This window comes from Apteryx rowi, unplaced genomic scaffold (genome assembly GCF_003343035.1).
Source record: "Apteryx rowi isolate R43461 unplaced genomic scaffold, aptRow1 scaffold_128, whole genome shotgun sequence".
NCBI lineage: Eukaryota > Metazoa > Chordata > Aves > Apterygiformes > Apterygidae > Apteryx > Apteryx rowi.
Window position 1 is genome coordinate 1,948,245 of NW_020447508.1, and position 72,089 is coordinate 2,020,333.

The following is a 72,089-nucleotide window of genomic DNA, read 5'->3' on the forward strand; positions in this document are numbered from 1 at the left end:
TTTTTTTTATTGAGCATGGTAAAGAACAGAGCAAATTATTAGCCCTGAAATGGTGGTTTGTGTACTGTAGTTTAAAGACCTGTTAACTAAGATTGCAACCATCTGCCTCTCCTTTTTAAAAAGCACTCACTGAAATGATTTACTGACTAACAATCAGCGGAAGTAGTTTTGTAACCTCTGGCACAATCTGCATAAAAATTGGTTAGTGTAAATCCTTTTGGAACCAAATACCTGGTGGACATCTAATGGCAGCTAAGTAAATCTATTTCAGAAAGGAAAGAAATGTTGGGCTTTGAGGCAGTGATTAAAAAGACGTAACTATCATTAATTATTATTATCAGTWGAGCATACTGTTTCTTTAAAGCTTTAGCTTGCCCAGAGCACAGGTACAGATTAGGAAGATGCTATGCAGAATATTTATCTCCAGAACTAAAACCATCTTATGCTTGTTGCCATCATGCAAATTGTACAGACTTCTGGGAAATAAAAATGTATGTCAGTAAAAACCACTATGATATTCACACTGCAAACACCAAATAAAGAGCTAGCCCATTTTTTATAGACTATCTGCTGAATAGGGATTACAAGCACATTATAATACCATCAAATCTTACAACTTTGACACACTCTCACAGTACCTAATGTTGTCTGGAGACGTCCTCAAACTCATCTGATTAGAGTAAAATCTTAACTTCTAAGTACCTAAAAAAATCAGTGATTGCTAAGATGAGCCTGAAAATGTCAACCCTAAAGGCTTAAACACCAAGTGGGAAAAATGCATATCCTACAACTTATTTTAAGTTTTTAATCTTGTCATTTTTTAAGGCAATCTCATGGTTTTAGGACCAGACCAATTCTTGAATGTGAGTGAGTTTATGAGTATAGGATAGAGTGCTAAAGTCTTGAGTCCTGGCATTCAAATTTCATTCATATCTTATCTCAGTAAGGATTTTAGTATTTGCTCCAAAGAAAAGCAAGTTGAAGGTAGTGAATATCAAAATTCTATTAGAGATTTTAAATGCATCTATGGGGAATTATTCCCAGCACTGACTAATAACTGTTCTTTCTATCCTCTATTTTTGACCCACCATGTTAAAATAGAACATTATAAACAGTAATTAGGTAGGTATTTAAAACTATGTTACTACAAAATATTGTAGGTTATTAAGAAAAACACAACTAAACATACATTAGATCATTCAAGATGTTTACTTTTTATTCTTCTCTTTGCTTGAACCATGAAAACAAAACACCAAGTTTCCCTTTTATTATTTTGCTATTATGATGGCTCTTGTTGACACCATAATATAACGTTGCAAATGTACCATCCAGTTAGCACAAAGCAGTTGTTAATTATATTTATCTTTCAAATGTTTAAATTTATATTCCTGCTATTTGCCCAAATACTATGACTGTTTTTTAAAGTTTGGGCAAAGTCACAGCATTACCAAAACAAACGACAAAGTATTTTGGAAATCAAAATTTAACAGACATGTATCTCAGCTTACGATAAAAAAGAGCTCAAAATTTTTAAAGTGGAGCTATTAGAAAACATTGTTTTTTTTTAAATTAAAAATAAGATTTTATTTTTATTATGAGAAAATAAGAAAATGACGAAAGATTTCTAACTGCCTCTGCTTTTACTCCTATCTTCTTTTCCACATTATTGTAAGTTGAAGACGTCTCTAAGAACCTCTTAACAGCCCTAACACTCAACTTCAGCTCAGGTTTGGTGACAAGGATGGTTTCAAGTTTGCTCCTTCAATTTTTTTGTGCAACTACTACCTTTTCCCGCAAATCTTGGCCCTCTGTGAGTGGAAGAAAGTTGCTGGCAATAAGTAATGCTTACTGCTCTCAAAGGTTTTTAATTTAACAGAATGCCTCTACAAAGCACTTTACACAACCCTGCACCATTGTACATGAGCACCTGAATTTTGGGAAGAACATTCTTCCTACAAAATGACCATCATCCTATCCACTTACCTGCCTGTACAGGCACAAGGAGATGAAGAGTTGTGTAAATGGCTAATTTGTTACTGAAAATAACAGCAATGAAGGTTAGAGAAGTAGAGCTCAATATGTGGGATTTTGTTTCATTCTACTGTGGCACTGTCAGAAGGGGGAAGCAATAAAGGGAAGGAGAGAAGTAGGAGGAGGAAGAAAAAGAGAGCAAATGCTTTTGCAATGGAAAGTCCTAAGCAGAGTATGTTTCATGTTTCATATCTAAGGAAGAAACTTTTACCCTGGAAGATGGATATTTTTACCTAGATCTAAAGGCAGCAAGCACATGCATACAGAGTACAAACATTCTAGCTCTGGTCTCAGACTGCTCAGACAATATGCTTCTAAATGAGTAAAACCAGATCCAGCTGTTTTGAGCAGTCTGGAACTGACCTGTGCTGCTGCACTAACTCTTTTTTTAAAACTCATTTTGGTTGACTTTGTTTTAATCAGCTAGAAGCCTTCACCAGCACAGCAAAAAAGGAAGAGAACTGACAGTATTGGGGAGTGGATGTTGTAGTTCCTGTCCAGCTCAGTACAGCTGTTCATACCTCAGGACACCCGCAGATGCTCAGTGTGTACGGCCTGAAGTATTGAAACTACAGCTGAAGAGGAGGGCTGTCACCTTTCCTATGCGGACAATCCAGGAAAGAAGTTAAGAGTAACAACTACTCCGACGGAAAGTGACAAAGCACTTGCCATTCCCTTTTCCAAGCTCCCAACAAAAATGCACTGGAGGCCAAATAAAGAAAGAATAGGTTACTTATCCTACATTTGTCCTTGCTGATGGCTGAGAGTATTCACTTGCTTTTTTAGAAGAGTGATATATAAGGAAATTCTGCAGTCTCAGGAGTGGTTTTGTGCTGAATCAGATTTCAATAACCTACTGCAGTGACCATAATATCCTTCCACAGAGACACTTCCTAGATGACTAGTCAGCAAGAGGAATTGGGTACTCACCTCTGGAACAGACTACTTGAAATAACTGTGTGAAGATGGATCAAAAATACTGGTCATTCAGGCATTCAGGATGTGGTTGGTGGATTAAAAAAAAGACTACGCAGAGGTAAAGCTGGTGAATTTTTCATTATCTGCACAAAAGAAAAGGAATGCAAATTGTTTGCTCGTACTAACTTTCATGAGAAAGTCCAAGCCATTTTGCGTAGGTCACTCAATCACAGGTGTGTGTGTGTGTGTGTGTGTACGCATGCGTGTGTCTATAAAGGTAGCAGTATCTTTTGACAAATGTGTGAAAGTCTCATCTCTAATTACCGCAAACCTATAGAGGGAAAAAAACTTTAATCCTCTTGCCAAGTTGAAAGCCCCCCCCACACTCCAAAGCTAAAGGCCTTGCTGTTGGAACAGCAGCATGTGAAAGCTCACTTGGAGGCTGCATGACTGCTGCTTTTATCATGATGGCTGCAGCAAAACACCATTATTTGCCACAGATAGCACAAAATCTCCCCAGAGAAATGGAGGAATGAAAGAAAGGCTCGAACAACTTTAGAACGTATTTCTTGCCTGTAAAATCGGTGCATGGAAAATATTCCTCTTTTCTTCCTCTCCATACCCAAATGCACTACACACTAAAGAGACATTGAGAGGGGCCATTAAGATGGTTATGATTTTTTTCTACAGTGAGATGGCTTTGTGCATAAAGTTACATTGATTTAACTTAAAATTTGATAATTTGATTTTCACACTGGTTTCATCATCAGTGTACAACTTTGCTTGTGAATGTTTTCATACTATATTTAAGCCAAGTTCCACATGTACATGTCCAGATTCAGGCTAACTGAACAGAAATTGTCTTCTGCTCATCTAACCAAAACTACAGAGTTTGCTACAGTTTTTATTAATAGGTTTCTAGGCAGACTGGAGCAACACTTATGCTTCTGGCCAATTCTAAAATTTGAAATAATTCTCCAATTTCAAATCTTATCATCAATAGATGTTTCAATGCAGAAATCATATCATTTTAAATGTTTCACTTCTGATTTTTAGGTGCTTATATAAATACATTTTTGCCAACTTCTGTCCCCCTTTTACTTTCACCAGCATAACCATCCTGCCTAATATGGATACTGCAGGGACACAAGTATAGTTAAGATCTAATAAACTGGGGATCCTGACCATGTAGAGCTTCTGAATTYGGTTTGAAGTAGTTACAATCTTAGTATGAAATCGTTCTAGCATACTGCACCTCTATGCAAACAGGGAATCCAACATTATTGGCAAACGCTGCAGCATGTCTTTCCCAGACCATAAACAACAGTCAGTTGTTAAATCATTTTGGGGCAAGGGATCAACTGATTCCTAGAGGAGTTTGTTAGTCATAGACCTTCCTGCCAGAAGCTGGCAAAGTGCAGCACTGACATACACCAGTATCACCAATAATAAAACTGGCTGCTGATACAAACCATATGGGCAGGAAAGAACCACTGAGAAAAAGGAAAAATTAGTAGGAGGAGTTTGGAAGCTTTGAGTGGGTGAGGACATTTTGCTTAGCTACATGATAAGCCTGATTCAGTATAAACAAACTAGGCTAAAAGGACTCCCAAATTTCAAAGGCTTGATTCAATCCATGAATTCTGGAAGAAGAATCATGACAAAGCCAAAGAAATCCCGATTCTTTCTTCTCTCCTCTTTCTAACCCAGTTTACTTTTCAGAACAAATGTTAGGAAAATGTTCATATTCTGATGGTATTAGAGTTTCAATAGCTGATCTTTGCACATTTATAACTGACCCTTTGCCACTGGTGCTTTGGCCAAGCACCTTTTGGATTCTAAGGTGCTTGGAACAGCTCCAGGAAAAGGGGAATGGCAGATGATAGAACAGTCCATTACCACTTGGCCACGACAGTAGAAAAGTGCTCAGCTGTAAGATATGACAAAATACACATATAACTTGTTGGCACTTAGGGCTGAAATGGTCTCACACAGTTCACCAGTGAGGGACAAGAATGCTGGGCCAACGTAGAAGTGCCTCAGGAGTTTATGTGAGAGTTTGTCTTTCTGCTCCTAAACTGAGACTTGAGATGGCAACAATAATCTCAGTTATCTCCATCATTTCTTCTTCGGACCCTTTCTGCCCCCTTTTCTCTTTTCACTATACTTCAGCTTAGGCACGGACCAAGTGAGTCTGCATATAAAGGGGGTTTTAGCTCTACATCAGTATCACCYGCTGCATCTGTCCTCTTTCCACCTGAATATTTGGTCTGGATGCAAAGGCAAGACCAAAGCTTTCTGCCTGTGGAATTCTGGACGTTAGCTGCCCAGTCAGAAAAATATCTCCAGCTCAAAGTCTCCTCATGAAGGCTAGAAAGCATGCAAAAACCTAACATAGACCATGGACAATGACGTGCCACATCCCTGGTATGTGGCTAATGCATACTTTCACAGGTCTGACTTGCTGCATATGTGCTACAGTTCTGTTCCTGATTTCCTGAAAGGGAGCTGTTACACAGTAGCATACATACTTGTGTCACTTGCTGTGGCTACGCAGCTCCTACCTTATCTGAATTGCATTGACCCTTCTGTGCAAATACTCAAAACTTGCAAAAAGGAGGAGAATAACGAGCAAGCCCCATTGCAAACAGTACAAATTTGTCTCTTGCTTAGATGTCCTGGGGATGAGACTTCCACTAAGGTACCTAAAACAGTTGGGCTGGTTATCTGTGACTGTCAAGTTTTCTGAGAATGGGTCAAATCTGTAGAGGCTAAAAGCTGTAACACTGGAAACTGGTAAAACAAAGTGAAAGGAGATGCTGAAAGAAGAACTGAGGAGCAGTTAACGACAGCTCTCAAACTCTGCAAAAGAAAGGGAATACTGATTAGATCCAACAATATGTCAAGGATATATACTCACAAAGGAAAGTAGAGGATGGTAACATCAGTTGCTAATTCTGCACTCAACACTTTGGAATCTAAAAATGAAGCCTGTTCATGGCTTTTTAGCTAAACTAGCTTTTTGGATTAAACAAACCAAAATAAAACAACCAATGTTCTCTTCCCAGATAATTCAAGGAGCTTATCTTCCAAACCCTCCTCAGCAAAAAGTCCTCACAAATCTTGCATTCTTGTTTGCAAACCAGCCAAGCTTCTGCAGGAGAGATGCAATATACTCTTATCTGGAAGATGATGTGCTTATAGTCTAATGGTTAAAGCAGTTTCCATGCATCAAAAACAGACTGAAGCCTCTCAGCCTGAAGAAGGCTAAGAACTAAGGTCTTTCACTGCTTTAAGTGCTCCGACTACTGGGTCATAACATCAGAGGCCTCTCCTTTCCATGGGCAAAATCTGAAAGATGTCCATGGCTAGCGTGCCATGGACAGTGTGCCACACTGGATCCAAAGCCGCAGCTCTGCTGAAAGAGCACCAAGCATGCTTTGCCAACGAAGCCTGTTTGGGCCTAAACTCAAATACAGCACTTTCCAACTTAAAACCAGGAAGCATGTTTAGGACAAGTAAGTACTGTGGATGTCCCTTTCATGGATGGAGAATCTAAGACGATAAGGCATTAAGCAACCTAACAGAACAGAAGGAACATAAAAACAACAACTGGCTTGAGAAATCAGAAGTTACATATGGGATCTAATTATCTAGTTCCTGTTCATCCTTTAGATTTGTTTCGATATCCCCTCAGACTATATGATGATAGGAGGACATCCATGCTTCAAAGGCAGTGTGATTCCCATATTCTTATTATAGTATCACAGCTATTTAAAACAAAGTGGTCTCTAGAAGGCTGGGAAAATAAAGCTGAACATCTGCTAGACTAAAAAGTCTCAGGGCTATTTCTGCAGGGGAACAGGAGAAAACCTGACAGGCACCGAGAGCTTGCTGTGGCCCCTGACTCTAGGCCTGGTCCCAGCTCAGTCGTTTTTAGCCCCTGGCAGTGTTTAGTGCCTCCCTCCCTAGGAAGGGGCTCCCTCTGAGCAGAGCCAGCCTGCTCTCTTTGCTGCCGGAGCAGCCAGCTGGGCTGGTTAGTCCACTTAAGGGCCCCACCGCCAGGCACCGGTCCATCTGCCAGCCCCAGGCAGTGCCCAGGCCCCATCCGTCATCATGCTGATAAGAACTGATGAAGGCTGAGAGCCTCAATGACAGACTTGAGAAGAGGACCCACAAGGGGTCCTTATGCACCTGCAGGTCCTAAGAAAATGAACTGCTCAAGGCTTCAGTGCAGACAGTTAGGATCCCTGTTTTTCAGCTCGCTGCTATAGTTGTTTCCCAGAAGAGACACTTATTAAAAGCTGCACAAACCACCTATGGCCGGTCACAGTCACAGCTCAGAGATTCTTGCCTCTCACCCTGAATCCATGCTGACTTTTTTCCCTTTGAAAACTGTCATGTAGTAAGCGCCCAGTCTAGACTAGATGCCACTTGAGGGAAGCAGCATTTCCCTCATTTTGTGATTRAGAAACTAAGAAAAGTAGCTATTCTTTCAGACTGTGTTTTTTTTACAAAGTGGCATTTAGTGCAGGGACAAAAGGTCCTTCTTTCTGCTTACAAGGATAACTGGAAGCAGCCAGGATTAAAACTCTGGTCTGGGAAAGATCAAAGAGATAATAGGGAAAACCTCTCAAAAACTACAGCCTAGTTGGAGGTTGCAGTTCTTGACTTATAGGAAGACAGCTTTCACAAATTGGATAGATATTCTTGAGGAAGCAAGAGTGAGCAAGTGGGGAAGAACTGTAACTCTTAGGTTCACTAGCGGAGTTCCTGCACAGCTAAAAAGCTAATATTTTATAAAGCTAATCAGTACTGTCATGCCAGTGCAATAGGGGTCAGGCATAAAGCAGCACTGTTGTTAGCAGAAGTTGGCAAACATGACTAAATGGATAGCAGGAGGGAAATGGCATGGTTGCCACGTTTTCACTCCTGGGACCCAGTATGGGCACATTATTTATTAAAGAACTACTAAAAGATTATGGAGACAGGTGCCTAAACATGTAGAGCCAGCAGGGACAATTGACAGCAGAGATGTTTGCTTTTGCAAGTAACAAGAAAAATCGAGGTAAGGAGTTTCATGCAAGTTTTTAAAAAGCACTCAGAAGATAATAAGCCACAAATCCCCAGTGACAAAAGAACCATGACGTTAGTATGGAAGAGATACAGACAGCTGATTTGCCCAGCATTTGGGTGAYGATAGAAATCTGCTCCGTTAGCTCTAACTTGCCAACGGAGGTGCACACGTGAAAATTGCTGTATTCACAAACGTAGCTGACAACTTTGCAGTGTCGAATCTGTTGTGCAAAGGAGCCATAACTGGCAAACAAGGTAGAAAAGTAGCTAGCTTTACTGAAATGGTCACTGTGTGAGTTAGCTATTTTGTTGGCTCACAATATCTTAGGTCTAGGGTTCAGAAAGCCCTGCATACGCATCCCAGCTCCAGGGCTTATCTGCTGAATGTCCTCGTACAAGATGTTCCCAACCTAGCCGAGAACACTAGCTGTCACACAGGCCAGCCTACGCATGACAGGCTATTAGAGTGGAAGCCAGGAGCCTGAATTAGAGTTGCTACACAAGKCATGTGGAAAGGTAGGTACCCCATTTCTGAATCCTTAAAAGACCTATAGTCTTACATGCAGGGACAGCCAAAAGAGAAATCCCAGTGTAGGGTATACTTCAAATTCTGCCCCTACCCCAGCCCTAAGATAATAACTACGTGCTTCTTACCAGTTGGGAACAATATTCCTAATCTGCTTGATCTTTTCCCCTTTTTTCAACAACAAGAAGAGGAAGAATTGTACTTTCTTGAGAGAAAGCTAGTAATGTCTCTGTTTAGCACATGAATGTATTGTGTGAAACAGCTATACTCAGTTCTGTCTTCTGCACAGTGCAATCCAAATTCTTTTATCTCCAACACCCATTGCCACATGCCACAAAGGCATTGGTTATTTTGGACTGGGGGCACTTTGCTCTGCTCCTGATACAGCTCTCCCACCTCAGCGAATGACACTGAAGATTCACTGAGTCAAAAAGACATGCATTCCAGCTTAAAGGGGGGTGCTCWACATGGGGGCCAAGGGAGGTGAGGGAAGAGATTTGCTCTGAACATGGCTTTGGTAATCTGTCTGTGGACACGTTCAACCCAGCAACTGTCCTTAGAGAAGAGCCTGGAGGCCTTTCTTGTCCTCCCCTCTAAATGGAGGCTAGCTCCTGCCTCTCTATTGTAATGAATTTCTAGAAGTTCTTGCACAGCAACATCATTTCAACAGGAAGGGTGAAGAGTGCCAGAAGAGGAGGATGTATGTCGGATCTGCCCTCAGGCAGAGGATGGAGTTGAATGAACGTTCCCATGACCTGGGTGAATGCTCTTAGCAATGAACCACTGGATTAAAGATGTTGAGCAACAATTTGCCACTGTTTTAAAAGAAAACAGCAGCTACTGCTGCAGTTTGGGCAGAGTCTAAGCTAGAAGTATGCCTACATCAAAACATCCATGGCACACACACAAATTAGATGCTGACTTTTCAGCCCTGTCAGACTGAGGCATTACTGAGCACCTGCAGAAACAAAATGTTTCACACCAGAAACCTTCAGTGTTAAAAAAAGCAGGGGGAACCCTCTAACATCCAGGAAGCTGGACTCTTCCAGGATTAAGAGACAGGTGAGATTTTGCCTCATCAAGTCTTACTTTGTTGGAGCATCCTTAAGTGCCTTTTAGGAACTTTATACCTTGGGTATCTAATTTCTTCTAACATGGGCATAACAATCCATGTCTGCCTTGGAAAAAAATAATGCTAAAGAGTGTACTGCTTTGAAAAATGTAAAATGCAACCCAGGTGCCAAAAATCTCACTGTGGGTGGATAACATCTCTTACAGGCTCAAAGAAGGAAGGCTGAGGGAGGAGATGGAAGGAGAAGCTGTTGCACTTCGACACCTGCCAAGGGCTTCGAGAAAGCCAGCTCCTAGGCAGCAGGCAGGATCAGTCACAGCCGCGGGGCTTGTCCAACCTGCCCAGGGGCCTCCAGGGAGGGGGATTCCCAGCAGCGACCGGGCAGCGCAGCGGGGCCACTGGGCACTGCAGAAGTGAAAAGGAGGGACTGCAGACCTGCCTTCCTCCCAGCATCACTGTCAGGGATGAAGTTCGCCCTCATGTTTTGAAAAGCAAGGCTTCGATATCTCCTTCAGAGGCCAGCACGCAGACTGGCTCGCTGTCCTCAACACGAAAGACGGGGATCCAGAGAGCCACGAGTCACCTGTGCCTGCAGGTGCGCTAAGAGAAGGCCCCAGGACACCCGGGCATTCCCGTACTTTATCATCGAGTTTTGCCCAGGGCTCCTGCACCGCTCTCGCCTACCGCCGTCCCCTCCGCCCCCGCCTGCTACCGGCCCCCGCCGCTGCGGCGCAGCAAGCAACGCCGGGGCCGCCCCACGCCAGACCCCGCCGCCCCGCGCTCACCTCTGCCGGCCCGGCCCGGCCCGGCCCGGCCCGGCCCGGTCCGGTCCGGTCCGGTCCGGTGCGCCGCCGCGCCCCCGGGGAGCGGCGCGCAGGGCTGAGGGCGACCCCGCCCCGAGGCGGAGCGGCGCGGCCGTTAACGGCATGCCAACGGCCGCGCCGGCCCCGCCCGCCGCGGGCGCTGCGACGGGCTTGTGGCGCCCGAGCAATGGGGCGGCAGCGTCGTGCCTTCTGTTCACGAGACTCCTCTGAGGGGAAGCAGCCAACGCTGCTGCGCTGCCTCTTTGCTGAGGGGAAAAGGAGGACACCAAAACGGGAAAACTGACCCAAAGCTACACGGGAAGCAAGAGGATTAGGAGACAGATACCTGCGTGGAAGTACCAGAGCCCTTGTGGGATGTGGTACCTTTACACAGAGGGCAGCCGGGAGCGCATCCCTGCTTGCAGACGCTGCTGCTCGGATAGTCTGTCCCRAGCGCGGCAGCGCACGCTGGGGTTTTGGCACTTGTCAGGCCAGCTGCCAGCCTTGCTCTCTCCACCTGAAATCCGACCTCTCAATGCAGCCGGCTAACAGACCCCCAGCTCGCTGGTCTGTTATGTTTACATGTAAGCTACTGCTAAAGGTCGGCTGTTAGCTTTGGCCTAAAAGCACAGGAGGTTTTCATTCACCCCTGCAAGCTAAGATGCGATTTGAAATGTAGCTCTTAGCAGTAACTGCTGTGAAGGAGCTGCGATGGGAGCTGTGGGCTGCAGAAGAGGAGCTGGGGGTCTGCCCCAGGAAGCGGTAGGAGGTGGTCTGGGGACTGCCTGTCGCTCCCTCGGCATCCAGGGCCAGGTGCCTGCGGAGCCAGCAGCACACAGGGCAGCCGGCACAGCACAAAATGGCCAAACAGACGTGGGTGGTGCGTTCTCCCTTTATCACACTGTCCTCCTTTTTTATACACCCCAGAATAGCTAGCCTGGCTTATGCTGGCTGAAGTTAGAAAACATTTCAGAACATCAACTTGGATAAAATGATTCAAGGTTTGAGAGGTGTAAGGCGTGTTGCTGACCCCAGATATTAGCTGGGAAATCACAATTTCAAGGAATCTGCCTCAAAGACACTGGCTTTCACAGTAACAGAAAAAAAGAATTTTACTTAAGCTACTTACCGTGCAGCACAGTGAGTAAACGAAGGCCAGTGCAATACAGATACAGCATGCTGTAGTGGTACAGCACGTATGTAAATGGTAATTGTGTGGCTATGGAATGAAAATAAACAGATACGTAAACGAAATAAGAGAGGTAGGCATGTAAAGTCAGCGAGGAAGAAACACTAATAGGTAAATTCCCTAATAGGGCAGAAATTCCACCTAATTTACCAAGATCAGCCACTAGATGTCGAGAAGGGGTTGGGCAATTGCAAATGAAAACAAGGCTGAGGAGCGCAATCAGGGTGCAGAATCAGTCTTTTATAGCCTTGTTCAAGATAAGCATTTTAATTTATGTAAAATGGTCACACCAATTTATCTTTGTCTCAATGATGTAAAAATTGTGTTTGTTGGCTAGGGGGTGCTTAAGCTGTTTCTTCTGCTCTTTTGCCAGTGGAAAGACCCAGCTTATCTCTGCCTCTTATTTTCAGTATTGCTGACCTTCTAATGTCTACTTAATCCAACTAAAGGTAACCTTAAGCTGCTAATCCTCTGCTTACATTCTTATCCTATTTCTAATGGTCACTGTATTCTATTTTCTACCTTACTTTATACTAAGTACTATACTTAGGCCTACTAAAGAACTTAAGATTGAATGATAGTTCTGTAGCTGAAGTGATTTATTTACCCATCACAGTAATTCTTCTCGTAATGAGGAATCCAGGAATGAAAAAAGAGTTAAAAAAGAGAAAGAGGTAATTTTTACTTTAAAAATTATGATAATTTAACATTTCCTTTTGCATTTAAATATCTTCTGGAAATTGGTGCTGTTTGAAGCAGTAGCCACCTCTGGGCTTTTGCGTTGGACAGGCTGTGAAGGGAGCACTGCAGCACCTACCTCTTTAGCACCCTGCTGGCTACCCAAATCTGCAGCTGGGAGCTGGGGATGTAGTTACATTGCATGGTATAAATAAGCACGTAAAGCATGGGGTCTGCAATATATTAAGCAGAGCATGACCTAGTCTGGACAGYTGCAAATGCAGAACTGAGGTTTATGTCACGATTCACCTGTTAAATAGAACTAGGCTCAGCTTCTTTGGGACTCCACAACTCTAAAGCCTCTTTGGAGTTAAGTGCCCAAGACAACTCTTACTTCCATCTCCTGGCAAGCTGCAGCACTCTRTCCGTCCACTCAGTGGTCAGCTCCCTCCTTCAGGAGCCTGTCTCTTGTGTAAAACAGAGGAGGAGAGGATCTGAACTCTACCTCCATCTCTGATGTCCCCTTCTGTCCCTGTAGCCACCAGCCCATAAGGATATCTGCCTAGGAAGTTCTTACTCTTTCCAGTCAAAGCTGTTCTGCTTTATATGAAATTCATTTGGCCAGAGAAGACACCAAAATGCCTATCCTCATGCTAATCTGAGTTATGTGCCTTTAACTACTGCTGTCTATGTCACATCTATATAATGTACTTAAAAGGCACTTACTATAAGTAATTGCACATGTATGTATACCTGGTTAGGTATTAATGCTGCTCTTTGGTTGTCTGCAAAATATACTACTTACATTAAATCAGCTGAGAGATTGCAACACACTCAGACACTGAAGCAATACTTCTGTGGCCTCTGAAAACAGGACCTGTGTATGTGGAGATAAATAAATTTGCTAAGTTTGGAACACTGTGTTTAATTTAAACACAGGGAATCAGACAAAGCCAAATAAACCAGTTTAGAAAAGTCCTATAAACTTCTGTCAGGCCACATGGGACATTAAAAAAGTACCCGTAAGCATCCTTTATTTTGTGCAAATTTGCAGTGTGAGGAAATGGTTACAACACTTACACCCAAATATATGATGCATTTTTTTGTTCAGTCCTTCTGTGCTTCTCTTTGTTACTTATAATTGAAAAGATGGATCTGGATGCCCGAACTGCTGATTATTTTCAGTGTTGAACTCAACTGCARTGAGTAGGTAAAGACAGTAAGTCTGCAGTAAGTATTTTGATTCTACTCAGCCTGCCACCACAGCACCTCTTTGCAGGTGGTGACAGAAGGAGCCAGCAGCAGGATTTGCCCCCAGTTTACACATCTCAAAGCGTATCTAATGTGGGTACTTCACTTAAAATTCCCTTGATGTAGCCTGCTGAGACAGTGAGAAGCACCTAGTTTTTTGTGTATTCTGTCAGCTTAGGTGTCTAACAGTTCATCCATATCAGGACATTAGAGGCAGAGATATTTTATATTAAAGTTACTGAAGCAAGGCCTAGAACCCAGTGACAGTTTAGATGCCAGCTGAGTACGTTTCAGATTGGGAATAAAAACCCCAAAAGTGTCGGAAGTAGCAGGTAAGCAGGACTTACCTTTCATGGCTCTAGTCTTCCAACATTCTTTTATTTAATATATTTCATACATTCCAGCATAGAAGGCTGTCTCACAATGGCAAGGTATTCACTGCCTGTTGCTGTACAGTCAATTCCTGCTAACAATTGGTCATGACTTTATAGGAATGATTTTTGTAAAAGCATTTGCCAAGTTATGATTGAAAATCAAACCCAGAACTTTTGTGATTTGGTGCACTGACTTTGATTTATCACTGGACAATGTCCACAAACTATTACTACAACTGAAACCTTCCTTCTGGATTGAATCTTTTGGATTCAATTATTAAAGCCCTCCAACTTTAAAATGCATAAATCACATCAGTCTATAAAGGTGCCAATATATCCAGCTACCTTTCTTGTGTAACTCTGAGAGAAAAGGAGCAGCTAAGCTGTCTGTTAATGCAGCTGAAGTGTTTCACGCCACGCCACGCCACGCCACCCCAGTATCTTTCTGTAGCACTGTGTTGACATTTTTAAATGCCTTCCTGCACAGGGGAATTAATTCCAAATGATGCAGATGAGCTGAGCATTTTATATTGTGACGACAAAAGGAACATCTAGACAACCGTCTGAGGTTGCTCCGTCACTTGCAAGAGATGGTGGAAACTAAAACAAAAGTTGTGTCTCTGCCACTGGGTCTGTGTAAATGCAGATGTGCTTCCAGTTCCTCTGCAGGCACGTCACATGCAGATGGGGAGCCAGACACCTAGCAGGCAGGTTTACATGCAAGTGCCTGCATTTTTCTGCGCTCAAGTCAGGTAGTGCTAAACTGTGTTACCGGGTTTCCATTGGCACTGTGAGGGGTTAGGAAAGAGGGCAAAAGACAAGATATTCTTCCCACTGTACACATGAAAACACCAACAAATTCTGAGCAATAACTTATGGAATTTTACTATGTGTCCTAGATTGATGGAGCTTCTTGAACTTAAGCACTGAGATACCTATTTTTAAAGTTATTACTAGTTTCAAGAAAATACCTTATATGAATGTTTATTTATAAAAGGTCAATAAATGTTTAACAGATTTTGTAACAAATAGTCATTTGTTTCATARATATTTTGATAAGGACTTCAACAGGTTAATAGGCTGTTTATTGCTGTGGTTTATCACCAGCTATGATGTCTTCTACTGATGTACTTGCAACATTTCCAGTATATACCATTCAGTTTTCAACATGTGTATAAAATATATTAATAATGTACAGTCTTTATAAGCCACTTATAAATGAAACCATGATATAATCTTTATTGAAATAAGGTCCAAACAGGTGTTCTCTCGTATATTTAATGGAGCTGGTTTAATACTGAAGAAATATGCTTCCAGCCAAAGAACAGGCCCTTTTGTGTGCTGGTTGTGCAAATGACATTTGCCAGTCATAATGAACTCAGACTATGAAATTCTAATAGCCACAGAAGGTTATCTATGGTGAACGTCTAATACCTTCTAAATTAAGGTCTGTAATTGCCCTCTAGTGATTAATGCATTAAATTAGTGATTTCTTATATGTAAGAAAGACACTTAGCAAATGTATTTCTTATTGTACCGCTGGGCTCTCCTGCGATGTACAATAGGCAGGTGAAATACACGATCATTTCCCACAGGCTTCTTCTAAAGCAGACTACCACCCACACAAGATCAACACTGTAATAAAGTCATTATTTCTGGAGACAAATTTTCATTTCTTGCATACGTAATGACCTTAAATTTCTTTACCTTATGAGTCTCAGTTAGAATTATCATATTAAATACCAAGAATTATTTGATTTTTTTCCCACCTGGATTTCACAACAAATATAGGCAAATCTGTGATCTTTTAGTAAACTGACAGCTTTTAAAAAATTGTCAAAGTGTGCACTATGTTGAGCCTTTGGGGAATTATTAGAGTGTTTTGGACAGCTTTTATTGAAGCAGTGAACTCAACCTTTTGTCCATAAAATGGATGGGATAAGAAAAGACAAATTTCTACATGCACAAAGATATGTATATGGAGGGAACCAGAATGAGTCTCTGTATGTAAGTGAATTTTTTCCAGTTTTAGGTAGCATGGATTTTGATCTGAATGTGCTTCTGCGAACTTCATTCTTAGTGAGACTGGAGACTGTGGAGAGGCAGGTTTTTGCATATATATTACTTTATAGCCTTGGCTACCACTGAGTTCAATTACAAGTATGACTCTGTTTAATATCATCAAAAAAGAGAAAAGAAAGATCACTAAAGTCTAACTGATCAAAATTTGATCAATTAAGGAAAGTGCTCTATCAATCTTGATGTTAGAATAATCCAAAATGTTACATTTTACCTGGAAAATTCCTCTATTTTTATTGTAACACATGTTGAAAAACGGAAGGAGAGTAGCAGAGCAAAGTTTCATCTGTTGGAATTAACCTGGTCAACTCTTTTCAGCACAGCTTGGAGCCACGCTTACCATGCTTTGGCTTCTGCCAACCAAAAATATGCAAAAGGATAGTGTCTGAGGAACTGATTCTGCCCACTTCAGTTCTCTCAAAGGTCAGAGTACGCTCTACTCCCACAATTAAATCTGCAGGATCTAGCCTTTACTATACAGCCCCAGACTGTCTGACCTCCACGGTCATTTGGGCCAAATCCCAATTTTGGGGCACTGCTGCCAGATCAGGTAGACGCAGCAGCAACCTCCCCCTGAGGCTGCTCAGAGTAGAAGGAGACCTTTGTTTGGGCAGCACACGCCAGCCAAGCAGCTGTGCCCCAGATTCTGCAAAGAAAAGCTGAATTGAGCTTAAAYCTGTTTTTAAACTGATCCAAATACCTTACAAGCTATGGGACTGTAGTAAATCTGCCTGTGACAGCTTTCATCATGTTGGTATGTCCAATATTTGTATGTGAATGCACATATGTACATGCTCACATAAGCTCTGGTCTCTGCCCACAGTACCCCCCCAGGACTCACACAGTACATGCAGTCTCGATGAGATAGCTGTTAAAGAGAGAGCACCAAGAAATAATTCCTGCCATGTCAACAAAAAGGGAAGATGAAGGTAAAACAAAATCCACTAGTAATACCGAAAGAAATGTCCTGTGAAATTAAACATCACCCATACTGACAATGTGCCAAGTTTCTGTGTGCAGACAGGATTTAAAAGTCAGCACCTCTGAGACAACCTTGTGACTCATGTTGTACTCAAGAACATCTGTCATTTTACAGCAACATATTCAATTGCAATAGCTCGATCACTTCATTCTGACCACTTCTCCAAATGTGAAAATGATAGATGAATTGCAACATGTCAGCTTGTGCTATGCAAAAATAAAAAATGGAGACTGAGAAGAACATAAAAAAAGCACAGCAAGTCACCTTTTGCAGTTCCAGGATCATTTTTCATTTAAGGATCTCCACAGTGGTTTATTAGCAAAGCACATAATATTTTAGTGAAAAGATCCTTAACATTTGTTTTACAAGGAAAGATGCCTGCTGGCATCAGAATAGAAATCTGAAATCTTGATACTAGATGACATTTCTATCACGAATCAAGAAGAAGGAATCTTCTACCCAGATTCAAGAGGAAGGACATAGTCTTGCAGGCTCCAGGAAAAAACCCAACATGCACAGCATTGTAATACATCTGCATACATCCTTCCAGCATGTAGCTTCACCTGTTACCTCTCATACACCCTGCAAACAAGATTTTTGCAATTGACTGCTTCGTTCTGCCACTTCTCTTGTACTCGGTCGGGAGTGGGGAACAGGGCTGGCTCCTGTGGGGCAGCAACCCGTGCTGGGTGCAGCTCCTGGCCAGGCAGCAGCCCCTCCACTGCTGCCCCCAAGCTGTGTCGCAGGCAGGGGCTGTGCACTGCGCGGGACCAGCTCTCCTGCAGCCTTCTCTGGCGATGTGACCTCCACTTGCGCTCTGCTGCCGCGTCAGATAACCACAGTGGCCAGGGCCTCACCTGTCGGAAAAGAAAAATACAGCAGTTTGGTTTCACCTCATTCCCCCTCACTTGGTGCCCGTTTCAGCTGTGCTCGACCATTGCTGTTTGCGCTGCTGCTTTTCCTCCAACAGCAGGTTGCCAGCCGGGAGTGACTGGAGAAAGTTGTCAGGGTGGGGGTACTTCATAAGCAGATGCAACATTGCTTTTGATTTCATCCACACCTGACCATCCAATCTTTCTGACATTTCTCAGCTTTGTATGGCCTCTTCATGTTTTTTCTTACCTGTTTTGATTTGACAGCAGTTTCTGCTCATTTTGTGCTATCAGCAAAAGACCTAAAACACTGCTCTTATCTACACCTGTTCTTACCTTTGGAAGTGCTGTCTAAGGAAATGAGAGATACTGTAGAGGCTAAGCTTTTATGTGAAGCAACCATCACCTCAGAAATCATGTTTGGCTGAAAATAGCAGCTTGCCATTTTAGGTAACCCCACAGATAGCAGATTTTTTTAATTTACTTTGTACATTTGAGAGAATTGTGTGTACAGGCACCTTCGCAGTGCTATTGCTTTTCCTGGCTAACGCGCTGATACTGCTGTTGTGCAGTCCCCTGTAAGAGGCTACTGTGACAAGCAAAGCTGCGACAGGAGAGGTGGCAAGCTGATGGGAGGATGATAAGACGGTGGAGCGGAGCAGGCCCAGTCATCCTCATAGTATTACCTTTGACGTCATGCGTTCATTTTTAACTGAAAAAGACCATTAAAACTTTCCTATGCTGAGGTCTTTGCAGTGATGTAGCTGCGTAGGTCAAGCCTTGGTACAGATCAGCTATAATAGCACAAAATCAGGGCCCACAACTTGTGTCTGTTTTGCACTACTGCTACTTACTTGTGCTCTAGACACACAACAGTTTAAATCCACAAATAACCTTCAGCAAGGAGCAGCTGGGTTTTTTTTTTAGACAGCAGAATCAATTTTACATGGCCATGCTATGGGGTAAAGCAGTTCCTCAAGCAGAACGTTTCCCAGTTATCACAAATTTGCATGTTGCATTTCCTACCTTCTTCTTAGCACTATATAGGAAGAATTGTGTTTGGCATCTACACAGGTGTAAACATCTATGTTTGGGATTTAAAATCCCACAATCTACTTGCCATCAGGCTCCCTGGAAGTTTTCAGCATATACTTACTGCTCTCTATAGACTTGTTCTTAATTTCTTTCTCTGTGGCCCCACTAATTAAAGCCTTAGATTATTTTCCTTTTAAGGTCCAAAGCACTCTTTTCACTCTGTAAAGAGAAAAATATTAATCAAATGTCACAAGTCTTGAAAATGTTTTATTTGTGTTGCCATTGTGATTATTGCACATAACTCTCTCTGACTAGTGGCCTGGAGTGTATGACTTTATAATTCAGTATACAAATTTTTTGCACAGAGCTTAAATATGTAATTGCAGAAGCAGAGACTGTTTCTTTCCAGCAAAAGCACTTATAAATGCATCTTGTAKTAAGCCTTGAGATTTAAACAGAATCATGGGCTAACATTTTTCTGGTTTACGTGCTGGTTTTTYCTTCCAGGCTTCTAATTCTGAACATGAGATTTGGCTGCCTTATTGTGAATTTTGTATTTTTCAAATGCATGAATAATCTGGACAGAAAAATGAATGCACAGTGACAATATGGCAATAAGACTAATTCTAAACTTAACTTTTTGGGTTTTTTTTAATTTTGTTGATTTGTTTAGTTTTCACTAGGACTCCCTTTGGAACCAGTGAGTTTATGAGTTGAAAATGCTTGCTACCTTATATGACTGGGTCTGAAGCATACACTGGTACAATGGTCTGATAGCGTTGTATGATGCTGATGCAAAAATCTAGCAGGACAAACCAAGGAAAAGGAATTAGAAAGCACTGCTGCATGGGGAGACCCATTCTGTCACAAACTGTAAAAATGCCACGTTCCCTGGGACTGCGGTGCCCAGCTCATCTGGCCGAGCAGCAGCAACAATGCAGGCAGCACCAGGCAGCACCCAGAGGTCRAGCGCCGCTCTCTCCCCTGTGCACACGTGAAGGTGCTGGCCTCATGGTTCTGCTGGATCATCCACAGCTGTGGCTACACGACGGACTGGTTTTGTGTGCTGCAAGCACTAATGCTGTCAGAGACCCAAGGCTCTCAATTTGTTCCTTCTACAATCTGATTATTTGGAAAAAAAAGTCCCCTCTCTACTTACTGTTTGTGCAGTCTTGAACCACAGAACTAAAGAGGGTGGGGTTCAGTCTTCTTTTGGGCTGAGACTCCACTTTCTAAACTTACCATATAATTTCTTGAGGAAGGAATGGATACCTGTAACCTTTTCTTCCTAATAAATCTAAAATATAATTTTTTTCTTTTTTTTTTAGATTTTAGTTTTTTAGATTTAGTTTTTTATAGATTTTAAAATGCATTTTGGAAAAGGTGTTTGGAACATGAGACAGAGTGGCAGGCTGGTTCTTGCCAGTCCTGCAAACAAACAGAGCCAATGCCCTGTGCACTGGAAACCGCCAGGGAGACCTGTGAGTACGAAATCTCATTTTAAAACCATATTTGGAAGGCAGAAAATCCTCTCAGAAAGGTCTGTCTGTGTTAATGGATGGAAGTAATTTCCTCCCTTGTTAGATATTCTAGAACAGGCAGATATTTGATTTACATCTGCTGTCTCCTAGTGACATAATATATGGTTTGGTGACACAGTCTAAATGAAGAAACTGAAGGTCAGAAAACAATTCATCACTTGCTCACTAATAATTCAGTACAAAGGTACTTAGGTATCCAAAGATGAAGACAGCACCTAGCTGGATTTAAGAAGTGTCTAAGAGGGTAAATATCTTGCTTTCATTGAAATCACCTGGAACCTCCAGGGTGCTGCATAGTTTAATAAAAGCAGCTCTTCATACTGAGCAGCTGTCAGTACCTAAAGCAGCTGAAGGCCAACAACGACTGGCTGTGCAGCACTATGCAGTGAACACTCAAATAAATGCAGAGTACTACAATGCAACTAGTCAGCCTCAATTCACTGCCAACAGTGTAATTCAAAGTAAAACTGTGTTCCCAGAGTCCAGTCTTGCTCTCATGGTAGTGTAATAATAAACCCACCTTCACCCTGATGGGAGCACATTGCCTTTCTTCTGCTTCTGGGACTTGGCAGATGGGGCATCAGCAGGATCCTGACTGCACGTTCAGAAAGAGGTCTCTACCAAAAGGGCCGCAGCAGTCCCCCATCCCATCCACTTCCTTGGGAGTTGGGAGCAGTCATATACCCAGAGTCTCTTGTCTGCAACAGCTCCTCTTAAGTCAAAATTTCCAGGAATAGCAGCCTGGCAGAACAGACTAAACTGACTGGAGAGGCATTCTTAAAGATGTTGTTACACCTTTCGATCTTTTCTACTTGGCAATTCTCCTCTCACTTTTTCCACGATACAGAATGAACATTCTCATCTAAATCTGTCTGTAGATATGTAGGTATCTCCAATATGATGTATTTGTGACAGAGCAGCCCAGCACCATAAGCCTAACTGAAATGCCGGCCTCCTTGCAGCCACCATGATGTCCTTTCTGAGGCTGGGCTTCAGCGCTCCAATAGCTGTATCCAGACTGCCCACTGCAGCAGTGTAAACCTATATATAATCGAACCTAGTAAGTCTGTGGCACAAGTGGTTGCAAAAAAGCAATGGAAAATTAGGCAGTGGAAGTACAAGCAAACAGCTAACCTTGTCAGTTGGGCTRATCCCCATTTTGCTGCAGAACTTAAGTAACAGCCAATGATATCAAACTTTGATAATGTTTATTTTGGTGATAGACTATAGATATTTATAGTCCTTATCAATGAACAGGTTAATCTAAGCTAAATTGTTCTGCTAAACTTTTTAGGAAGTAATTTGCTCCGAATTATCAGTAACAGGCAGCAATGGTATGGGTTATGAAAGGAATAACAACTGATCGCTAAGTCATTAGCCCTGGAGCACTGCACAAGACAAACAGCATGTGCTGCCATGGAATTAATRGAAGGGACAACAGTGGCAAGTACAGTCTCGCAGAGGGTGGTACAGTTTCAGGGAGCTGAGATGGCTGCTGAAAGACACTTGCTTTGGCAAGATCAGCAAGTACTCAGCAGTAGATGGATGGAAGTCAGAAGCTGATGGTAATAGGGAGCATTAAAAATAAATCTAGCCTAATTAGGTAAGAAGAAAAAAAAGACATGGACCTGACAGCTCAGCAACTGGCAACTGTTTAGTTCTAGCAGTTATCCTGAGGATAAAAAATTCATACTGGAGCACAAGGAAGGAGATAGGTGAAGTGACCTGCTGTGCACCCTATGTTCCCTAACTGGACCATGTCACTGCCCATTTTAGGAAGCTGTGAGCTCACCAGTTTCAGAAAGGACAGCCTCTTTAAAATGTCTAGTGTTGAAACATCCTGAAATATTACCTGCTTCTTGAAAATCTTGGCTAGTGTTTCTGTGTTTGTATAGGGGCATTCACACGTGAATTCTGCGCCAACAAAAGATAGTGGGCTGACAGGTTTGTGACCTAAACAGATAAATCATGCATGTAGTAATGTAGGCTTCCCTCAGTGTCCCTCTCTAGCAATTTCCATGGACCATTTCTCAACAGAGYGAGGATCCTGTGTCCTTTCTTGTCCTCTCTGCTGAGAACATAAATGAGCAAGCCAAATATGAGCAACCCCTTATGAGGGAAGAGATGTTGCCTGCTAGGACCTGCACTGCAATTAACCAACTCGTTTCACATCCCAGCATGACTGAGATGGCAGGATGAAACTGTGGAACAACAATATTAGCAAAAAGAGAAGCAGGAAAGAGAGTAGAAAGATAAGCAGAGGGGAAATAGAAAGCAAACACAATAAAATCAGAAATTGCACCCAAACCGAAACGGTGTTCCACACACGGAGAACTGAGGCCTTTATGCAAGCAGAACCAATCTGGCCACTGAAATGCAGAGCTAATGGAAAAGAGCTGATGGACCCCCAAATACAGGAAGCTTGCTTCTCCTTCCCATGCCTTGACTTCATTTTGAAGCAGCTGTATTAACAAAACAACTCCCTCTGTTCTTACTGGAGAAAATGGGGAACTTATCCATGTTTCCCCTGGACTTTATTAACAGTTAAGTGGCTTTTCTACCTTCTGCATGCTTTTGTTTAAAATAATTTATCAGATGAATCTAGTGTTCCCTAGTTACAAAATGTTCCTATATAGCACTCAGCACAGCTCCTGCTGTCCTGCAGGACATTCCCTTTGATTTGTTGAGGAAAGCTGCCTCAGGATCCTAGTGAGTCTTATTAGTCCAGTTTCTATATGGGGTTTATGCCAATTATTAAAAGTCTGCTCTAACATCTGGACAGCAAATAATTTAATCTCAAGCTAATGCCCCTTCTATATTTGCTACATAGCATGTCTTACTGTTCTGGAGAAGGTATGGCTGGACAAATAGGCTGCATGCTACTATATAATGGTGACAAGGGAAACCTATAATGCATGAAATAAACTCTGTGACTTCCCCCTCAAAGACGGTGATAGACATTATTCTTTGGGGAGTAGGATTTGTCTGTCTATCCTGGTTGGCTCTTCCAAGCACTCTACAGAGAGCTCAGTAGGGTTGTGTGGTGCACACCATGACCTAGCAGAGCGCCAGGCAAAGCAGGGCCTGTTTCACCACCACAGTAGCACAGTCCCTTTGGGAACCACCTGGAAGGCACTGGCAATGCCCTTGGCAATGAGAGCTGCTGCTGGGTTTGGGGCTGATGTTTACTCACTTTCTGGTTCTTCCTGTCCCTTATTCCTCCCTGCGAATGCTCAGGAGTCCAAGAGCAGGAATGTGAGGTGTGCTCCTCTCATCTGTTCTACCCTCTCCTCTGACAGCCGTTGTGGCAGGCTCTGCTAACATCTGCAGCACAGAACAGACAAGGACAAACAGCTTCTGCGGCATGGGAAGGTTTTCCATAAACATGACAATGGTCTCTGCACTCCAGTGCCTCAGCTACTCTTTTTGCTTTAACACAATAGATGTCTTCAGTAACTGATGAGAKAGGATTTACTTCACCTAATGCACAGGGAGTATTAGAAGGGCTGCAGAGATATTCTTGCAATCATTTAACTGCCCAAGACAGACATGAAGACCAGAAAATCTGAAATTTGGATTTGTTATAGAACAAAATTCTCAAATCAATGTCATGTTAATGCAACAGGATTTAATTCACAGGATTTTACTGGAGTCCAGGTCATGCTACATGAAGAGTTTCTGTTGCTTGAACAGAGAATATCTCTGGCTGTGATTTGGATGGATGCTGACCAGTTTGTTCAATACCATCAGTTTGGCATTAATGTATATAGGGAAATGATGGGGGCATCAACCAAATTTAGGTTCTCACAAGCTGGATCATCTTGTCCCATTGTCTTTCCTGGCATCTGTCTGTTAAAAATGTTCTTAAAAACCTTTCTTAATGGACTTTTTCACAGCTTCCTCAGACCATCTCTTCCTGCTTCCTCAGACCTTCTTTTCCTTCCTCTATGGCTAGAAAGTTTTTCCTAATATGTAACCTAAGTCTCTCATGCTGCAATTAAACCTATTTTTCTTGTCCTATTTATATGGATGATTCCCTTCCTCTTTGCAATATATGTTTTTTACATTAAAAGAACACCCCAAACTGTGTCCCATCAGGTCTTCTGTTGCTTAGCCTAAACACTACACAATCTCTAACATGACCTGTGAAGTAGGTTCTTCCAAACTTCAAATAATTCTTGATGGTCTCCACTTGCCTTCTCTCCAGCTAGTCCACATTTTCCTTGAAGAGGAAAAATTTGCTCAACACTTGACACACTGCCCCAGCTGACACCTTACTAGTGCTGAGTGGAGCTGAAGCATTGCCTCATGTACTTTATAAGTTACAGACCTGTGTAAACATCCTTGTATTGACATTTCACATTTTCGTAACAGCCAGGTCCTGTTGACTCATGCTCAGGTTGTGATTCACTCTCTACAGAAGGGCTGTGAGGCCTTGGACCTCCCCCAAGCACGCTGCTGGTCGAGCCCTTGTTTGTGATTTGGTGTTGAAGGCTGGCACATTGGTCATATTTTTAGAAGTACCAGCACGCTCAAGTCAGTTCTTGTTTTTTTTTCCTGGTGTTCTCACAACATGCCCTTTTCTTCCTCCACAGAAGCATTTGGGTTCTCAGGCACCTCTGTGGYGACAGGGATGGGCCGAGGCTGGGCCAGGTAGTCAGCCCACAGGCTGGGGTGCAGATCTTGCGTCGTCGCTGAGCGTGTGCTGAGCCCCCACAGCCAAACCTCCAGCAGGGCAAGGATGTGCTCAGGGCCCTTGCACAGTCATCTGAAAGGTCTTCCAAGGCAAGACAGAGTGGGCCAGACCAGGCTTTCTGTGGGGATAACTTCAGCTGCCAGCGGAGCTTTCTCGAGAGTTCCAGCCCAGTGCAACAAAAAAGCAGAAATAGTCCCCTCTTTTCCCCAAAATATTCAAGCATTCAAAAACCCTAAACACAACCATATAAGAAAATCCCCCCAAAACACCCTCTCAGGAACAGCATAAATGAATGCTGGTAAAAATCCATTTTTTACCCTTGTAAGTTATATTTAGGACAGTGCTATCAAAAGACTATCAAGCAATATTAATTTATCAACATTTTTCAGTATACTTGCAGTTCTGCACTTTTTAAAATAAAAAATGGTCTAATAAGCCATAAAAATTACATTTTTTGAGTTATGTTGTCTGGCTCCCTTAGAAGAATGACTGCAATACAATGCACACAGCAGTGTAAACCTGTAGAGCTCCAAATATTAATCAGAAGCTTTCACAACAGAAATTAATAAATTAAAGTCCAAACATTTCATAAGGAATGAAATTTTACAAGCTATTAAAAGACCAGAAAGACAGATTTCATAATATTTTATAGGGCATCTGTGATAAGTTCAATACTTTTCAATGATATTATGAAAAAAAAATCACTTAACTGACTGTATGCCTGAGAGGTCCTTCAAGGTTGGTATTACAGCACTCATATATTGCTTGCTGGGGTGGCAACCCTGAACTTCAGTTCATAGTGCAAACCCGTCTGGAAAGCATGAGACCTAAAAAGAAAGGGGTGGCAAAGAAAGTACTAATACCCAATTGATCTGGCTCTGAGATAAACCTGAAGATACAACTGCAATTGAGACAATTCCTTCTGAAAAATTTGCAAATCGTATTTAAGCAATAATGGAGGAGAATATGGAATATTTACACAATCACTTCATTCTCATCAACGCTACTGTTGAATAATTGAAATTATTTTAATAATTGCCTCTCGGTTATACAGTGCTGTCTGGTTTTTGTCTCCATTTCCTTCTTGTTGTCATGTATAGTTGCCAACACGATGTTAATCACTTACGTGAATATCATATTACTAGTGTAATATGAGTGTAGTATGAGTGTAATATGAGTGTCTATCATATTACTATCTTGACTCATGAATGGGGCTATTAGATACTACCACAATATAAATAAATAAATAACAACAATGAAGAAATAACAGAGCAACCTGTAGTGATCCTCTATGTATAGCTATAGAGATGTTATTGGTTTACTTTGTGCATAAAATCAGAACCTGGTCTCCTTTTTTCTCTTTTGTTTTGATTAGCCCACATAATGACAATCTTTATCAGTTAACATATGGTGAGTTCTTCCTTAAAGCACTGTCAGTTTAACATACGTTTAATTTGTGCAATACCAAAAATAGGGTGGGAAATCTCCTTGGCTTTCAGTAAACAGTCAGAAATTTTCCTGACAAATAATGAATAGTCTGTAATACCAAAAAGGTGGACCATTCATATAGGCTTTAGCACAATGCTCCAGCATAGCATGCAAAGGAGAGAAGAGCCAACAGTAACAYCCACCAAAGCTGAGCCACTGCTGCACTCATTTCATATCCTCTGCTTAAACAAAACCRCTCTGTCTGTCTGTCTCTAGATAAGGAATTTAAAGCCGAGAATGCCACTAACCAGGTGCTCGGCTGCCTTCCAAGCTTCCAGGTGGGAGCTAGTCAAAGAAGTGAGGAAGAGAAATAAAGGCCAACTAGACACAGTCTGATAAGTCAAAAGAACTGAAACTGAACTTTATTATTTTATTAAAAAGTATTCTACAATAATGGCTCAGAATACTACCACAAAGGTTAGGGACAAGGCAGTGCTCTGGGCTATGACTGTAGATTACTCCAGTATATATATTTGTAAGAGCTTAAGAAATGTTGAAACAGGATAGTTCAACATTTCTTAAGCAAATATTTCAAAATTTTAACACTTTATAGATCTTTCATATCACAGCAGGATTTATCAAATGCAATGTAGTCACATAAGTCTTGCATAAATACAAATATCAATACTTTACCTTGAATATTGTATATGATATAAATTCTGCCTTACCTTTAAAAAAATCTCCAGATCATGATGTGATCTGGAGTCTTTCTTTTTCTTTCTCTTTAAGAATTTTTAAATATATATATATATTTATATATATTTGCTATCATACATCAAAGTATATATGAATCCCATCATTTCTGTTATATTTTCTGCAGACATGGTCTGAAACAAAATCACCAACAACTAAATCAAAAGCTTCCTGGTTAACATAGGAAAGTCAAAGAGGATCTTTTCCTCTTTTTGCATTTCAGTTCTATTTTTTTTAACTTATAAGGATTTTTCATAAACTAGAGGTCCATAGATCATTTAAAGCAGTCTTTATAAGCAAATATACATACTTTGACATGCTTTTGTGAGGCAGTTAGTATCAAAATCCAATAGTATTTCTACAGAACCATATGACTTTCTGCGATGCAGATATACATTTCATTTCTAAAAAGCCACAGTTGTTCTTCTACATCTGCTCTCATCAAATCCCCAGGATTCATTCATAAAACTGCTGTTCCAAATGCTGATGCTGTTATCCCCACTGTGGATTAAGATGTGCACACAATCTGGTGACATCATCATGTGGAAGATTGATAGGTAAGAAAAGACCCTCCGCAAATCCTTAGTCTTTTCTATCTCTAAATGCTCCTGATTCATTTCACCCGAGGGGGCAAAGCGATGGTGACACCTCTCTGTGCAGGCTAAGGCTCTTCTTCCATCAGTGGAATTTCTAGAGAAAAAAAAAGGAACTATTGATTACTGATTGTAACTTCCCTTTATACTTGCTGAGTATTATTAACAATTCTGCAAGTATATAAAAGGGTATTGCAAAAATCTAAACAATACATGCTGTTTCCCATTCTAAACTCATTTTTGCTATAAGGCCTACATGAAATTAATCTACTAAAGCTACCCATATTTTCCCAAACAAGTTAAGCCCACAAAAACCTAAATGTAAAACATCCTTTCTACTACATTAGTCACTGAATCAGCATTCACAGAGTATCCAGAGACTTTTACTGGCATTATTGCAATTTCTCCCTCCCCCTTCTAGCTGCCCTCTTCACCTCACGATGCCATTAAAAGTTAGCCCCAACTCAATGATGCAGGAGGACTTCCTCCACCCAGAGCTTCACCCACATTAAGTTTAGGACATTATGCTTCAGCCCTGCTACTGATAAATCACACAGATATTTGTTTGCCTAGTGACTCCCCATGACTCTTGACAGCAGGACTAGAGCCTTTTAAATGTTTCCAGGCAAAGCTATCTTTCCTTAACACGCTGAGGAGCACACCACAGGGCTCTGTTAGTACTAAATGAAGTGGTATCAGTACATGCTCATGTTTGATTTAGATGTAAATGATAATACATGACAATCTTGCTTGGAAAACATGATCTTGTGAGCATGTTCCCCTTGTATTGCAACTCCCACGTCCAAGTTCTGGCATGTAACTAAATGCGGACGTGCCTTAGACACTGAACAGCTTCCTCTGTTGTTCATGCAGAYATGGTGAGCTTGTTAATAAAGGCTGCTAATTTTGGCCAAGTATGAAAGCATGATTTTCTTTGTTCTTCAAGGAGCAAATCCTCCTCTTTGCTGTGAAAGCCAGCAGGGAGCTAGCAGGGAGCTCCCTACCCATGGGGAGCCAAATCCTTGCACTGCAGCTAGCAAGGGGACATCACCAACGTGAAGCAGTATGAGCACTGAGTAGTATGACTGAGCAGTATTTTTCTTTTTTTAAATGTCCATATTAAGATGCGGACTCTGTAAAAAGTAAGAGCAGGTCAGCTGTGCCTATTCCTGCTCTGAAAGGACACACAAGTGGCTGCTGTTTATTGACAGGACACATGCAGCGCAGCTACACAGCACTCACCATCGGCGATATCAACCCGCGGACTCATGGACACAGCCTCCCCGGCGGTGCTGTGGGATATGCCCGTCCTGTCTGCAGCCGGAAGCGTGCCCGCCTGGCATGCTGGGGGCGAGTATAAACTTTGGAGGAGTTCAGAGGAGCCCGATATACTACCACAGGTCTCAAATTCACTGGGCAGTGGGTCTGTGATCCTGGGGCCGGGATAAGCTGGCGGATTCTGATCTTCTGCCTGCAAAAGGTGCCCCTGGTCTGTTGTGGCAGCAGAGTATCCAGGTGCCAGAGCGTTCAAGCCACTGCTCACAGCTTCATCGTAGGAAGGCAGCATGACAGGAACGCCGTCCACCACCACAAAGTCAGGGTCGCTCGTGGAGCCCTCCTGGTGGCCTCTGCGTCAAACACAGACCCGTTATCAGAGAGAGCTGGGACACGGCAGCAGCACCCCAAGGCAGCCACTGAACCRAAGCTAACGCAACACTTGCTAATCAAGCAAAGTGGAGCTACTGGGGCAATAATGTTTGCAGGAAGGTTTTCTTCACGGGCTTGCAAAAATCTGTTCAGACTGACAGGTGGAATTTGTTACGAGTGGATAAATAAAAGCAGTAAAGTGAAGCATGGTTTAGAGAAGGGAAGGAAAACAGGTGCATTGAAGAGATAAGGAGCATCATTTGCYGATCCATGCACAGTAAATACCATGGATATAAGATCACAGAGGCAGCTCACCAGTCAGAAGTGTGTGAAACCCTGGAAAGACGTGTACTAGAGCAAAAGGGACAAAGTGCTTACAGCACATGTAAACAGGCACTGCGCTGACAGTTACTGGATGACAGGGCTTTGGTGGTCAGATTTGTGGCCTCCTTCAGGTCTTACCTTCAAAGGATGAGTGCCTCCTTAAACAATACTAGACAGGCTTTTTTAAAAAACAAAACAAAACATTTTATTATGTTGGGAAGGTCTGTTAAACCCTAAAGAATCTATTTAGTAGCAAACTAAATCACAAGAGAGCCCTAGCAGGAAGGAATTGGTCCTACATATTTTCAGGAGATGAGAACATCTGAAAAGAGGAGGATAGAAGGCCATTTCAATAAGCTAGACCAGTACAGGCTATAAGGCTACTCCTGGTGCAACCCATTATCCTAAAGATCTTCCTTGTTATGTGTGTATTTGTATACTCCCCATACACTSTATATATATACATATATGTGTATAAATTTATGTATTATTTTATATAATCCATACAYATTTATGTACACATTTATTTAAATATTAAGATCACCAAGCCCTTTCTGCTGCATTGGCACAGGGGCATATTTGCTGACTTACGGCTTTTTCATCTCTCCTTTTTGCACATGGTAGAATAGAGACACATGAGAAAAAGAAAGGGCAAGAGAGAAGCAAACACACAGTTGAGGCGCCTAGCAAACTGAGCACACACTGCAAACTAGGAACAAGTCTAAAYCCATGTACAGTACTAGCTCACTCTGTAGCTTTACCTAAAGCCTAGCATGGCTGCCTTTGTTTTTCCAGTTGTAAAATAATAATACCTACCTACCTGTTTCATGAGGAGTACTGTGAGATTCAATGTTCATAATTGTACAGTATTTTATGGAAACAAAGTAAGATGTAGGCGATCTCTGTGAATCATGACAAAAATAATACTCTTGAAGGGAAAACGTCCTCAGGCAGTTATGCTGAATTTTTATATAAATTTGTCCAAAGGGAAAAAGAAATTCTTTCTTAAAACTTGCATTACTAAGCCCACAGTAGTTAAAAAAAGATTCCCTTACCACCTGAAAATCAATATTTTAAAATACCGCCAGATATTTTTACAAGCAATAGCAGCAGTTCCCAGTATTAGAGCTATAATTACTCCCACAGCGAATGTGGCCAACTCTGCCCCTTATCTTCCCCGCAGAAAGGCCTTCTGTGGGTTTCCGGGGGTGCCCTTCTGCACCGGCAGATCAGGGACTTCTGTTCGGCACAAGAGCAGGAGGTATTTGCCAGGCTCATGTGCCCTTCTGCTTCCTCAGCCAGGAGCAGTGCATGTCAAAACTCAGTCAAGGTCCTCAACCTTCAGAAAAGAAAACAGTACAAACCTTGGAAGGAAATGTGTCTTAAATTTGGTCTGGAACATCCTGGCTAAAATGACCAGTAGAAGTACTAATAAAACACTGGTAGCAGTAAATGCCACTATTTTCCATGTAGTCAGGAGGGTCTCCTGTGTATTTGGCCAGGTTTGTTCTGTAACAGAATGGAAATACAAAGAGCAGCGTTTGATTGTTGCTGTTGTCATTTCCTGTTAATACTTCACAAACATTCAGAAGTGCCRGTTAGGACACAGGATCTTGTAACATATGTTGTATAAGCACACACGAATCCAATCCCAGCTACTAAACGCAGCCCTGCTGGCAAGCTGCCGCAAGGGGCTGGACCTTGCTTTTTTGCCATCGCTTTTTTTATACATGCAATCATGAATTTATCTTATTTACACACACGCAAAAAAATATCCAGAAGACATTTAAAAATACATTTGAACAGCTAACTGTTGAAAAGGCTTAGGATCAGCTAAGATATACTACATTTAATGGCATCTTAAAACGAATCGTTCGTCATGATCGACGGCAAATTTACCAACAAATTTACTTCAAAACCAAGGGATTACGAGGGGAATAGAAGCAATGGCAGGACTGCCCCRTCACCTGTTTTGACACAGTACACTTGGTAGGAGGGGAACCACTCTCCGTACTGGCACGTGATGTATTTGTAGTCGTTGGTGAGGGTGTAGCCGGGATCGCAGTAAAACTCGACCACGGTGCCATGGTTGTAGCGCTCGCACGGCCGCGGGTGGCAGATGTAGTCTCCGTGACTCACCATCGGAGGCAGGGGGCACACTTGGGCACGCAGACAGACAGAAAAGGAGAAAAAGGGTTAAGGAGGGCGACCGCCGACGAGCTTCAGCAGCAGGGTGTCAGGGTGCCGAAACACCCGGAGCGCCCTGAGCGCCGGGCGGGAGAGGGCTGCCGCTGGGGGCCCGCGCATTTAAATCCCTAAATACGTGTGGTTAAAAATAGGTTTGCTGTAAACTGTGCAGCGAGAGATGCGCGACACGGACTACTGCTTCCGCAGCTGCAGGCCGCCTCGCTGAGATGTCGTTGAGTTGGGCCCAGCGTGACTCTGCTCTCTCTAAGCAGCCCTGCTGGTTCCGGGGGGATGAAGCAAGGCGTCAAACCGAACGGCCGCCGGGGCCGAGCCTGCGTGAAAGCGCAGGGGTTACGCCACGCCGTGTAAAGGCAGAATTTCAACATAACACGTGAAACGCATTGCGGACGCTGAGGCAGAAACTGCAGACAAAGCGATGCCCTCTCACACCGCTGCCTGGGCGAGCGACATGGAGAGCTGAGAGAGCAAACTCTAGGAAACAGCAGTGGGTGGAACCATTTCAAAGCAGTATTTTTATAAAAGAGGAAACTTCTTTACTAAAYAAGTACTAGTTGATCCCTATTTTGTTACGTGTTCCTAACACAGGGAGAAAAAAAMMCCCACAAAAACACAGAGTGATCATTTCTAAAATGGCTACACACTGACCCAAAAAGGGCTTAAGTTAGCTAAGCGGGTTGTTTTATTTCCCTTCTGAGTAACTGACTGGATCAGTGCCCCATCTACAGGCTGTTCCCGTCACTTCATGCCTCCTGCATGCAGGGATGACCTACTGCATTGATTTAAATAATGAAAATGCCATTTCTCTGAGGAAGAGCCTTCCCAGGAATTACAATTCTGCTGCTTCTCTCTGTGGATCTTGTTACATGAATAATGCATTTCATAAAAAAATACACAACAAGACATTAAATGAATCTTCAAGAGCGGCTGATTACAATGTGCAGCAATGACTGTTCCCCATCCCCTGGAGACATGGTTTTGTTTGCATTTTCACTGGCAAGGCTTAATAATAACTTGAAATCACAGAAAGTAATTCACAGAAAAATTCACATCCTCAATACTCTGCATACTTTCCAAAGTCTCCAGACCCAGGAAAAAGAGGAATGTTTTGGGGGGAAGTCAACTCAAGATTGAAAACAATTCTTAAGAAGAGGGCAAAGGTGTGACACCGAAATAGCAGGAAAGATGTCTTTTGTCCCTATCAGAGAAAATTCCTCTCTTAAAAAGAAAAAAAATCAGTGAAAGCAACAATGCTGGCCTATCACCAGGAAACCTGCTATACTTTTATTATCTACACGTATAGCATGCGAACAAAGAAAGACAGCAATCTAAATTCACTTTCTTTGCAGCTGATTTTGGCAAGCCATGACAGGCTGCAAGAGCCGAGCTGATGCACAGTACCTTTCTGGCAACAAGCAAAACACAGCACAACTTATCACAGAGATCAGCCACTCAGAGCAGCACATTTCTCATCTCCAGCAATGCCACCTGCTGCCTCTCCTGCCACACAAAATCCCTAACCTATTAATGCCATTAAGGGCCAAAGCAATCTTCTCAATAAAAAAGCCTTAGTGTTGGTCTCCCAGCAATGTGGATCAGCTCAGGAATGACAGATTTCCAATCAGATTAAAAACAACACACTGTGGGTACAACCCAGATATGGAGCTGTCAGCCTATTTACAAATGGGAGACATATTTTATAAAACCTGAAAACAAGAGCATTAATCGTAATGTAGGGTATGTCCCTAATGCTAAAAACAGGTGCCACCTTTTCCACTAACACCCTCCATATTTAAAGGGAAATGATCATGTGTTAGTGCTGCCTGGAAGCTTTTGTAAGCACTGCTTTAAAGCTCTGTAAGGCATTAGTCACAAATTAGAAGTATTAATGAAACAGAGAAGTATTAAATGCTTTTTTCTGACAACAGCTCTTTTATTAAACACTTAATGAACAGCAGATGCAATGGAGCAGGTTTAAAAATGAGGGAGCTGAGCTCAATTGAAACAGTGCTCTGTTCTGCTATCAGAATCAGGGGTTTTCACTCACCTGGGGTATCTCACCACGGCCTGTGAATTTTATGTTAATCCTGTTTAAGAAATCCTCAACATTTGCATGGGAAAACTGTCCACCAGGTCCCTTTGCAAGCACAATGATTAACGGTTCAGAGCCTTTTTTTCCTAATCAAATCAAATGGGATACATCCCAAACAGCCACAGATGAGCTCGTTTTGAGCACCGCGCAGTTGGTCGCATGCCCTGTTGCTTTCACAGCCCACTCCATTTCCACCATCACCCTGGCCCAATATCTTTTAAAGTCAATGGAAGGACAGCCATTAAGTGGTCTTAGTTCAGATCCCAGAAAAGTGAGATGATTAAAAGCAAATCTGGGGGGCTGCAGAGCACTCCTGGCTCCCAAAAGACGGAAGGTTTTTAGTGCAGGGGTAGTCATCTTGCAGGATCAGATTCCCTACTGCTGATATTTGCTTAGCATTAGGTGGCTGTTCAAGTTCTCCGCAGCTGTGCAGACTGTGTGTTTCTGCTGCTTCTCAAGAATGTTAGATACCAGTGTAAGACACTAGTTATATAGATTAAAGGAATATACCAGATCAAATATGGCCTAAAACTCAGCTAGCAAACCTGAGACCACTGAARTTTATCCAGGGAAGATAAAACTCAAGCATCCTCACTGATTATCCCTTACTGTATTTAGAAATTACAAACCACAGACCTCAGGCAAATGCATCGAACTCACAGAATGAAAATAACCACAAACTGATTAAAATAAAAGTGTATCTGACAAGTGCGTTTTCACTGTCAAAGCCAACAGCAATACAAACAATAAAAAAAATAGAGATAAGTGAATTCTATTTCAGAAATTTCTTGCAGCTTAAAAAAATTTAGGTGCTGTTCTTAAACAGGACACCATCTCTTTAATGCCAACAGATTTCATTCACTTCATAAAGCTTCTGAGACTTTAATAAGCTAATTACAACATTCAGCATGGGTAATCCAATAGCATTTTCTGACAGCTAACATTAAAGGACCACATGTATGTATCCTTAACTTTGGAGCCTGTCAGAGGGATGGACATAATTCACATAGTGTCTGCTAGTGATTTTGCAGCATGTGACCCTGGATCTCAGAATCAGCCTTTATAGAGCAATTGACCACTGACTGTAAAGGATTTATTTTTACTGTGGGGGACTTGCAGGCACTTTATAGTGCAGCATTTTCAGTTGAAAAGCTGAATCTTTAATCAAAAAGAAAGAGCAAGTGTATTTATATGGCAAATAAATCCCTCCTGAGATGCTCAACACTACTGTTACTCAAGGAAGCTGAAGGGAGGAATTCTTGGTTTGATTTGAGGGCCTTCCCCTACTGCTCCTACGAGCAGTTGCAGCTAAGGACTCTCCTGTGAGATAAGCCATGGGCTTTCAACTTTGACTGATTTTAATGAAAGATTAGTGCTTGCAGGAAGAGCTTGGAGCAGAGGACCCATGTCAGGCTAAAAGAAGATTTTTGTAACAAAAGATGACAGAGTATGTCCTGCCTCAAAGCGTGCCTACAGCCAGGGCCACCCTTCCATGGGCCACCCCGAGGTGCCAAGCCCTGAGCTTTGCTTTAGGAGCTGCAGCTGCCACAACGCAGGGCCACAGCAGCCTTGGCCAAAGCAGTTATTGTGGCTATTTCAGCAACCTGATCACATGGAGGTCCATGCGTGTCTGTAAGTCGTTTACAAATTACTAATTAAACATAGCATTTTGCTTTGTTTTCGAATGGCAGGGGAAGTGGTGGAGAAATGAGGGTTCCTTAACTTTTGGGAAGATTAAGGACTCCTTTGTCTGTGGTACAAAAATACCAGTGAATAAAAACAAGCCACAACTGCGTCGCCCCGGCTGGCGGACAGCCCCMCACGGCTCCACAGCCGCGCTTGCATCCTGTGCGCCCTCACCTCTCCAGGAGCCACACTCACTGCCCATGCACGAGAGGGAGAAACGGGCTTTACCCCGTAGCGTCCCCAACCTGCCGTGGTCAGGCAGCTTCTAACCTCAGCCCGGAGGGTGCTGCAGTAACTCTGCACTGTTGCCACTGAAAGGGCAGGAGGGAGGGAAAAGTTTTGGCATAAGCATATTCTCAATTAACATTTAGGGCACTGAATAAAGATGTCACGGCTCTTCTCAAAAGACAGTGGTAGAAAGATAACAGCAGAGTTACAGATATGTCCAGTGCTCAAAAATGTAATTTTAGCCAATCAATCCGTTTGCCTTCTGGCTACTGGGTTTATTCTTTGTCAAAGTAGGCATGAGGTAAACTATTCAGGTTTTGCCTAGCTTTTGCCAATGACACAAACAATAAAACCAAAAATGTCTTGAAATACAGGGCACTTAAAAATAAGTGGTAGGAATAAGCAAGAAGCCTATTTTCCACCTTCGAATTTTTGCACCATTTGTTTTTTCTCTAGCCACTAGTCTGCCTTTCATGTAAGACACCAGTTTCTAGGTTAGCCAGGCTAGCAGAAAAACCCAGAGCAATGTCATTTTCTGTTTGACACAGGGATGGAAGAGTATCGGCAACATTTGCACTTCATCAAAAATAAAGCTTCTTAACACACTGTGAATACCTGTTTATTATGCAAAGGGTGAAAAAAGATTAAGATAAAATTTTATAAGAATGACACAGGTGAAAATTGCACTTCACGACGTGTGAGGAGAACACTGGGGTATATCGCTAGACAGTAATCTCAGGAGTTTAGAAAGTGCAGGCATGCCTACAGTGGACTCGTCATCTGGTTTGTGCACAAACTGGAGGAGAACAAGGATCCTCCTGGCCCGCGTTTGTCATCCTTGTGCATATCACGACACAGATTCACACCAAGAGACTGGACACCTGTAAGCTGCCTACTGCAAGTCTTTGCTACGGCCCCAGTGTCCCTGCATGTGAGAAAGGCAAAGCCCTGCAGGCCAGGCCAGGCCAGGCCACCATTTGGTGCCACGGCAGTGCCCCAGGCAGAAGGAAGAAGATGGCAATAGAAAACCAGGGGGAATTTCTCTTTTCTTCCAAATTCACCTCCTACGCAGAATTAGTTTTCTTGTGATGGAAACACACAGGAGTCCTCAGTCTTCAAACTACTCTTCTAGCTGGCTAGTTTTATGTTCCTGCTACCGGCTGTGGTGCACGCCGCTGAGATGGATGTACCCAGCTGCAGTGCACAGAACGTCCTCAGCTCCCGTGCATGATAAATGAGGACAAGGTATTCAGTAAAGGCTCTCTATCGCTCCAAAGCACAACCTCTTACTTCCCTGGAAAGGGCATTCAGGGATCCATATATTAATATTTCTCTTCTYTCATTCTACTGCTTGTCTCCCTGAACTCTGCCCCTCTCAGGCCTCTCCTCCTCACCCTGCATGTAGTCAAGGGGCCAGCTGGCCAGCTGCTAATGCTCTCTCTGGCCGCAGGACAGGAGGGCACAGTTGGGAGCTAGAATTGTTTTTCACAGAATGGCATTTGCATGTCAGAATGGCTATAATCTGTAATTCAGTTCCAGTATATTGCATATGGATATTCGGCTCCACTCCAAACAACGTTTAATTCAACTCATTATTTACTGCAGGACAACCCAGCAGTAAATTCCTCAACAGTCAATTTCCTTGACTCTTCCCATTCAGGATGGCCTAGTCCACACCTGAGGCTTTGCTGGCTGACTTCAAGGTCCCCAGTAAGGATCTTTTTCCATACAGTGCCTTCCTACAAACRTATATATGTGTATGTAGGACTTCAAAATTCATTTTTTAAGGTAACATAAAAAATAAAGACTATGTTTTTGCCTTTTCCTGCTTCTTTATGAATACTGTGCAAAAGCTGTTTAATTCTAATATTGAAAAACAAAAATTCCCACTAGGTTGTCCAGTGGGACTGAAGAAACAGTGTTGGAGTCAACCAGTCCATACCCAGTTGAGAAGAAATTAAGAGGTTTGTTAAAGGAGGGAAGTAGCAAACCCACTTGCTTTAAAATAAGCCATGTTAAAACATCTCAGTCTAGAACAGCTGCTAAACAACAATTTATTTCTAACCAGACTCTTCTGAATTTTGAGTAGAAGAGGAAACTTTACAAGAGTAACTTTACATTTATCATGAACATCAATATACTAATGATACACTTCTGTAACAAAGGTTGCCAGCATTGTGAATTGAATAAGTGCAGATTGCAGCTGCACTGGAACAAGTCAGAAAAACCTTGTGTCCACTGAATTTGTGTTTTGAAAGTGAAGACATGCTTTGAGGAATTTTCCTGATTATTCCCACAACAAAACAACAATAGTAATACCAGAATCAAAATAACAGCGGAAACAACTACATGTCCACTAATATATAAAGTAATTACTATTAAGCCTGATAGCAGACATGACTTAAAGTAACAAAGGTACAGGATGATTATTTTGAACTCTGAAGTTGCCAGCAAATGTTATTGGTTTTATTCACCGAAAGCCTACAGCAAGAATTATTCAAAATACTATATTTTTGGCCAATAATTTCCAAGTTCTTTTCAATCTCCAATTACTTAACTTTCACAATGCCATCTACATTTTTTTCTTCTGAAAAAACACCTAATAGTTAAGTAACTTCTTCTAGACCATTGAGCAAGTCAATGGCAGCTTGGAACATAACCCTGGTCTCCTGACTCCAAGCTGCTTCTTCTCGCCCCTGGACAAACTTGCCCTAATTTTGTATCAGTTGCAATAGCACCATAAGCCTTTCAATGTTCACAGGGAGAAGCACTTTTCACCTTGCAGAAAGTGCAAAACGAATTGAATAATTAAGTTTTTAAGGAAAATCTGCTTCTCTTTTCTAGCTCTGACAAACACCACCTTGCTGGAAATTGCTATCACTGACACCAGCTGTATGAGCCTAAATGAGACATTATAAAACTAGTTCCAAGCCTATTTTAATAATAGCTTACCATTAGCTAATTCCTAAAGGGAAACAGAAGGTGATTTACAATCATTTATCCTACACAGAGCTTCCTTGTTCCCGGAGGTACAAATTATGGAGTCGGTTTTGCAGTTCCAACCAGCTGAATTCCCACAGACCTTTCAGACTGATATTCACAGTCATCCTCAGCAAAGCTGCCATTAGCAGCACAACAACCTGTGAAACGTAGCTCTTCATGCCCAGATCTGTAGTTTCAAATGCACTTTGCAATATATACACAATGAAGCACACCCCAAGTGATCTTTCTCCCATAAATTATAAGTTAAAATGTGAAACTGTTATTTAAACTACAAAATTGGATTATGAGCTTGCAACAACGGAGAGCTAGGAGTTCGTTTAGCAAAAGGTCCATAATTACCTTTAAGGAAATATCTCTGCTCATTATTCACATGGGAGTGCTTGGAGCACTGCAGTCTCAGAGCAGATACCATCTTAGCTTTCTTCATCACTCTCTCCTAGCTTTGTCTCCTCCTTTTCTCATGAATGATTGGCTTTATAATCAGTAATGGCCCCTTTAAGACTTTGAGAACCAGGCACTGAATACTCGGCTTAATTTCTCAGGCCCAAGATAGGTGTGAATGTGGAGCCAACTCCTTGCAATTATTTTTATACAGATTTCATACCATTAAGGCATCTTACTGCCTGGACTCTAGCTGCAGTCAGGTACTGTGCTCCAATGTCCAAATGTTATCAATCAGCTGCATTCAGACAGAAATAGTGACAAATGCCCAGGCTGGATTTCCATTAAAAAAAATCCTTCCTTTGGTTGGCTAGTGGCAAGACCATTCCAGCAAGCCTTTTCTACCCAAGCCAGTGATTTCTGCTGTGTACAACAGATCATAAACAAGGCCTGTTGTATAGTGACTGGTGATGGGGATGCTTACGAGCTGACTGCATTCGTTTAGTTTAATTGGGGCTTGCACAGACACCTACCAGGAAGCAATCAGAGAGCTTTAAAATAAGTCATCCCTTGGGTATTTGACAGCTGTCACAGGATAACCCCAGAACTGGAAAAGGCCAGGGGAAAAAAGGCCAAACAAAATGCAGTGCTTAAAAGTACAGCTGCGGTGGAGGAAGGAGAGCGAGCTGACGGGAGGTTGTGCAAGGAGAGCAGACAGATGAGAGCACCTGCCAGGGTGTTTGCAGAAGCCAGAGTTTCACTGTGAGCTGGCCCCTGGGGGCAGTTTTATTTTCACCCCTTTTTAATTGCTCTTTCCTCTTTGCTTACAAGGAACAATCCCTTGAGCTTTGGAAGTCTGCCTGGGTGTCACCTCCACCAGTCGTCGGGGGCTGAGGGAGGGAAGGGATGCTAAACCCAGCACCTGAAGGGATAGAAGAGCTGTGTCCTAGGGCTTAGCTGAAGGCTGAGGAAATCAAACCATACCACCTGGGAGAAGGAAAAACACAAGGCCTCATTCCCAACAGACTGATACTAGGAAAAAAAAAARGGGGGAGGGGGAAAAGCAGCTGATCTTAGCACCGTAATGCCATAAAACCAAGACTAGGGAGGCATGCAAGAGTACTGTTTTTAGCCTAATTATTAGGGGTTTGCATATACTGTTTGGTGAAACAGCCACATTTGAAACTTTGATTCCTATGGCTGAAAGTGAACAAACCTGCGTCGCAAGGAGACCTTCTGATGAACAGACTCTGTAGCTACAGTTCCCACCATTTGTGGAAGAGCTTCTCTGATTGCAATAAGTAGACAAAGTCAATGAACATGTCCATGAAGCACGGAGCTATTTCTATTTCAAATTAGAAAACATAGCATGCTTTTCCTTTCAGAGGAGCCATGCCAGATAAAATTAAAGATTAATATTATGGAACAGCCCTCAGGAGGAAATTTTGTCTGCTTTCCCCCATCTAATCCTCAGCATACTTAGAACACTGTGGATAAAATACTACATGCATCTGGCAGCTGACATGAAACTTTAGGGCAGAAGTTATGGCTCCATAAAAGAGTTTGGATGTCTGGCTGATTTTGGAAATGCTCAGGAATTTCTGAAAGGTTCACAGGTGACAGAGCAGGTGTAAAACAACTATTTACATGGATAGTCCTGTGCATCATGCAGAAACAGAACACACAAGAGAAACAGATTACAAGTCATTGTTCTGTTGCCTTTCTTGAAAAAATATGAACAAATGCTTCTGTTTCAATCACAGCAAAGATGAAAGAAGATTTCTGCAATGCAAAAAAGGAGCATTCACTCAGAAATGTAATAGTATTTATCTTCTTCAAACACTGTCTTCCAACTGGAGACTGTTCTTCAAACCCTTCATTCCTTATAACCAGAGCAGTAAAATGACCAGTTTTGTATACCATTCTGTCTTGAAATTTTTTTCTTGCTTTCTTTCTATTTCACCTTACAAGACATCTGCTGGAATTAAGTGGTTGGATAATTATTAAGCAGTACATCCACAGGATACTGTAACTTGTCTGCCTAGCAGTTCAGGTAACTATTCTTGTTCTGATTTCATTTCTTTTCCACACCTCTTCATTTGTGGATTAAAGTCTACGGATGATTTACAGCATTCCCCAACAGCACAGAAACTCAGACAGTCCCAGTCATCTACAAGCAGCTCTCTGAAGTGTTCAATGTGCACTCTGGTATAGGTTGGCTGGCCATATGTACCATATCTGCAGTCTCAGGTGATGAGCAAATTAACTACCTACAGCGCAGAAACCCTCAGAATTACTCAGTGATTTTTTTTTTTAAAAAACTCTCCTTTTAAATTACTTCATCACATCGGCTTTCTAAGACTCTCAGTCACCCCAGGGTAAAAGACTAACAGCCTATTTCATCCTTTGACCATCAAGGTAAAGGTGTCACCAAGGTAAAGGGTTGCCAAAGTAAAGGTGTTTACAGCTATTCCTGGCTGCTGCTATTTTAGGATTTACTGCTGATTGTCATTTCTAAGGCATATTGCTCTAGGCAGTAAGAACAGTCTGAAATTCCACTCCCGTCAGCTATTAAAAACAAGGCTACTGATCAGTCTTACGGTAACATTAACTCAAGTTAACTTGGATGACTTGTTTGCTATCTTGTGGCATTTACTTTATTCTCTCTGCTGCATGCATACTGAACAGCTATAAACACAGAGCAGAATCATGCCATATACCTCGCTTGATTTTTTCATACTATGGCATTTCATAACCTGCTTGTATTGCTGCCCTCTGGTTCCTCTGCATGATTTTTATCTGCTGGAGATCCGATGCATCAACATTATGTTACCCCAGGATATGCATCAGTTTGTCATGTTGGAATTTATCTAAAGTCTTCTCAATGTCAACAAAAATACAGAGAGAGCAATCCATTTGTACTAACGCACAATATCCCAGGCTTAGCATTGCTTACTTTATTCTGACTCCTGGATGCAAACTGATTGCAGACGGACTTTCATCTTTTTTCTCAGTGTATGTTCCATCAAGAATTCAAAATATTTCAAGGGTGTGGTTTATCAAATTTAGAGCTCAGTGTTGATCACAGTCTTTGGGCTTGGTAATTTTAGTATAGCAATGAAGATTTTGAAGTACCTTGCAACTGGTTAGAAAGTTTAAACTGCTATGTTTTGAAATATGAAGTGGCTATAGCATTTCAACTGTAGTATCACCCTGCTCCAGTGCTCTTTAGTGCTTTTTACTTTCCTGGTTCCATGCCATAAATTATCAGACCTTCTCTTTTAGTATCTGTCTTCAGGTTTATGAGAATAATCATTTTTAAAGCTCTACCAGGTATTCTTGCCTGTTTTTCCAGAATGTATTTGTATTCATAGCATACTTTGCCATTTTTAATTCTCATATCACTAAAATCATCATTCTTTAGAATTTCTTTTTCTACCATTTCTTTAGAAATTTACTGATGTTCTAGCTAGGTTTTTGGGGGTTCACTTGCACTTTTTCTGACTTTGTTGTGCAGCCTTCTGCATTCCTTCCTTCTCCGGTCTTTCTCTATTAGCTTCTATTAATTTCAGGATCCTCTCTATAATCACTAGTTGCTTAGCGTTACATCTTTTCACCTCTAATCACACTGTGGTGGTTGCAGGTACCAGAGTTCTGAAATTCCTGCCCTTTTCTTCTGCGTTTTTCCTCTCCAACTCATTGCATCTCCCCTTTGAAGTTTACTCCTCCTGTTTGTTTCATTTTTATTTTGAGTGCTATTTTATATTCTTTGAAGCTGAATTCCCTGTGGATTTGAGCATCTAGAACTCACTTGAGAACTATGTGGATATTGCGACATGTCAGACTTCTTGCGGCGCTGCTTCTGCGTCCGTCTGGGATGACGCTGAAACTGGCCAATTTCAAGTTAACAGGATTGTGTCTGTTTGCAAATTCAATCACYCTGTTTTTCCTTTTACTCTTAAATACTAAGCCAGCAATTCCCAATTACCCTATCCATACAACTGCTTCCTGAGGGTTTTTTTCAGCTCTTTAAAAGAACTATTCCTTACATCGTCTTGGCAGTCTTCCAAAGGACATAAGAGATTAAAATACCAAGTCCAGATGGTAAGGTGCGTAATCATATACAGACCATGTTCCCAAAGTACTAATGGCTAGACTTTTTTTTTTTAATTTCCCCAAATCCTGCGTAATGTCTTTATTCACCTTAAAGTAGCACATCATAAACATTTTGTAGTGCTATATGGCAGTCTGCTGTCCGTCTCATTTCTCAGACTTCTACACCAGTATATTTTCAAGTATTTATTCTCCTCTCTGATTCTTCCAATCTTTTTCAAAGCCATCCGATTTTACAGGCAGTTATTATACCTCACCTGGTAATCTTCCTCAATTTAAGGGGGATTTTTTTTTTCATCTTTTGCATATCTGATTTTACAGAAGGCACCCACTAACTCCCAGTACCTTCTACGGATGGATCATTAACCCCAAATTGTTACTTTAAAAATAATATTAATAAATAAATCAACATTTTCCTTAGATTTTTATATATCATTCTTGGAAATGTCTAAAAAGTTTCAGCATAAAAGGAAGTTCAAAAAAGTTCTGCATTCCATTAAAAAAGGATATTAAGAAAGTTGAAGATGTAAATCAAGGATTTAAAGGAGAATAAAATTCAATGTTAAGGTGCTTCAGCTTATCCTCTAAATGATTGTAAGAATTTCTAATATTGGTAAAACAACACAACTTCCTCTAACCTTATTCTCAGAAATATCTGAACCATTTCAGCTGAAGCATCCCAAATGATTCAGCTTGAGGCAGACACTCAAAAATCAATCTGAATGTTTTAAATTTGGCAAAGTTACAAGCATGTAAGAAGAGGATCTCATAACAGTAAATACTTGGCAATCTGAACTCGAGACGTCCTTATCTGCCTGAGCTGTAACAACTTCCCCGATCAGCTCGAAACAGCTGTTTCTGCGAAGCAACTGCCTAACGTTGCAATGTTGGCTGCACTTCAGTACCAGGTAAAGCAATTTTTATGCACTGTTGTGAATAAAGCAACACTGATTTTAATTATCAGAAAAATCTTCTTTCCTGAGAGCAAAAATTTCCTGAGTGTGAAACAGTTTCTCCCGGGGCTTCTGCACTTGGCAATATGGAGAAGCTGGAAGAAGCCTTAGCCAGCGTGCTGCAGGACAGAAGCCTGCGCTGGCCGCAGCACAACGAGTTACGTGAGCTAACTGTTCCTTTCCATCTTCAGTTATTTTGACTCTACCTGTAAAGAATATAAATGTCATCAGGTCCCTGAAAATACAAAACCCCAAACACAGCCGTACCACTGCTTTAGCGATGCAGTTCCCCCATGCAAAATTGAAGGTAAGCCAAGTAGTCCCTGGTGCAACCATTCATTTAAATTCATCTACATTCAGAATTTATGTGGCCTAAGAAAGAGGCAAAGTTTTGTAAGATTGACATAAAGCATTTGTGTGATTACTCACATATTTGAGAAATTCCTTCTGTTAAGGCTTAAAGAAGAAGAATATATTTCAAAATGAGAAAGCTGTAAGCAGAGCTGTTTACAGCAGAATAAAAGCTCTAAAATGGTTTACTACAGCTTCCTAACAACTCTTTGCTTCTAATCAGTGTCATGCTAAAATACTGGGCAGGAAATGTTATTAGGATAAATTTTGAATTGATCATGGAAATAAAGAAATGGAATTAATTTGTTATTTGCATATTTCCTCTGCGAAAAATACTGCTCAGCGAGGTTATAGACGACACATAGCAGAGCTGCTGGAAAAAGGACTTGCCAGTGGCGTGTGAGGTGCAGACTGGGCGCGAGGCACGGAGGGGGCTCTGCCCACTGCTTAAGGTAGGAGATGGCAACCAGGCTCCCGGAGCCAGGTGCTCCTTGAATAAATCCCTTAAATGAACACTTTCAAATGAGAGCATCTAAAGCCGTTTTACTATATTTGGATTTAATGTAAAAAAATTCGCTGCATACCCGCCGCAGCCTTCCTATGACGGAGCTCGCCAACGGAGGGGTCGGTGGTGGCCCTTTGGCGCCGCTGCTCCCCGCGCTGCCCCAGTAACCCGGGAGCAGCCCCAAACACCAGGCACCCCCGCTCCTGTGCGTGATGAAGATATATGGGAGACCTAATCCTGCTCCCATTAAAGTTAATGAATTTTCCCAGGTATTTTGCTAGGAGCAAGAATGGCTGTTTGGACTTTCCCTGTGTTAAGTGAGGGAAGGATGCTCACATTTAACATTTTCTGTTCGCACACTTGAGTTACTGTATTTTCCTGCTCTTATCATCCTGACTGGAGACTTGTATTCAGTTTATGTAACAGTTATATTGTTTTGATTAAGTCAACAACAAGGCCTTTCTAATTATTTTAAGTTTTAATTTTCTGTGCTATAAAAAGCAGCAAATAAACCCTCTCAAAAATGGATTACATAGGGCTGATTTGTGCTTAAACTTTTATGGTGTGCTCACCAAAAAAACAGTCTCTTTGTTATGTCATCCTGAAATTGCAGAGGCATTCTTGAATTTTGGAAATTTAATTGTCAGTTAGAAATAAGAATCATTTTATTACTTTTGAGTAGTGTCTCACTTTGTTGATGCTGTTGGCAAATTCCTGCACTCCAAGAATGCTCAGTGTTTAGCTAAATGACATAAGCAGTAGCTATATTACTGTAATTGCTTTTAGCTAAATTCTGCATACAGATAGCTACCATACAGGCTTGAAACACAGCAAAAACATACTCCTTTTAGGGGTGTGAATGGAAAGGATGTATTTGGATTCTGGTAACCTCATGGGACGTTTTATTCAAGATGTGCTGTGAAGATGGCAGAAGGTAGTTTACAAGGATTTGCTAACATATGGAGTAGTCTATTCAGTATCTTTGTTTTAAATGTAAGGAATGCAAATATAAATACATGACAATATCCTCCATTTCAGCACTGCAGCTATAGTCACAGATTACTCCTGCTGGACTGGTAACATTTACCTCTAGCCTTTATGGTTCTAATCCACAAACTAATTTAACTCAGTCACTTTTGTTGCAAATCCTTCTTTAAGGTTAACTGTTCCGAGAGACAACAAATATTCAAGAACGCAACATCATGTGGCACTGAACAATGTTTGCACCCTGACAGCCCAAAATAAGTCTGTACAGAATATTTTTTAGTTGAAAATGGATTTATAGCCGTATCTACAGATACTCAGCCCATCTGCTTGTGAATGTGAATTCCATAACTCCCTCAGTATTTTCATTAGAAAAGCAGTACAGAATTTACATTTTACAGGCAAAGCAATCATCATTGTTAATAACTTCAGCTCTTGCACTTAGGACACCAACAGAGCAAACGTTATATAGAAAACATTAGCAGTTAACTGCGCAGCGTACCGGAATAGGCTGCACACAATGCCAAATGGCTATGCTCTGCATGGCCTGCGCAAACGTTACACGTAACGGCACTACAGTTACAACCCTGAGTTAAAATCATATAGAGCATGCTGATCTTGCAAAATTAAAAGAAAAATGAACAAACAATAAGATGTTTACCTTCCACATCAAGGCACCTAGGTGGGCTATCTGACCAGATAAGGTTATACATGCACTCAAGGAACTCTGCCCCTTCTAGTTTATATCCAGGGAAGCACTGGTAATACACCACTGTTCCTACTGGGAAGGAGGACTCGAACTCTGATATGTTAATGTAACTATGAGGAAGAGCCAATGGCCTCAGGCAACCTGCAAATTAAGAAGAGGGAGGTATCTTTTATTATAAGGTGCTTATTGTAGTCATCTTAACACATCCTGCTTACAGTTCCTAAATTAAGGAGTGCAATATTTTTCATCTTCTCTACTCTGAATGGCATGCCTGCATAATCTCCCTCAGATACATATGCCTCATTACCCTGCTTCAAACACTTTTATTGTTTAGCCCACACATGCTACTAGTGTGGGATTCACTCGCAGCAAATCCGAGGAAGTTTTACTGAAAACTACAGTGTTTTGTTTCACAAACATTCACCAGTTCAGCAGATGGCAGCTTCCTTTTGAGGTAGAATCTTTAATAAATAAAGACTGTCATTTATATAAACCATGAGTTATATTCCTCCTCTTAAAACAGATAGTCATATAAACCACCTTTAACATTAAAACTGCTGCTGTGTCAAAGGGCACACAACAGCAAAAGATTTGCAGGTGGAATTAATGATTTTGAAATTCCAATTTAAGGAAGTCTGAAGGGATGTAGCTTACTATAAGCACTCACATGAGAAACACTGAAAGAGGTCTCAGATTTGTTTATCAAAAGGTACCTGTTACTACCAATAACTTTAAAGGTTGTCAGAGACTATCTTCTGAGGGACTTATACCATGGACGTTATTGACCCCTAACCATTAAACAGTCACCAACSATGTTTGGTGCAGTAAAGAGGAGAAAGCAACAGGAATGTAATAGATGACATGACTTTGTAACACGTCATTCACATATATTCTAAGCCTGTTTTGAGTTGGGATTTAGATAAAAGACTTTGTTTTATGAAAAAAAAAAAAAAGAAACACTTTCCTCATGGCCTTAGAAATGACCCTCTTGGTATTAATTAATACTGTTGATTTTTAATTTTAATAATGTTGAGGAAAGATGGCTAGTAATCAGGGAATGACAAATACGTTATAAAGCTATGAGATGAATAGGAGCTGCGTTATAGCAACAGTTATCCATAAAGAGGTCTTTTGTCACTAGCAGGACCGCGTGCAGGATGTTCACGTAGCCCCTCATCGCTGTAAGCCTACGGGGGAAAGCAAGCAGACAAGCCTGAGGACACCTTGCAGGAYGCTGCGGATGCCCAGCGGTGTCTAACCGAGCCGGGCGCTGCAGCACTTCCAAGCAGGGTGGCCCCGTCCTCCCGCTGGTCACTGGAGGGAGAGGGACGAAAGCACCACAGAACAGCAGAAAAAGCTCGAAAGCGTTTTGCAGCGCGCTGTACTACCCCAGCAGCGGTCCGGAGTGCCGTTTTGCTCGCCGTCCCTCTCCCTGCTCACGTGGCACCTGGGTCGCCCTGCGCAGCGGCGGCTGCCCTGCTCCCGCGCGGGTCCCTCCCACGGCCTGAGCGCCCGCTGGGCCGGCCGATGCCTYGGGGGTGGCTCTCAGCTGCTCTTTCCCCACTGCTCTGCCAGCGGAAAGGCATCCGCAGTGTCCCGAGGCTCCTGCCTCACACAGTCAGAGGGCCGAACCGACTACGCTGGCCGCCTACCTAGGGCAAGCAGGCAAGTGCCCACGTCAGTGTTAGGGCCTGACGGAGCGAAAATAAGAGCCTGGAGTTAATTCCGGGACAGGATTATGGAATTTGGCAGACTACGGCGGATACTGGAATCCGAGTTGCCTATAACATCCAGGTCACGTAGCTACAGCACTGCTGTGCAACTGATWTGGTAACTTTTATTAGCACTGCGTCTATTTTTAAAAGCAGTTAGTATTGAATATTGAGTAGCAGCTATGGATTTTGTTCTGTAGCATAAACACAGCCACAGGAGAAAGTAACAAGCCAAAGGTTACTTTTGCTTGCCCAGTTAATGCTGGCTTTCACAAAACGTGGACAGGTAAGAGCAGAGCAGGGGTATTTAAGTCCCATTCACTAAAGCTGGCCTCTCCCCAGCCATTCCTCACGGTTTAAGCAAAGCTGGGCTCTCACGCTACTGGTACTACTAATGGCTTTTCTGGACAAACTCATTCCTGTGTAAACCTGGAGGTCTCAGTCAATACCTATGGGTTTAATGAACTGAGAGCCTGATTAACAATCCTGCTAAAAACTCACATAGGGGAACAGATTCCGGCTCTCCTATGGCTGTGCCTGTTCCACAGGGCAAACAAAGGTAAATTGCATCTGGAAGCTTAAATCTTTTCCTAGTTAATTGGTGCAAAAATGCCATTTCCCCATAAGATCTTTTGCTTAAATTCTGGGAAGAATTTAGTCTTGATTTATTTTTAAAATGCAATGTGTCTGTGTCAAATTTTAGACTAGCAAATAAAAAAGAAAATTTAAAATAACATTTTAAGTATAGGTACATGGAGAATGTGGCATCTTCTTTCCTGTAGTGAGCAATGGGAAGGAGAAATCCAAAATATCTTAGCATTATTCAAATACTGCACAGTTGGGCTTATAAGATCGCTGGTATCCTTACAACTGTAGAAAAAATATATCGGCAAACTATCACAAGGTGCATGAGCTATAAAAGAGGATGTTCTGGTGTACTAAACCTTGACAAATGGGCAGATTGTCCCATGTTCCATCGTCTTGACATATTGAAACCAGGTTGTCTAAGTCAGGGTAACGGATCTGGAAGCCTTCGTGACAGCTGATTATTAACTTATCGCCAGTCCTGTATGTCTTGTTATGAATCTCTGCATCTTCAACATGTGGAACAAGGCAATCTGTGACTTCATAAAAAAAAATATTAACTTAATTAAAAAAAAGCATGGCTAGCTATTCAATAATCAAGCGCTTCAGCAAAAGTTATCAGTTAACATGACTGCTCTGGTTAAGCCGCTTGGAGAAAATGCATKTCAGTTAATACACGCTTTCCCTAGTTAAACATCAGCTGCCAAGCCTATTGCATGGTACTGGAAGCCGATGGGTTACAGTAACAGCTCGTTCTCCTGGACTTCTTAAACAAACAAAATTAAGAGCGTTTAGGAGGACTGTTTTTCATTGTCTCCTTCCAGTCATCGCATGAGCAAATTACACTGCACAGTTTAACCATAGGAACGTCCATGCAAAGGCAAACTCTTTGACAGCGCTAAGGACAGGACAAAAGAAAAGATAAAATACAGATATGGCATGAGGAACAAAGGAAAACTGCACTTTGAGCAGCAAGAGACAGAATGAAAATCAGGCACATTTACTAGGGTTTACTCAGCTCCCATCCACAGTGCTCGCTACGAGAACGTCCGCACTTCAATCACATTGGCTCTGTTCTCAACCAGGTAATTTTCTGTGCCTGAATTCAAATGCCTTCAGAGACCCTGTTTCTTTACAGTGCTCAGCCCCACTTCATGTGTTTGTAAGAGATGATCAAGAATGGAAATGACCACAAATCTCTAGTGATGTACAGGCATGGACCATACGACCTATCTGTGGTATCTGCATCAGACACTATCTCAGCACATACAGCAGTGCCAAAGACACAAAAATATAAAATAAAAACCAGCAGACTGATAAATGAAACATGTGGAAAGTGGGAGGAAAGGGGGAGGCAAGCTAAAAAACTCTGCTAATACTGAATAATTAGGAGACAGGCAAGAAGATATGAAGGAATAGTACAGGTGACTCAAAGTTAATCCTCCTCATAAATGCAAAGTAAGATTAAAAGGAAAAGAAGAAAAAACCTAAATATTGGAAAAATATACTTGAAATTATCTGTTTGTCTGCCAGCAGCCAATCTATGACATAGTGATAAAAATTTCCAGACATCAAAAACCACGTAGCATTTCAAATAAAAATAAGAGAGTAAAGATGTTGTAAACCTGCTTTATACTGCTTTTCCATCACTTATACCGCAAAAAATAATGGTCTTCATTTAGGAATGCAATATTTATTAAAAAAAAAAGGAGTTTCTAAAGTCCCTTGAGACTTGAATACGAGAGAAAGTTTCTGCTAATTTCACGGGTAATTGTTCTAAAGAGGTAGAGGTGACTCTGAACTTGTATTTAGCAATTAATTGTGAGCATGCACAAAGTAAAGCAAAAGCAACAGCTTGCTTTCAAGTGGCTTGCTTGTTAGAAGCACAACTTCCAAGCAAGGTAAACTATGATTGAGCATGGTACAGGCAAACTACTAATAAAAATATATTTCATAATGTATTTCTTTATTTAGGCAAATGAGGTGATCTATTATTCTGAGAATATCTAAATTTGAAGGATACAAAGTGGGAAGCCGGCTGAAACTTATTTCCCTTTGTGCCTTCACATCGCAGGATTTTTTTTTCTAAAATACATTGTACTTAGCCAGCTTTTAGTATGAAACCTGGACAYGCTATTAGTTAAAAATGTCACCATTTCCCTGGTTCCTCTTAGCTCCCTGACGGCTGCTGAAGGCAGGCAGAAGGCACCTCCTGCTCCCCGCTGGCACTCTCTCAGGCAGCCTGACAACCTGCAGCTGGAAGCTTTATTACAATTTATTCATGTATAAAATGCCCAAGCCTGGGAGGACGTGCACCCTCAGAGAAAGTTATAAAGGGCACTGGGCTCCGTATGTAGACATCATTTTCAAAGACAGGACAATCTCCTCTCTCGCTGCCACATTGAGCAGCAGTGGAGGCAGCCAAGGCTGCCCCGARGATCGGCCCGACACAAGCCCTGCCTGCTGGCACCGGGAGCCACTGGGAYCCCTCCGAGGGCGCGAGGGGCCACGGGGCTCCCGCTCTCCAGGCGCTCCGGAGGAAGCCGGGGACAGATGACAGACGACAGTGTCAATGCACCGCTCGCCCTCCCGGGATAACCGCTATACAAATAAGAGATGGATCTGCACACTGCAGTAAAATATGAGATTTCATTTTCAACGCAGGGGAAATGGAATCTGCAACAATGATCCATTTCGGTGACTTCATTCCCATTATCCCAAACAACAGCTCAAGATCGAATCATTTTAATCGGATAGATGTTGGCAGGCAACAGTGATAAGCTGCTCACTGTACCGTTATTCACCTGCTACATCCCGGCTGCCTTTGATAACAGGCCTATTGCAAGCCCCAGCTAAACATGAGACTAATGTATCCACAATATTACAGCTCTTCTTCCTGATGTCTTACGAGCAAATTGTTTCCTGTTGGCTGAATTTGTATTGTTTAGCACTTATCCACGAAGAGATTGAAGTAGCCTTCTCTCTGCAAACAGCCGGGTAAGATGGCACAAACTCTGTTTGGAAGAGCTGAGAATAAGTGACTGCGTTTTAAAATGTCTTGTCCTAGATAATAAACTGCTTTATTCTAAGTACTTCTCAGCAAATCCGTGGCAGCCGCTAAACCATTTAATGGAATACACGGTCCTTAACCAGCATCAAATAGCAATGGCTATGACTTACACTCTTTTCTGGCAGTTTTACATGATGTGCTTGTATCTACTGTGTAAATATTAAAATGAGACAGCCAAAAGAAAGCCCTAGTTGGGAACATGCTGCTTCTCTTCCAGGCGCACAGCAGCAGCATCCTTCATCCAGTGTGCCGTGGACCACAGCTCACCTTGGCCTGACTTTCACCAGGTTGCACACAGGGAATTTCTGGCTTTAGCAAACCACATCCCCAACGATTACAGGAGGATATTCTGTGGTCTGAAGTGCGATATTTCCTTGCTGAACACTCTGATCATGGCACTTTGGTCTATGTGCAAGCAGTGCATCATCTCTTGGGGTGGTTTCTCCCAGCTGGCGTGGAGGATTCAACAACAACCTCCCAATACAGAGAGATCTACTGCTCCTACGCAGTTCACTGTGGAGCAGCTTGACAACATCTAGCCACGACGTCTGCTTGCTGGGATGGAGAGGACTGGGGAGGAGGAGGGATGAGAGGAATGGTGTGAAGAACATGGTGACTGTCGGGACAGCTCACCTGACATGACCTTACCCTCTTAAAAGCCAATACTAAAGATTTATATTGTCTCTTTTTTTAAAGTCATATTAAATCCATAGTACTCTGTTAGTAGCATCATTCTGTGGATGGCAAACACTGTATTTCAGTGCATGTTAAATACCTCCTTCTCGTGTCTGTGCTTGTATTATAATAGCGTACAGAGACTTCACCTAAGATTGATGGCCACTGTGATAAGGACAAGTTGAACATATCGTATGTTGTTTGAAACCAGGCTTAAGAATTGACAAACACTGGGCAAGACAGACAAAAAAATGGGAGAAAAAAATATTCCTGTCATCTCACAGATCAGGGACGAAGGCACAGAGAAAGGAAGCGCTATATGTCATACAGGAAAACAGTGACCAAACCATGCTCTAGTCCACCACCTTCACCACCGGTTTATCATCCCTGCCACAGGGAGTGTGCAGCTCTGAGGACATCTCCGAGGTTCCTGCCTGCAGAAGCGCTGGGGGAGAAGGGCACAACTCATGGATTGGTTTGCCATCCCTGAGCAGGCTGTGAATTTAGATTCAACCTCACAGGAAAGAGGTAGTATTTGCTCCAAGTACGGCAACAGTCTCAGCAGCCACATTATCACAGTGGGAGAATATAGGTTAAAGTGTGAACAACCTGCCATATTTCTCTTAAACAATAAATACAAAATTCCTACCTTACAGCTTTGGTATTTATGTGCATAACTGCATTAGAATTGATGGAGTTACAAGCACATGCTGTAGATCAACATGAGCATATAACTCTAAGCACACAGATTTTTGACAGTGCATTTACTGAGCACCTAGTCATGCAACTTTATTCTTGTACTGACATTTAAAACCTCCTGCCTCTTAACAAGAAATGACAGACCTATAAAATCAAATGGATTGGACAAAGATCTCCAGGCAAATTTATTAGTTTTAAAATCAATTACATTCTACAATGGGTGACAGTTCATTCTGTAAATAAGATTAATTTGTGATTAGAGATTGATCTAGCAAACAGATAAAAACAATTATATGTACATTTGGATATAAAACTATATGTAACTATGCATTGTTGAATCCAAACTCCTGAAATTACCTTCAAATGAATTGCAAGTATTGAGTGTTCTCAACACTCAACCTCAGTAATACTAGTCCTATACAAACTAGTCCTAAACAAACATTTTAACTACCCAGATGGCAGTAGCTGACATTTACAGATGCTGGGATGGCACCAGAGGCATGTGTAGTATACCAGAGCAAACATGGCAATCGACCTCTGCCCTAAATGGGTAAATACGATACAAAGGTTATCTCACCTTGCGATGGCTAATAACGACAACTGTTAAAACATTAACTTCTCACTTCACCACCACTTGCTACAAATTTCTGTATGTATTATTACACAATTTCTGCAAAGAGGACTTTTACTTATGTCACTGGACAGCAGAGAACCACAAACACTCTTGTAATTCCTCTTTAACTGCTCTTCACATGTGCCACGCTAAGGTACTGCCCCCCCCTCCCTGCCATACTCAAACCTCAGGACGTTCTGGACCCAGTTCACAAAAGGATGAGATTCTAAAAAGCACTTAAATTCTTAAGTCTCATGGATTGCCATCAAACCTGGGTTTAGTATTTCGTCTGAATCAGTGGTTAGATTATGCATTGACAACAAAAATTAATTCTATCATCTAAATATTTTTTTTCTCTATTGCTAAACCCTAGGATTTTTTAATAATACCTGAGGGAAGCACTATTAATCAGGGAAGTACATATGCACTTGCTTCACTAAATCCTAAATCAGGGTCATACTCTGGAGTCCAAATAAAAAAGCATTTACATCTATGCTTGATTTTAAGCACAGAACTTAAGCTTGCGCATAACTGTAATTATGTGATTAGTTGTGTTAAAGTGCTTTGCTTGATCAGAGCATTGACTTGCAATTCTTTTTAAGTGCTCTGCACTGTAAATTAGTGATTGTCTCTTAAGCAACTGTTGTCACATTGCCCATCACATTCTCATATTCCAGTTTCTTTCTTTTTTTAAATCACCTGGATCAAGTGTTGATCACACTGACATTAATGGCAGTTTTGCTATTGATGGTTTTGTGATCAGAAATGTCATCCAGATTTCCACTTGACAGGTGGGGGTTGCAGGGAAGAGGTTTGAATATTCAGTAAAGCATGTTAAGGCCTATTTTAACAACTGCAATGGATGATGCAGGTACTATTTCCAAAATGCACATAAAAATTCTCAGAAGCTACCTGCAATGTTAAAAAAAATAGCAAGCATTATAGCTTTTCTCTGTAGCTCCAATACCAAGTTTAGACATATTCTTCTGTTATCACTCTACATGCATTTTTTCTTAACTAACCATTAGATGAGAAACAGTGGCATTTATCATAGATGGCTACAGTAAGAGAGGGTGTGAATTTCATAGACGTTATTTTTAAAAGCATCAGGTTGGTTCTCTGGAGTTGCCCTTGCCACTGTTAGAAGCAGTTGAAGCAAACTGCTAAAAGACAGCCACTCTTGCTTTATTGACTCACACTGGATTATTGCAATGAAAGTGTTCTGCTAATCCTTCTACTTGCAGAGTTATAATGAGGTCCTCAAGTCCAGATCCTTAACATGGCATCAGAGAAAACAGTATTCCCTTGACTTTTAAGCATCTCTTTGGCAGACTGATTCAGGAGACTATTTCAGTAACTCCACCACTACTTTTTGTAGACATCAAATGCATTGTCTCATAGCAGGGCACAGTGTTAAACACCAATACTCAGAAGTACCAGTGCCCTGATACCCTTTCCCCCCTTTCAKCAACCTGATTACACATGTCGGTATGTGGATTGGAGACATGCCTTTAACAGGCACATGAATTATCAGTGAGGCTGGTGATTCATGCCCATGTTTTGGGAGGGTACTGTACTAGCTGTTTTGACACAGGATATAGGAGAACTGCAAAAAATTTTGTGCCTCGTGCTCAGTTGTCAGAGTTTTATCCTACCTACATGCATGTCCAAAGTTTAGGTATCACAGCTGATAATCACTCCTGATTGCAGTGGTCACACTTGTCCCTGGGACTTCCTCCCCTAACTTCTCCCTAACCTCTGGATCCTCCCTCCAAACACCTTCCTGAAACAATCTGTCTGCCTATGTTTCTGTTGTTAAATCTCATATAAAAGTAGATCCAGCTCTTTGAATCGTGACCTCCCTGTCAACGATCCCTCCTAGCAGAGCTGGGATGGGTCACACTTCTATTAGACTTCCCAGAAGCTCCCAGGCTCGTTTCTGTTGAGAGTGCTGCACTGTATTTCCACAGACACACTAAAGAGGTGACCTGCCCAACAGATACACAGACCTGTTTGTCCACATCCCATGTCTGGTAAAGGCTGTGGCTACTCCATCAGTTGGTATCCATCCTGTTCAATGTCCCTTAGGATCATTTCCTTGGGATCTCCCTCAAGGCTCACAATCCCACTCCTCTGAGTACCGCATCTGATCACTCACCATGGGACTTTCTGTTACCCTTTCGACTTCCCCACTCAGATAATTTCTCCAAAGATGCCTCCTCCTCCTGCTGGGAAAGCGCATTATGCTCTCTTTAACGAGTCCCGTGCTGGCACTCCTTTGCTCATCTTCTTGACCCCACTCCTTGGGCTGGGACAGCCCTCTGTCCCACTCACTCATGGTCTTCCCTCCAGCAGCTGAATCTGACTCCATTCATCTTACCCTATCATCCCTGTCTGACCTCTATGTAATTCGTGGCTAGTTTTTCAGTGGATCAGGTTCCTTCCTTTATACTCATCCTTAAGCCCTTGGTCTCGGGCAGCAGAAAAGCTCCAAGCTTTACTGCCCTTATAGACAACAAATAATGGATCGTAACATTTTCTCCATCAGGCAGCATAATCTATAAGCAGGTGTTATTGGTCAAGGCTGCCTTTACATTCTCTAAATTAGCTGTAATCTCAGCGCATACCACAAGACAGCCCAAGATTGCATCTCCCATGGCTCCTCAGCCTGTGGCCTCACGCCTGTCCAGGAATCCATATTTTACCAAGACTTTTCTGGCCAACAGGGCAACTACCTGAAAGACCATGGACTTCTTACCAGCCCGCTTTGGCCACTCTCTCAAATATTTCATGCACTACTTTCACAGAGACCACTCTTCAGGGCTGTCCCCTTCATGCCTGTCCTCTGAGCCTGGTGCTCCCCATYCACGCTTGCTCCCGCTGTGGCACCTGCCTTCACATGCCCTGGTCATAAGCATCAGATTCTCATATTTACGCACCCATCATCATGAACAAGTACTTGCAGTTCTTATACACATCCTAAATAGTTAGTGAGTTTATGAACCACATAAGTCTTTGACTACTTCTTTTGAATAAAGTCCATATATTTATCTTATTTTAAATGATGGAAGGCCTCCTGAAATAGAATTTATCTTGCTCCACCCTGAAATCAATTAGAAAAATTGCTAATGACTTCAATGGAGAAGTCCCAACACTGAAACATGTATACTTGATTTAACTAGCACTCTTCATGTCTCTTGATTTTAATAGTTCTGTTGACCAAAAATAAATCAACGTAAATAACAAGTTATTGCTTTAATATGCTTGGTGAAATAAATAGTTTGTTTGGACACATTTTTGGCCAAAATTTACTTTTATGATATTCAAACTAATTCTGTTTCTATCAAACTCCTAGAAGAAGAAAGTAATTTAATGTTCTAATTACTTAAAACCAGATACACTTTCAAAAATGTAACATGATAAAAATCAAGTTATTTTATGCCATAATAGTCTGAATTATCTCAAAGTCAGCTTCTACTGTGACTCTAAATTACTGCATCCCATGCATATTTGATTCTCCTACATGAATTATGCACATGTAATAAAAAATTATTGTTTAAATCCCCTAATTAGCAGGTTTAGTAGCACTGGAAATTAATTATATTTTCCTAGTAAGATATTAGAGAAAGGAATATCAAGTGGACAGCTTTAACAAATAGTTACAAACAGTTTATTGACACCGGAGGCTGTTTTTCCTCTCCACATCAACTTGTAACTAATTAAAGGAGAAATGTATTCTTTTTATTCTTAAGGCTCCCTTATGTCCCTTTCAACACACACGCACACATTACTTCTCACAGTGTAAACTTGATTGATGGATGGGAATTATGGATGGGAAACTCAAAAATGTATCAAATAAGATCCTATGAAATGGACTCCAGCCTTCTGTGTTTTGTGCTGAGACACACAGACGTGGCACATGCATAAGTGAGAACAACCGACACTGGCGGACTGCTTTAACAAAATTGACTTACCTTCTTGTAGGCACACAGGTTTATCACTTGGTTTCCAGCTCAGGGAGCCATTAAAGTGTCTCACACAAAGTTTTTTTGAAGTACCATTAAGCCTGTATCCTTCTTGGCAATGAAACCGGACTACCACACTTTCAAAGAAAACACCTGCACTGGGTGTCTTGTATCCATGTTCAGGCGCTCCAGGATCAGCACAAGCATGTAGGTCATCAAACCCTATGTCAGACAAAGACAAAATCAAACGGTGTTTGTTCACTGCTCGGGCAGCCGCAGTCTCACTTTTTCTAGCTTTTGCCATTTAATCTTCATGGGGGGGGCCTCATGTCTTCTGTTAATGACCACTAGCAACCCTACTTGGATACCTGGGTACTCTAGGTTCAGGAGAGGACCAGCTTCCAGCTCTAGCAAGAAATATTTGCTTGGGAACCCTAGCAAATTATTAAAACACTGGTACGGGACTGCATTAATGCCAGAAGGGAGTTTGTTAAGACATTTACTTCCACAGAACTAACTCTAAAATAACACAAACAAAAAGCCAAGAGTTGCAATCAAAAAATGAGACTGTTCAGCACTATATCAAACTCATTTCAATGGCATTTACATAAACTGAAGCTTTTTTTACTGCTAAGCAACTAAGGTTTAGTGCAGCACTGAACAAGTACTGCACACCGGAAGAGCAAATAGCTTTGCAACAAGATCAGCAGGGGGGCAATTAACACCAGTGGGAGAGATGCCTGGAAAATTTGAAAACCATCACATCGTGGCTTTAATGCTTTGATTTTAAAAGAGTAGTGTCAGAGAGCCTCCGCTATTTCCTGCATGATAAGTATGAAATGTCTCCGTAGTACAGTCAGGGGGAATGAAGATATTACTGTTCAAAATACATCCCTATTTCCTCAGGGCAAATCACACCCTCCACTGAAGGGCTTGATGTGAAGCTACAGCAGCCACATGGAGAGCACTGGAGGCAACGAAGGGCTCTTGCATTTGAACACCCAACTTCTCCAGGCCTGGACAACCATGGACCAGAGAGCGCAGCAAGCGCAAGCAAAGCCAGTGCATTACATGACCAGTTGCCTGCACCCTCTGGCAGAGGTAGGGCACACCATGTAGTCACCAGACGTGACCCTATTTTCCTAACTCCCTATCACAGCCATTTTTATGTGAGCCCWGGTCCCTCAGCTGCACTGAACTCCCCCAACCAGGCAGCACTTTCCAGGAGGTGATCTGGCACCTGGATTTGCAGCACTCACCCTGACTACCTGCCCACCTGGCATGCCATGGGCTTCAGAAAGAGCCACTGCCTATCCCAAGCTGCTGCCTGGGGGATTTCACTAGTGTCCCCCTCCCTTTGCATTGCAGAAGCAGCACCAGAGCAGCAGAGCATCTGCTCCTGAGCAGTTTTACTCCTCCATCCAGTGAAGTTTATCGCAAGAGCTGAAAGGTCAATGCAGTAGCCAAGTGAACGAATCTRCAACTCCCAGGTCTGCTCATTTGCCACGTGACTCCAGACTTCCAGTGGAAACGGCTCAAGACTATTGTTTGTTAATGTGATGAATAAGGAGAAACACAGTCATTACATTGATGGGATTATATACTGTAGAGAATACTTAATAATAGAGAAAGGCTGTCCATTTTTGCTGGAGATTAAAAGGAAGCCGCTTCTGTTTCAGGCACCAAAACCACATCTTTCAATAAAGCCAGTGATGATTTCAATTATTTTTCCATTAAACCAGGGGAATAACGTGACATTGAGCTTGACTTTGTTTTAACTGCAAGTAATCTCAGAATTTGCAGACACACAAAGAATATTATAGCCCACCTTGAAATAATGCACTTGTCTTACTAACTGCATCCAGGAAAAGAACACAAACTGTCTAGTACTATGGCCCTGCAACAAAAAAAGAAAGGTGCTGCAGTCACATACAATTTGCAGGGCAAAAAATGAGCCAAGCTTATTCCTCAATTTTCATTAAGTTAAATATGCAAAGTTAGAGATTTCTGGACTGTCAGCACAAAACCCAACATAAAAGGCAAGAATGTTTTTCCCTTGTGCAGCCTAATTCTGTGATCCTACTGCCACTTTTCTGGTGACCTTTTATAAGCAAAAAGATTTTCATTCCTCGTAGGGATATTTTTGCAGTAAGCTGATCTCTACAGCTTTCTTTTCTCAAGCACAGTTTGCGAGCAGACATTTCTATGACCCAACAGCAATTCTCAAGAAGAAACTGGAACATCAGTGGAAAAATGAAATGATGCACCCTGTAGTTTCTGCAAACTCAGTAGCCAAGTAAGCCCTGTTATTCAGCTGCTGAATAAGACACGACACGTGGAAGCAGCACAGTATCACTGATTCCTGGCAGTATTTCCATTTGTTTGCTCCTGAAGAAAGGAAGAAGGAAAAAGCTACAGGGAGAAGCCAGTTAGACCAATTACACATGCAATATGGTAACTTCTCACAGCAGGTTCACAAAGGCAAAGGAAACAAAATCCCAACCCCACTTTTTTCTCCCCAGGTATCAACAGCAGATGTGGGCCAAATCTCGGTCCCACTAAAATTAGTGGAAGTCACTTGCACGGACGCAGTAAGGGATCCTGGCAATGATCCCGGCACAAGGCTGTCCGTGAGCAGCCAAACCAGGGCTGAGCCACCTTCTCCTGCTCTCTGGACAAGGAGGAGGAGGCAAGGAGGTGTGTGAGGGGGGACACACTGAGGCTGGCACCCTGAGCATCTGCTAGGCCACAGAGGGCACTGCCGCTGTTTTGAAGGGGCCATTACAGCCCGGAGAAGCCAGGAGCTCGCTGACTTTTACCAGGGTTGCCCCTCCATTGCAGCAGAGGTGTGCAGATCATTTCCACAGCTTATCTGGGTGAGAGCTCGGTCCATCAGTGTTTCTCAACTTACGTACGAAACTCCTGGTGCAATATTTAAGACCAGGAATGCTAAAACATCCCTAAGAACTGGGATCTTCCAGTTGTCCTTAATGAGACCAGGCTCAGACCCTTTACATAATAATCCTTTTTATATACTCTCATTTAGTTAAGCTTCACCCTACGCTGTAAAAAAGGAGTAAATGCATGTCTCTGATAAAATACACAGCAGCTTGGTACATTATGTCTTTTCTCCTCATAGTGTTCGTTTCTTTATCAAAGCTACACTTTAACAGCAGCTACTCAAATTCATGCTATATTATTTTTATAATGGCAGGAGTAATCTTGTTATAGACTGGCCATCTTTTGCTTTGGTCACTTCAGAAGCTGATGAAACCAGCCAAAAAAGTTTTCAGCCACAGCCACAAGATAAAGTCCTTGAAAAGAACCATAAAAATTATATAAATGGGGAATATAATCTTTCTGGTTATAACAGAAAGGTGTTATTTTGCAGGAAAGAATATATCAAATAAGGTAAAAATCATTTTAGAACTAGGAGGGATTTCCATTTCTTAATAAACCCTTCAGCAAGTCTTTCAGGATGAAAAGAATGAAATTTTACTTTGTCTCCTGGACTTCTTTTTGTGCTTACAAAAAGGGAGGGGACGATCATCAGCATCTACTAGTAAAAGCTATGCAACATGCCTGTCAAATGCAGAACCAGATTTTGATGTTATCTATAATAGTAAAAATGTACTAAGATCAGCAGCCATCATCATAATGAACATTGTATCATTAGCAACAATTTAATTGGATGCTACTGCATGGTTTTAAATCCCTAAAGTAAAGACTGCTCAGTTAGTGCTGAAACTGAGTATTTCAGTAATTGAAACTACTTAATATTTAATCCAATTTGCAGATATTTTCTACACCTTTAAGGTATACTGTGTGAAACAGTGAGCAATAGTACATTCTGATGTGACTCATGGGCACACAACTGCTTCATCACCAGTAAAACATGTAGTTGATACAGAATGTATTTCGGTTGTGATATTTACCATATTTCTCCTGCTGGACCTACAAGCGGTCATCAGAAAATAGCACTGCTTTTAATCTGGATAAAACACAAGCATTTTATATAGATTTTTATTTTACCTAAATTACTGGGTATTGTCAGTGGGARAGCATGGTAAAAATGATGGCAAATGAATCAGAAAACTGAAAAATAAGCAATGTTCTGCTTGGGGTGGATAATGAACCATTACAATCCATTTGAATGGAGTGTATTACTACAATTCTGCATTATATATTCTCTAACATATAATGATTCATCTCGTCTCTGATGAAAAGCCTGAAATATTGGAAACCAGTTATCTGACAAAACACCACAGGTTTCCAAATCCTGTTCAGTCTTGAATTAAAATTATAGCTACTCATATTATTGGGTATATTGTTCATCCCATCTGCAAATTCAAACAGCAGACTCTTAAATCAGCTCAGAGTCTTAATAAAATGTTCCTTATCAGAGTTTTGACAGGAATATCTCCATTAACAGACTATTGTTTCGTCAAGCAGAGTTTTATGAAGTCTGTAAATTGGCAAAATGTTCATTGACAAATACACCTATTCTTGTTCCCAGTGCTAGAGCACGATAGACAGACATTTATATTTATATGTTTGTACGTCTACTAGCAGTTTGTTCTGCCTGAAGCGAGCTGCAAAGATTTCCTCAGGCATTCGCCCCCCGTCGCTGGAAGAGYGCTCCTCCCAGAAGTCAAGCAGGCAAGGGGGAAAAGATATATTTGCCATCCCAGGAAACCATGATAAACACAAGGGAATTTCAGACAAGTCTTTAAAGAYGGGGACGACTCCTCACCTTTCCTCCCATCATTCTCTATTTTTCTGCACCTTTTCCTCAACTGCCTCTTCAGTTGTCCCTGTTCCCCTCTTCCCTCACCCCGTTCCGTGTTTTACAGCTCCTGGTAAATATATGCTCGGGGTGACGTGATTTCTGCTCTAGATTTGATGGACTTCTCTGCCTCTAAAACTGCTGTGGAGCATTTCACTGACAAACTGCTGCCACACGCTACCCCACAGAAACAGCTGCTTTTAATCCTGAGTGAAGCCAGTGCTCTCCTTTCCACTTGCTACAGATACAGAGTGAAGGAAAAGTGATATATGACGGGCAATAATATTAGCGATATAACATATTTTCAGTATTTGTGACAGTGTGGTAGAGAAAGGGCCTCTCATAAACCAGCAGCTGTGTGCTGGTTCCCTGGATCAGCAGGCTGTGTCCCCCTTGCCTGGTGGCACAGGGAGCTGGAGGCTTCGCCGATCGTGGTGGCACCAGGCTGTCCGCAGGCACATCTGATAAGGAGCCCGCAAACGCTGCTGCTGCAGGTTATCTGAGGCTAGCTGGGAATAAAAAGCCACGTTAGGACTAAAGTGGAAGGGCCACACGGGCAAGCACGCTGAGGGCTTGCTGGCCTTGTCCCAAGGAGGAGGCATTTTTATGCCTTTAACAGCTTCTGTCCCGTTTTGGTTGAAGCCACGCAGGCAGAGCGTTTTGTGCYGTTGGCTGTTTGTGCTGCCTTGTCACTGATGGCGTTAACTGAACTACCCACACACCGCTGTAACAAGAACGTGCCGAGATTAGAGCTCGCCTTGGAAGTGAAATGAAATGAGAAACCTGTAATTTCATTAGCAAGATGCCTGCTAACACCTATACTCCCTTTAATCCCTTAAGGGTCACTATTGCTTAAGCTTCCCCGAGATGTCGGCAGCTCTGTAGAGCGCTGCCGTGTTTAAGACGAGGCTCCCAAGCCCGTGCGCTGTCCTTGCTCCGAGCCCTGTGGGAGATCCAGGCTCCCCCCTGGGCCGAGCCATCCCYGGGCAGTGCTACGAGCCCCCGGAAGAAAGGGAGATGTTCGAATCACGACGTAGGAGGAACGGAGCAGCAAATAAAACCTCCGGAGGGTGGCTGCTTTGCTTAAGCCACAAGCTGATCTGTAAAATCAAGAACACCATTGAGCTTCACTCTCCTCCACGTAACCCAAGAGCGCGGCAGCAGAAGAATGAGGAAAGCASGGCGCAGGGCACCTCCCCGGCACCAAGCCCACCCATCCGCAACGAAAAAATGGGCACGCGAGCCCTGCACGAAGGGCAGCAAACTCTGAGAGAGCCGACTGCACATGCAGAAGACTGACAGGCCCCAGGGGCCACCGAGTCATTCCAGCGCGGGAACCGCGCCAGCAGCCATGGGAAAGCGGCAGCGGCAGCAGCACGGCAGGGTCAGCCGCCCCACAGGGATGGCAGCACATGTGATGACGGGGTTTTTATTTCAGTGGTCGTGTCTCCAATTAGTTACTCCAATTACAGCATCATAATTTAGGGATGACGTGACACCCCCAGCCATTGCTTGACAAGGAAAATACAGCAGGAAACGAGCTAGCTTTTCTACCCATGGAGGTGATCACAATTTTTAATTTTGAATGTGAATCCTGGCACAGTATTCTTCCTTTGGTCACCTCCGCATTAGGCTAATGCATGAAGAAAAACCATTTAAAAACACTGGAAAGGGAAGATGGCTTAGAATACAATTAGAGGAGCACTTCAATAAACACAAAACAAACTAAAATGATGCCTTTATTTCTTCTTGAAAAAGAGTTTCTTCTAATTAATATGAGCACAGCACAGGTCTGCCCTTTTAATCATAAGTTCTTCTTACAATTAATATAGTTATGTCATCTTTTTAAATAAGCCATTTCATTTATAATGCAAGAAGCATTTGTTGTTTCCAGCCTTTTGTAAGCTAACAAGTCTGACTGCATAATTTATAAACCCCTGTGAAACGTTCCATGAGCCTTCGTGATGCTCTGAACCCAGCATCACTTAAATAAAAGACAAAATTCAGAAACTAAATCTGCTAGTGGTTCTAYGGACTGTGCTTAGCTCTTACCAACACAGCTTATGGTTTTGTTACAGAAGGTTACCATAGCTGTTCTAAGGTACAACTCAGGGTGGATAAAAACCAATTTATAACAGAAGAAATCCCATAACCTCATCCCAGTAAACATCCCAAACTGGATATTTAGTTTCTGAATAACACTTGCCTGCTGAGGCCTATACTGAGGCCAGTTCAAATCACCTGGTACGCAGAAAGGACTGAAACTTGAAATCAGAGTTTGTTCAAGTGCTTAACCAGTCTTCTGCAGATACAAGGTTAGAATTTTTTTCATTTCAATTCATTCAGCAAGTTACATTTAATGACGAGTTCTGCTCATGCTGCAAACTCCTCTAGGAGTTGCCAAAAGCATAAAATTGTGTTTTTCTGTTCTACTCTGTGAAGAAGAGCCAGGTGAGAAACCTGCCTCACCAACTCTAAAATTTTGATGGATGTAGTTAGCAGAAACAATCAGGTCAATCTCCTTATTACGGGTAYGTAATTTCAGGTTTCTAACAAGCAAATTGTAATATAAAATATGCTTACAGAAACTTACTTTTATGTATACTCATCACATTCAAGGTAATTTTAACTATTTTTAAACGATACTTCTTTAAAATGGTTCTTCTGTGCATTTTATCTGAATTCTGAATATCTATGAATTCTAATTTTAGTCAAACACATTTTGACAAAGACGATGAGTTTTTAAAATAACCTAATTGAAAAAAAATTAATCAACCAACATCTTCTTCCACAATAAAAATAAGGATGCAGTAAATGCACATTAAGCTCTATATACGCTTCAATAAATGGACATAAGCCTAATATTTCCTCCTAGTCAGCAAAAGGAATTGTAATGGCTTGCATAAAAATATTTGCCAATAAGTGTTTGGTGATTGGCAACCCATAAGAATCATCACAAGGAATTAACTATGTACTAATCCAAAATATAAAATACTAAAGCATCACTCACACCAAAYTTCCTTTTGACAGACGTAAATGAATAGATGAGCTCATTAATTTTATTTAACTCAACGTACTCTACTTATGTTTTCATTTTCATATGTCTAAGGATTTCATTAGAGTTGCAACACTATTGATGTGGGAATCCAGCCTTAGGTCACTAAAGAGAATACTAAAAACACAGAAAGCTACTGAAAAAAGTGTCAAACAAAACTAAATCCTTATAATATTAAAACTGTTATTGGCCTGATGTGTTTTAAAAAAGCAATATCRAAGTATTGTTGTTGTGTTGGTCAGACACATATTTTCAGCACTCTGGGAAAAATTAATTACTGCTACCAAGAATTAGTGCAAACATCTTTACTCCARACATGCATCCCTTAGGAAATATAGCAAAAAACCATCAGAAATGAATCATGAGCTAGTTACTATAGTAATATTTCTTCTAGGCCAATAGCATAAAATATTATTCATCATAGCAAATCCAAAGTAATGAAATGTCACTTACACTATTCAGCAGAGATCCTGTTTTCTATAAGACACAATAGCAGGAATCAAATAGTCAGAGGTATGAGCTGAGGTTTTGATATTTATGCTCCAATCAATTACAGATTTCCCCATATCATGTTATATTTTTAYTGCATGCAACAGTACAGTAATCTGACAATTTTTGCTTTTCAGCTGTGCCACAGAAATTGATTTTATCCTTTCCCGGGAACAGTCAGAATTGGATATAGGGATAGTCAGGATTAATGTGCGAATTTTATAATATTAAACTTTTTAATAAAGTGCACACTAGAGAAGACAGAGAGATGGGGGATTTTAAAAGCTGGTATGCCCTTAAGGCAGGAGAGGAGGCAGACATCATTTCCAGCTTCTGTGCCCAAGTCCCTATCACAAATCCCCTGATGCTTCTGTACATTCTAGCAGCTACTATGCCCTACAGTGATTTTTTCTACAWGCAGCTACCCATGAAATTGTGACCTTTGTGCTTAGATGTGGGCCTCAGCGTAGCCATCCATTCTTTATTCACCTTTTCCTCTGGGTTTCTGAATGTGCTCTATTTGAGAAACATATGGAAGCTTGAAATAGTGCAGAATTGCCCTGCTTGACTCTTGCAACAGGATAAACAACAAATCACTAAATGAGCAAAAAGTGTATGCTTCGCTTGCTGGCTCCTTATATGGTTAAAGATTCAATATAATACTATAGCAACATTAGTTAAGCCTTACAAAGTTGGGACATTATTTGCTCAGAAGTCTAGCAGATGTAAAGAAAGACAAGGTGGTTTTGCTTGCTCACTAGGTATTTTCTAAACGGGGACTGCCCTCTTGCCTTTCGCCTTTGCTTCAGATCACACTGCAAAATGTTTCTACTGAAAAAAGGCTTTTAGATGCAATAGTTTGGACTAATTTTTCAAATATGGTCTTGTCTAGAACCCATAAACTCAAATTACTGCATTGTCCATGCTGCTCAAAAATCTATCTACAGGATTTTAGCTACGCAYCAGGTAGACAGGGAAATGTACTACACGTTCCCTGAACTGCACTGTAAAAAACATCCTGTCACAACCCTGAGCTGGTTCTCAGTTTAGTCAAAAGCTTGATGATACCGCTGTTTTGTCTAAGTTAATGAATCAAAAATCGGAGGCCTCTAAGATATTTTTCTATCTGTTTCACAGGAAAGTAGCTACTTAGTGCATGTGATGGATGCTGTATAAATTAATGAATGAAGATTCCTCCATCAGAGTTTAATACCTAAGGATTTCAGGATTCACTTTTATTACCTTGTCAATTTATTACCTATTACATTTCCATCCTAAGTCTTCTCACAATGAATAATTCCAATAACAATCATCATAGCTATAATTTTTAAAACGTCTCAAGACAYAGAACCATAAAAAGAAAGCAGGTACTAACGGCTGGAAAAATAAACTGACTGATTTTGGTCCTAATGTGAATCCAAGGAGAACTTCTGATTTCCTTTTGTGTGAAAATTGACTTTATGTTCCTGTGTTTTGCTAGCACTGTTAGCATAGTCGAGGTTCGAGTTAGTTGCCTCCCTTCACGAGAAGGCATTCACTGAAGAAAAATGATGTTTGCTTGTTATTCTCAAAGCGTGAGAAAACCAAAACCAGGGTATAGAAAGGAAGCAGGCAGGCAGCTGGGCACAGGCAATGAAGCGCTGCCATCACGCTGAAGCGGTTGCTACTTCAACTCTTCATTTTAAAYGCTCTGTCCTGCGTGTCACTCTGCCCATAGTGCAAAGACTGGAAAAACTAGGAGTAGGCACAGATGACGCAGAAGCACATTTCCTCTGCTCCTACTGAATCAGAATTGTTTCCAATTCAGTTCCCAGGAAAGGGGAAAAATGCTCCTACAATTTTTTCCAGGCGCAGCTTCAGCAGCTGGTTAGGGACGTGACTACGCTGACAGGTAGCTCAGCCGTGGGGCTGTCTCTTCTAAAAATAAGTGACTTGCGGAGCAAAGTCACAGGAGAGGCAACGAGCAGGACAGAAACATTTACAAGTAAAACCTTGGTCCATTACAGAGTCATCATCATATTTAAAACATTTCCAGAAAAATTTTCACCCTCTAGAAACATGCAGACTGTTGCTCCATTCGGGAGGTGAAGGCAGGTGGTGCGCAGGGCACATGCACCTGATGCAAAACTGCTCCTTCATGGCATGACTTTGCACTTTGATCTAATAAATACCATAGTCTTCTAATTATTACCAGTATTATTACAATAGTCCTCCAGACCCCTCTTCTTTTTTTAGGCATAGTATTCCAGACCTTCTCTGCAGGGTGCCTCCTCAGCTGGGTCAATAGCAAATGTCAGTGGCATACTCGCAGCTTTTGTGGCAAAGTTCTTAGATGAAAACCTTAAAAACCATCAGTGTAATGACCTTCCTCTAGCCCAGTGTTTCCCCTTTCAACACAATCTCATTTCTCTCTGGCCAGTTTCTTATCAGTTCTGCAATTTTTCTATTAATCCAAATCTTCACACATACTTTCCTTGGTGATAGTTTACTAAAGTCAAGATAGACAATATCTGCTGCATTTCCCTTGCCTAAGAAACCAGTAGTCATCTCAGGAGATTAACAGGCTAGTTTGGCACGATCTACCTTTAATAAGTCTATGCTTTATTTTATATCATTCCTAATTTATCTCCAAGGCTTTTAATTTTTCTAACCTAAACCAAAGTCTACAATCTTGTGAATTATTGAAGTGCGAGAACCAAGTCTCTGGTTGCCCAGATCATGGGGGTTTCTATTTTTTTTTTTTTTTTTTAAATCTGTGGGTATTATAGATAATGTCTTAGGGCACTACCGGAAGTCGCCCACACTCAGTTATGGATATGACAGTGAACTTATGTGAACCAAGAAAGCTAAGGACAGGCGAGAAACTGTAAAACCTGGAACAGAAGCCACAGCTTGGCAAAGGAACAGAGATGGGATCTAGTGACATATAAAAATATGTTCGCCTGGAAACTGACTGACAGATGCTTGGATGGTGCCAGCATCAGAAGATAAGAGAGAGGGAGATGTGAGCCCAAGGAGCCTGAAGGGGTCCCCAGGAGGCCAAGCGGGGAGCTGTAGTGCAGTAACGCTGCAGAGGGACAAGGGGGGGGGGTATATTCAGGGGTCCCGTCCCTCAGCCACGGGAAGTAAAGCTAAGCGGAAGGGCACTGGATGAAACTGGAACAGGGCTTCAATGCCAGGAAGAAACCGCAGCTAGGCAGCACAGTTTCAGAGGCTGACAAGCTACTACGAGGGTCTGCTCCCAGGTTAATGGCCCATACTTTTGGAACAGGAGAATCTGACTTTTGTTTCTGCTGACACCTCTGAAAACTACAGACTCCACAATGTGCTGTGCGTTGACAACAGTGAAGTTAGGATTGCCGGACAAAATCTAATACACTTAATATAATATATATATATATGCACTGTTATTAGTCAATGGAAAGACTGGGATTTATGGGATTCAGGTGCACAGACAATAACCAATGTTGAGTTATCTGATGCTCAAAATATTTTCATAAAAGCCAATCTGAAAATCACTGGCACTAGTTACAGTTACATAATTACTAGTTACATACAATAGTTATATACATACCAGCTTTTGTTCTTCAAAAAGTATGCATATCCCAAGCTATCATGAAAATAGATTATCATCATTGTGAAGGACTAGAGGCAGAGGAAGAATAAGCTGTTATTTAATTTTTTATGGCACTATTAATTGATTAGCTGGGAGCTAGGAAAGGTCTAGAACTAGTGAGACAGTTCCTTATTCTTATGCAAGGGGTAAGAGTTTTAACCACATAAACAAGCAATTTATTTAAAAGTTATTCTTCTTAATGGATATTAATTTGAGGATTTCTGCAGTCTCTCTTTCCCCAGAGTGTTAAATGGTTCCTTTCAGAGCAACAGCTGCAGCGAACGTAGTTAAAATAAAAAACAGGCGGTACGCAGATCCATACATATGCCGTGCTAGAAGCAGGCCACGTACCCAGATTCGTATGTGTGCCAGTCCCCTAGGATGTCATAATTGTGTTTGTTCTTTTAATAACTTTAGGCTCCAGTGATCAGAATAAAAATTCTGTGCTGAAGCTAATGCTTCATCCTTAGCTCACCTTGCTACCCTGAATTATGTAGTAAGCAGACAGAACCGCAGCAGTCTGGCTCCCTCCTTACACCATAGTCTCCAGCCACGCACATAATGGGTTGCCTGATTTAATGCAGGTTCTTTCTTTTCAAATCTTCCATTGTTTTTCCAAAATATTTGGCTCAGCCATTTCTTTTTATAACAGCAGAGATTTTCAAGCCTGCCTGCCAGTGCTTTGTGCATTGCAGTCACTGCTGCAGTTGCATGGCTGGGTTATTTAGACAATTATCTTCTTCCTAATTATTATATCTACACTTTACATCTACAGCCTCTTTCCAGAAACGTACCCAATATACTCAGTTAATTAAGCAGCTTGTTAAGTGAGAATGGCCTTTCAGTAGCTATCATGACTACAGCACGTCAGCACTAATCTTAAGATAATAAATGATTTTTTACTCTTATATACAGACTCCAGATCACCGTATAATGAAGACAGTCTCATATATTCCCCATTTACAAGAGAGGCACTGAGACAAAGTGAAGCAGCTCATAAACAACCCACGTTAATGGCACAGTGGTGAACAGAAAACAAAACTCCTGGACAGCCAGTGCTGTGTCCAGTGTGTCTTACTACCTTATGGTCAAAGGTGAGCTGAACATGCCGACATATACTGCCATTTCCAGTTTATGACCATCTTAGAATGAATTTTTTGTAATATGACAGTCTTGTGCCTGATTTGAGTTTAGAAGTGAACTGCTTGAGGAAGCTGAGAGAAAATTTTTTCAGATGTTGCTGGATTAGGCAAGCCTAATACCCATGTTTGGTTATGTACAAAATTCCAGGGGGGTTTTTGCCTCCAGTAACTCAAAATTAGTTATTAAAACTCTAAACTTGACAATTGATAATGCTGGTGGATGAATGACATCGATATGGCACATGCACCAGTCTTCTGACCACCAAACTATCTTTCCCCTTTGCTAGTCCTCCTTGCTCTTAACCATCTCCAGCTTTACTGTCCTCCCAAGAATATTAGCGATCCTTTCTTTCCTGTTCGCCTCCAGCCTCACCTAGCCTCCTGCTCTGGCTCTGCTGGGTGCTGCTTCTCAGAAATCTCGCCAAAACCTTTCCCTTCCTTTCTTGCTTCCCACTCGACCTGGTGGGAGTGAAGGTCCATGAGGTGGCATCAGGTGCTTGGGTGCCGACTTCCCTTTTTAGAGCAGCCTCACCTCCCATCCCACCTCACCATTCCTGCTAAAATCTCTCTGCTCCCATGGTAATCTCCACCAGGACCCTGAGAG

The 72,089-nt window shown here is 41.8% G+C and overlaps 2 protein-coding genes across 2 annotated transcripts in view; both read right to left on the reverse strand.

Annotated features, from left to right (window-relative positions):
- TLR5 (toll like receptor 5) overlaps positions 1 to 3,237 on the reverse strand; it is a 7,482-nt gene extending 4,245 nt beyond the window's left edge. Inside the window, exon 1 of the mRNA XM_026055961.1 lies at positions 2,962 to 3,237. The gene's annotated coding sequence lies outside the window, so the exon portion shown is untranslated. The remainder of the gene's footprint in view (positions 1 to 2,961) is intronic.
- A 24,728-nt stretch (positions 3,238 to 27,965) lies between these two features.
- On the reverse strand, positions 27,966 to 58,701 carry SUSD4 (sushi domain containing 4). The gene is made up of 7 exons (XM_026055944.1): positions 58,407 to 58,701; positions 49,735 to 49,914; positions 47,031 to 47,219; positions 31,836 to 32,027; positions 31,233 to 31,377; positions 29,140 to 29,525; positions 27,966 to 27,994 (listed from the first exon to the last, which is right to left on the reverse strand). Exons 1-7 carry the CDS (start codon positions 58,699 to 58,701, stop codon positions 27,966 to 27,968), a joined length of 1,416 nt encoding a protein of 471 aa, XP_025911729.1.
- Between the last annotated feature and the right edge of the window lie 13,388 nt (positions 58,702 to 72,089).

Coding starts and splice junctions, on each gene's coding strand:
- SUSD4 (XM_026055944.1), bottom strand. CDS start 58,701: ATGGCAAAAGCTAGAAAAAGTGAGACTGCGGCTGCCCGAGCAGTGAAC. Junction 49,915..58,406: donor ACCTGTGTGCCTACAAGAAG/GTAAGTCAATTT, acceptor TTTTTTATGAAG/TCACAGATTGCCTTGTTCCA. Junction 32,028..47,030: donor TAGGTGCCTTGATGTGGAAG/GTAAACATCTTA, acceptor TGCGTGCCCAAG/TGTGCCCCCTGCCTCCGATG.